The 67,182-nt window shown below is 44.7% G+C and overlaps 4 protein-coding genes across 4 annotated transcripts; 1 reads left to right on the top strand and 3 right to left on the bottom strand.

The window, feature by feature from the left end:
* Window positions 1-15,893: 15,893 nt before the first annotated feature.
* On the bottom strand, window positions 15,894-16,795 carry LOC119295070 (thioredoxin-like protein CITRX, chloroplastic). Its single transcript, XM_037573398.1, has one exon. It carries the CDS (start codon window positions 16,711-16,713, stop codon window positions 16,159-16,161), a length of 555 nt encoding a protein of 184 aa, XP_037429295.1. The 5' UTR covers window positions 16,714-16,795; the 3' UTR covers window positions 15,894-16,158.
* A 3,658-nt stretch (window positions 16,796-20,453) lies between these two features.
* Window positions 20,454-25,161, bottom strand: LOC119295069 (cycloeucalenol cycloisomerase-like). Its single transcript, XM_037573397.1, has 8 exons — window positions 25,009-25,161; window positions 24,762-24,931; window positions 24,486-24,569; window positions 23,700-23,741; window positions 23,102-23,212; window positions 22,409-22,600; window positions 21,212-21,309; window positions 20,454-20,897 (listed from the first exon to the last, which is right to left on the bottom strand). Exons 1-8 carry the CDS (start codon window positions 25,013-25,015, stop codon window positions 20,693-20,695), a joined length of 909 nt encoding a protein of 302 aa, XP_037429294.1. The 5' UTR covers window positions 25,016-25,161; the 3' UTR covers window positions 20,454-20,692.
* Window positions 25,162-25,298: 137 nt separating this feature from the next.
* Window positions 25,299-27,324, top strand: LOC119292516. The gene is made up of 2 exons (XM_037571331.1): window positions 25,299-25,758; window positions 26,971-27,324. The coding sequence occupies exons 1-2, from the start codon at window positions 25,299-25,301 to the stop codon at window positions 26,976-26,978; spliced, it is 468 nt and encodes a 155-aa protein (XP_037427228.1). The 3' UTR covers window positions 26,979-27,324.
* Window positions 27,325-37,790: 10,466 nt separating this feature from the next.
* LOC119295068 (receptor protein kinase-like protein ZAR1) lies at window positions 37,791-42,122 on the bottom strand. Its single transcript, XM_037573396.1, has 2 exons — window positions 40,110-42,122; window positions 37,791-38,686 (listed from the first exon to the last, which is right to left on the bottom strand). The coding sequence occupies exons 1-2, from the start codon at window positions 41,659-41,661 to the stop codon at window positions 38,001-38,003; spliced, it is 2,238 nt and encodes a 745-aa protein (XP_037429293.1). The 5' UTR covers window positions 41,662-42,122; the 3' UTR covers window positions 37,791-38,000.
* Between the last annotated feature and the right edge of the window lie 25,060 nt (window positions 42,123-67,182).

The following is a 67,182-nucleotide window of genomic DNA, read 5'->3' as shown; positions in this document are numbered from 1 at the left end:
TGAAAATCGGCGACAATGACTATTTATGTACTTAAAAATAACAATGACTATGATATAGTTAGGTACAACTATAAATATCAAATCGGTGTGACTGTTTATGTACTTATGAAATCTAATTATGACTGATATAGTTAGGTACTACCTCCGTCCTGGTTTATTGGTCCCCTTCGCATTTCGTGTCAGATTTTGACATTAGATTTAACTAACAAAATGTTAATGCATGTAACCCGAAATAATATCACTAGAAACTATGTTCAAATATGAATCGAAGGATGTGGTGACATGCATTATTATCTTCTTAGTTAAATATATGATCAAATTTGGCACAAAATACTAGGGGGCCGATAAACTAGGACGAAGGTAGTACAACTATAAATATCAAATTATTGTGATTGTTTATGTACTTATGAAATCTAATAATGACTATGATATAGTTAGGTACAACTATAAATATCAAATCTTTGCGACTGTTTTTGTACTTCCGAAATCTAGTAATGACTATAATATAGTTAGGTACAACTCTAAATTTCCATTCGGAGTACTAAAGCACATGATCTGATTTTCTATGCATCATGTTCACATTTACTACAGCCTGAATATGTTAGTATTTGTTGATGTGGATACCATGTAATACCCAATTGTCTCATGTAAACCATCACTTATGATGTCTAATCAAGCTTTCAAATCTAGGCCGATACGATCGGTATATAGACCGATATATCATTTTGGGGTTCTACCGATATAAACATAACATAGCATTTTATAAATATCATTTTCACACATGTCATCCGATACGGACCGAAATATCGACCGATACAGCCGATATCTAACACAATTTGCCCACTGATATAGACCGGTACGTCGATGAACACAATTATTTCTTAGAAAGCGGTGACAAAAACGATTATGTACTTACAAGTTCATCGTATTATCATAGTCATGCATAATGTTTCGTAGAACACATATATAGCATAAACTAGAAATTTAAATTTGTTATGCTAGATCATTGACACCATATATTTTGTTTTTACTAAAAATATTTTTTTAACATATAATTTGCTATGCTAAACTGTGCCTGAGCGCACATTAACTTATCATGCGCGCTGACCCATCACGCACGAGCAAGCGCTCTGGTTAGAACAACCGAACCGAGCCCCCCTCCCGTCCCGACACGCGCTGATAGCCAGACAACGTACATTAGCAATCAAACGTAATCTGGCAGCCCTCGATGGTAATCGAGCAATGTGGGTTACGAGTCCAATACGGAGTCTAGTTTTTATAGTAAAAAGCTCCGTGTATCGTAATGTCACTACAGAAGACAACCTACAGGACGCCACCCACCTGTGCATGGTGTCCTCTAATTCAATGGTAGTTTTAAGTCAATGGATAGTAATGGGTGTGGGTGTTGTTCTACCTGTACGTTTATCAACTAGAAGGATCCGGGGGTAATAGATAGTAATGGGTATGGGTATCATTACGACTTGCATGTTTACCCATTAAAATGATTATTATTTTATGATAAGAAAGGGATGGCGATCAAATGAGTGGTGCACGGCTCCCATTAATTGCGATAACACATTACCATGTTGGCTGGTATGGTTACTCTCGTTACCAGGAAGTGTTGCAGGACGGACATGACGCGCATGGCTTTGGTAATAGAAATTAGTTGCATTACTATTTTCCGTACTGTCTTTTACTATCATTTGCACAGAGTCGGGGGAGGTTGGTCCACGATTCAACAGCCATGATTTGTTTAGTATCGGTATGAGGATTTAATATGTTTACAGTTATGAAGATCTGACGACCATGCCTATTCATGTATTTATGAAATCTAATGATGACTATGATATAGTTAGGTACAACTATAAATATAAAATGGTTGTTCGAAATGATTATGAAGGTCCGCCAAATCAGTGGCTGGATGTCATGGTGGGGCTCGGCTAACCAATCATTTCGACCACTCAGGCAGTGCAAACGTTGTGATGCCTTTTTCTTTCATGGAGGGTGTTATCATTAGATTTCAGGTATGTTTGTGGAGAATACAAGGTATGAGCGAGAATATGGAGTGTTATGCATTCTTGGTAACATTCCGATCTATAAAACTTCCATTTGGAGCACTAAAGCACACGGTATGCTTTTTTCTGCATCATGTTCATGTTTACTACAACTTGAATATGATACTATTTGTTGATGTGGATACCGTGTAATACCCAATTTTCTCATGTAAACCATCACTTATGATGTCTAATATATTGAGCTTGCGTTGAATACCTTTATATGTTGGAATATTCCAAAGGTGTTTGGAGAGGAGTTGGGTCGTTTTCCCACACCATATCCCGAGTTGTACTCAGCAAGTTGGTCTCTGTGATGCGTTTTCGTGTAGGGTAATGTTCTTGGTCGGTCGACCAGCCTCGTGTTGCACCGGTCGCCTTCCACACGCATATGTATGTCAGCGGACCCACATGAAAACGCACCCTTCATGCCTTATCCTCTAGATATTTCTCAGCCGCTCCTTTTCTTCCCCGAGAGTCTACCTTATCCTCTATCTGGCTCACATCGGAGATCCTCTTTCCCCCCTACTTCAACAACCCTGGCGCGCAACATGTCGGCTTGCAGCTCAAAGCCAAGCCCTCTATGCTCCTTCCCTCACCGAGACCCGCCGTGTGCTACAAGGAGACATGGGCGGAGAAGCTGCAAAGATGACGCGAGTTGGTACTTTTTTATGGCGGTGGTGGATGCTTTGCCAAAGGCGTGGCAGGTGGGGCTCCACCGGCATGACGCGCTCGCCGCGGTCTGCAACTGGCAGTTGTGGTGCTGCAACCGGGCGGGGCTGGAGCTAGAACCAGCCTCATCAGAGGTTGCATCGGCAATGCGTCCTGGCCACAACGGTGACCGCAGGATGACAAGATGCTGCAACTGAACGGAGGGATGCTGGAACCGCGGTCCGGCGGAGCTGCAACCATGGCCCAAAAAGTTGGAAGCATGGTCTGGCGGTGCTGCGATGCGGAGGGGTGCTACAATTGCGGCCGAAAAAAGTTGGAACAATGGTTTGGCGGAGTTAGAAGCATGGTCCAACGAAGCTGCAACCGCAGTCTGGCGGAGCTGCACGGCGACCACCCGTCGGCTAGATGTTGCAGTCGTGGATTGCGGGAGCTAGAATCGTGGTCTGTTGGAGCTGCAAGGCTATGCCCTACTGGCTGGATGCTCGAACCAGCGCCTGGATTTGCCGGAACCGTGAAGATGTTGTGACCACCCGAGCGGGGATGTGCGTGCTTGTACTGCCATTGTACCTTATTGTATCGTGATTCTTTCATTAAACCGAAATTGTGCAAGCAGGCTAATGCCCTCCGTGGTTCACCTAAAAAAGATCGAATGTTATGCTTTTTTTTCGAGGGTACGCCAAAGGCGTACCTTAGCTTTATAGAAGGGAGAAAATATGTACAAGAGTTTACAGAGTTGCCGGTTGGGCTACATCCAGCCTGACCGAGCCACCACTCCACACACACGCTACTCGACTACTCTAACATACATTGCTCTCCAAAAGCTCCTGCCGTGGCCCACATCCTCAGCTCGTCGAAGATCATGTCCACCGTGTCTTGTTCATTCTTGATCTGGCCAGAACCAAACACCCTCGCATTTCTTTGTTTCCATAACGTCCAGCAGATGAGCATGACAAAAGAGTCAAACCCCTTCCGAGAGTGCTTAAGAAAACGCTTTCTAGCGTCCAACCACCAATGCACTAAACTCGAATCATATGTTGGGCAAAGCTCAAAAGATCGAATGTTATGCTTTCTTTGAGAATTTCTAGTGAACCTATGTCAGCTTATGGATGGTTACTAAGATTTAACGGACACGATATGTTTATGTATAGTTTTGAATATACAGCTGTGCAGTGGCGGAGCTACAGATAAATGGTTGGGCAGGCCAATCTAAAGAAAATCATTTTCTTTTTCAAATGCTGACTTGTATATTTCAGTACGTATTAGTCACTACTCGGTTATCTTGAAAACCATCTCAATTCTGAACCATATCTTTTTCTTTTGAAAACCAAATCAATTATTCACTAACCGGCCTTGCCCATAGCCAGTCATGCTGTAACTAAATTACAATTCGTAAACATGCAAACAACAATTGGCTAGATAATTCACGTTACCAAATTACTCCACCGCTGCATTCGGTCAGGCTAACTGCGAATTTTAGGTCTCTACTAATTATTGTGAATTTAAGATGATGCCGTGAAGCGCAATTAGGGTAAGTAAAGCAAATTACTTTTGCTAGCTGCCTGCCTGCCTGGGTCATGAGGGATGGATCACCATCGGCGCTGCGACCGGCTGCCTCGCGGCTGGAGCACAGCTACGCCTTACGACCGTGCACGTGGACTGCACTCCGCTGGGCACTCAGGCCTCAAAAAGCAGGTCTCATTCCGTCAGGCTGCTCACGGGATGGGCTGTGCATATGAGCAGCTCCACCAGTGTCGTTCTGGTCCATTGATTATAAGAGCATCTATAGTCGTTCGGCCCCTACAAAAACTTGAAATATCATCGCCTGAGGGCGAACCAGCGTTAATTTTGGTATGGGAGGCTCGGGTTCCCGGCCAATTCCCCAAGTTCGCCTCCCAGTCGTTGATTTCGGCCCAAATTCAACGTGCTTCGGCACAAATTCAACATAAACTAATTTTTATCACATAGTTCATCACATAAATTAATACAAATCAAATAGTTCAACAAAGCAAACTCATAATTTAAACACAAATTAAAACTCATAGTTCATCACACGTCGAACTAGGCGTTGCCATTGAGCCTCCATAGGTGCTTCACCAGATCATGTTGTAGGTCTTGATGCATTTGTGAGTTTCGAATCTCCTCACGCATATTGAGGAAGGCGGTCCATGATGCCGGTAGCTGGTGATCAACTTGAACAAGAGGACCCGGCCTGTAATATGGTCCAGTGTCGAACATTGGCTCTTCCTGCGCGCTCTCAATGATCATGTTGTGCAAGATGACACAACAAGTCATGATTTTCCATATTTGATCTTTTGACCAGGTCAGAGCGGGGTACCGAACAACAGCAAATCAAAATTGGAGCACACCAAATGCCCGTTCGACATCCTTCCTACAAGCCTCCTGACACTTGGCAATGTAGGAGTTCTTGCCTTCTGGCAAAGGATTTGAGATAGTCTTCACAAATATGGAACATCTCGGATAGATGTCATCTACTAGGTAATATCCCTTGTTGTAGTGGCACCCATGGACCTCGAAGTTCACCGGAGGAGCAATGACCTTCAACAAGCTTGGCAAAGACATTCGAGCACTGCAGTACGTTGATGTCATTGTGATTTCCTGGCGTACCAAAGAAGGAGTGCCAAATCCAGAGGTCATGTGTGGCCACTTGAAGCAGCACAAAGGTTGTGGAGGAGCAACTCCACCTTGCTGCTACAATGTGTACAACACAAGTGTTGAAGGAACAACTTCAACGTGTTGCGCTAGATATCGCTCTAGAGGCGAATGTAGGCTGATAGGGCAGCAAGAGTTCAATCCAGAACTCCTAGGGCACAAGATCTACTCCAAGATCTTAGATAAGAACAACAAGTTTTATTATAGGTAGGGGTACATAGTCTGGGTCCAAAGTAGAGGTGAGGACCTCTATTTATAGGGCTTTGGGAAGCCTTCACATACTTCTACTTATAGCTAGAATACTCTAGAAAACATTATGTACCGTTTCATCATTCTACTCATAGCTACTCACAACTAGAAGACTCTATAAAACAGTAGGTAGGATAGAAAAGAAAAGGAAAGAAATACTACATTAGAGTGGAAGCATCTAGAAGTAGCCAAACAAATCTGGCATGTGTTTTCTTTCTTCTCATCCAGTGTTCCTCGTCATTCTCCCCTGGTTGTTTGGAACTCGCCCTCGAGTTATCTTCATAGAGCGCTTCTTCTGGATGGTAGAGAGTCAAGTCCGCAACATTGAAAGTGTTGGAGATGCCCATGTCACTTGGAAGATCTATCACATAAGCATTATCATTTATCTTCCTCGCGATAGAGAAGGGCCCATACCTTCGCTGACTAAGTTTCCCTTTAACACCTAAAGGCAGCCTCTCTTTTTGGAGGTAGACCATCACCTTATCACCGACTTGGAATGATTTTGGCCTCTTTTTGCAATCAGCAAGTTATTTATATTTTTGATTTTGTGCTACCAAAGCGCCGCAAATCTTTTCAAATAACTCAGTGTAATTATCAGCAAAGGACAATGCTGATTTTGACTTTCTCCTTGATGGCAGCTTCACCAGGTCCACCACATGTGTTGGAACTTTAGTGTAGACAATGGAAAAAGGGCTCCTTCCTGTGGATCTATGCTTAGAGTTATTGTAGGAGAACTCTGCAAGAGATAAAGCCAAATCCCATTGCCCCTTTCTACACAAATGCAACGGATCAGATTACCCAAAAACTTGTTCACCACTTCTGTTTGTCCATCTGTTTGTGGATGAGCAATGCTAGAAAATTTCAATTCAGTGTTGAATTGCTTCCACAAAGTGATCCAAAATGCAGCAAGAAACTTGCTATCACGGTCTGAGACAATGGACCTTGGAACTCCATGAAGTCTGACCACTTCTCGAAAGAATAGGTTTGCCACATGATGAGCATCTGTTGTCTTGCGACATTGGATGAAATGAGCCATCTTAGAGAATCTATCCACGACCACAAATACAACATCACTTCCTCGTCTTGTTCTTGGCAAGCCCAAGACGAAGTCCATAGAAATGTCCTCCCATGGAGCAACAGGAACAAGCAAAGGCATGCATAACCCTGTGTTTTGGACTTGCCTTTGCAGGTCTGACATATGGGGCACCGTTGAACAAACTTTCCAGCATCTCTCTTTAGTTGTGGCCAAAAGTAGCGAGCTTCCAGGTTAGCGATAGTCTTGTCCCGTCCAATATGGCCACTAAGATCACTTGAATGGAGCTCTCTAACCAGCTTGTCACGTAGAGAACTTCTTGGAATGCACAAACGATCATTTTTGAAGAGATATCCATCTTGCATCAAATAGTCATCACCTAATGTTGGCCCCTTGCGTGCTTTATCCAAACATGGCCAAAGTCTTCGTCCCCCTTATACAACTCCTTTATTTGATCCATGCCCGAAAGTTCAGCTTCAAAAGAAGTCAAGAGGCATGCACAACGACTCAAAGCATCGACCACTCTGTTAGTTATTCCAGATTTATGCACGATGAGATAGTTAAACCTCTCCAGATATGTTGCCCATCTTGCTAGCATGCGTTCAACATGCTTTTGATTTCTAAAATGCTTCAAGGATTGATGGTCGCTATAAACAATGAACTCTTTAGGCAGCAAATAGACTTCCCAAGTTTTCAACGCTCTGAAAACGGCGTATAATTCTTGCTGATAGGTACTCCATTTCTGTCTAACTTCACTTAACTTCTCAGTAAAGAAAGCAGTGGGCTTCCTTTCTTGAGATAGGACAGCTCCAATGCCTACTCCACTTGCATCACACTCCAACTTAAAAGTCTTGTTGAAATCAGGTAGTACCAAGACAGGAGCTTGTGATAGCTTTTGTTTAATCTCACTGAAGCTAGCTTCAGCTGCTTCTGCCCATTGGAACTTTCCTTTCTTCAAACACTTGGTAATTGGTGCCATGATAGTGTTGAAATTCTTAACAAATCGCCTATAGAAAGTTGCAAGGCCATGAAAGCTTCTTACCTCAGAAATGGTCTTAGGAGTTGGCCATTCTCAGATTGCTTCAACCTTAGAATCATCAACACGAATGTCGTCACATGTTATGACGAATCCTAGGAAAAGAAGTTGTGTTTGTAGGAAAACACATTTCTTCAAGTTGACGTAGAGCTCATTTTCCCTTAGTACTTCTAGCACCTTCCGAATGTGATCAAAGTGTTCATCCTCATCCTTGCTATAGATCAAGATGTCATCGAAATAGACCACAATAAAGTGGGATAAGAAGGGTCTAAGGACTTGACTCATTAAGTGCATAAAGGTACTTGGTGCATTTGAGAGTCCAAATGGCATGACTAGCCATTCAAACAACCCTTCCTTTGTCTTGAAGGCGGTCTTCCATTCATCCCCGGGTCTTATACGGATTTGATGATATCCACTTCTTAAATCTAGCTTTGTGAACACTCTTGCTCCAATAAGCTGATCCAACATATCATCCAGATGGGGAATATGGAATCTATACCTTACGGTGACCTTGTTAACTGCTCTACTGTTCGTACACATGCGCCAAGATCCATCTTTCTTTGGTGCGAGTAGGGCTGGTACATCACATGGGCTAATACTTTCTCGAATGTGCCCCTTTTGCAACAATTCCTCCACTTTCTCCTTCAATATATCATGCTTCTTTGGGCTCATTCGATAGTGTGGAAGATTAGGAAGACTTGCTCCCGGAATTAAGTCAATTCTATGTTGAATTCCTCTCATCAGTGGCAAGCCATGTGGCTCCCCAAGTATGTTCTGAAATTCTGCCAATGAACCACGTAGCTTTGCTGGAATTTCAACAGTCAGATGCTCTTCTCCCTTTACAACAAGTGCAGCACACAAATCTGCCTCCTTCAAGTCTTCCATAAACTCATGAGAGGTATGGGAGATAGTTAACATAGTTTTCCCCTCATCCTTAGAGGTATTACCTTCGGTTTTGTTTGGTAAGATAATGATCTTTCTCTTGTTCCAAATGAAAGAGGAAGAATTTTCCTCGCCCTTGTGTGTAGTATCCACATCAAATTGCCAAGGCCTCCCAAGAAGAACATGGTTGGCATCCATGTCAACCACATCACACAACATATTTGAGCGATAATGCTTACCCAAAGAAAGTGGCAGGTTGCACTGTTTGGTATTCACTTCTTTCTTGATCCATCCAATAGTGTAGGGATTTGGATGATCATGGGTTTCAAGCTTTAAATGGTCCACCAACTTCTGGGAGATAAGATTCTCGCAGCTGCAACTATCAATCACTAGTTTGCATACCTCGCCATTCACCGTGCATTTGCTCTCAAATATTTTCTTCCGTTGTGTGTCATCGAGTTGTGGTGTGGAACATAGGACATGTTGGATCACACATGCCACCTCTTCACCTTCTTCTTGACAAACCTCTTGTCCGTCTACATCTTCAGATTCGTATTCTTCCTCATCGCTTTCACCATCATGGATAGTCGTGTTAACAAATTTCCTTAGTGGGCAACCGCTGGATATGTGTCCCTCTTTACCACATTTATAGCACTTTGGGCCTTTATTTGCCTTACCCTTGCCTCTAGTTTGCTTCGGGATGGGTTGTTTTGTCTTTGGTGGAGTGGTCTTTTCTTCCACTCTATTAGGTTGGCTCCTAGATGAGCCTTCGGTATGAGGATATGGAGGATATGGAGCCTTAGTTGTCTTTCTCATCCTCACAAACCTCTCGGCCTTTAAGGCTAGAGCTTGTGCTTGATCAACGGACCAGATTTGTTGCATTATCAATCGGTCTTGAATAGCATCATTGAGACCATTGATGTACCTTGCAACTTGTTGCTCTTCAGTTTCAGCAAGGTTGCACCTCACTTGTAGCCTTAGAAACTCCTCCGTGTAATCTGAAACAGTCCTATTTCCTTGAGCACAATTTTGAAATTGGATAAATAGGATCTGATCATAATCAGCGGGTAAAAATCTCCCTTTCAAGAGACTTTTCATTTGCCGCCAAGTTCTCACACGAGGTTCTCCTCTCAGCCTGCGCTCTTCTTGAACGCGATGCCACCATGCTCCGGCTCCTCCTTTCAGCTTGTATGCGACCAAAGGAACTCTACGCTCTTCCGGAACCTCCATGGCCTCAAACAAAGTCTCCACTTCATATAACCAATCTAGGAACCTTTCAATATCAACATTTCCATTAAAAGTTGGGATCTCAGCTTTCACCTTGTATGTATCCCTTGCATATGTAGGGTTGGGTACTCTCCGATATGCATAGAGATCAGCTTCTTCAAGAGCTTCATCATATTCTTCACCTTCAGAAGTTTCACCATAAATTGGCCTTCTTGAAGCATGTTGTTGTGGCGGTCTTGCTCCAAGATTACCTCTCCTTTGATGAACATCTTCTTCTTTAGATGAATCTCCTTCATTGGTAGTAGGGGGACACCCTTTCTTATCATCTCAACCAGCTGATCAAATCTCTGATTAAGATCTTCACGCAGCTCTTTGATTTGTTGTTCTGCAACATCCATCCTCTTCTCCAATTGCTCCATTGCTTGTTGCAGCTTGCTCTCGAATAGGACAACAAGAACTAGTATGGGTCGACGAGGCTCTGATGCCACCTAAAGCAGCACAAAGGTTGTGGAGGAGTAACTTCACCTTGCTGCTACAATGTGTACATCACAAGTGTTGAAGGAACAGCTTCAACGTGTTGCACTAGATATCGCTCTAGAGGCGAATGTAGGCTGATAGGGCAGCAAGAGTTCAATTCAGAACTCCTAGGACACAAGATCTACTCCAAGATCTTAGATAAGAACAACAAGTTCTATTATAGGTAGGGGTACATAGTCTGAGTCCAAAGTAGAGGTGAGGACCTCTATTTATAGGGCTTTGGGAAGCCTTCACATACTTCTACTTATAGCTGAAATACTCTAGAAAACATTATGTACCGTTTCATCATTCTACTCATAGCTACTCACAACTAGAAGGCTCTAGAAAACAGTACGTAGGATAGAAAAGAAAAGGAAAGAAATACTACACTAGAGTGGAAGCATCTAGAAGTAGCCAAACAGATCTGGCATGTGTTTTCTTTCTTCTCATCTAGTGTTCCTCATCACCACTGCCTCAAGTACCACACTGCAAACTCCTTTGGCGCCTTTGTGCATCCGCTGCCAAGCAAATGGACAGTTTTTCCATGCCCAATGCACGCAGTCGATGCTTTCAAGCATCCCAGGAAATCCTCTTGTGGCATTCTGTGCTAGGATCCTAGCAGTGTCTTCAGCATTGGGTGATCGCAAGTATTGTGGTCCAAACACTGCCACTATTGCCCTGCAGAACTTGTACAAACACTCAATGATGGTGGACTCGACCATGCATCCATAGTGTTGCACTATATCATCGGGAGCTCCATATGCAAGCATCCTCATAGTTGTCGTGCACTACTAGAGTGAGGTGAATCCAAGTATGCCGGTGCAATCCTTCTTGCACTTGAAGTAGTTGTCGAACTCCCGAATGGAATTCACAATCCTGAGGAAGAGCTTTCGGCTCATCCGATAACGGTGCCGAAATACTTGCTCGCCATGCAGTAGAGCATCGATGAAGTAGTCGGCGTAGAGCAAGCAATAGCCCTCCAGTCGATGCTTCTGCTTGCTCTTACGGCGGCCCGGTGCCGAGCCACCTCGTTGCGTCTCTGCACTGCTTGCGAACAGGCTGGCCAGAGCGGCGAGGATCATGAGGTGCTCTTCTCATGGGTGTCGACCTCGGCTTCCTCCTCCACCAGCGCCGCGAACGCTTCCTCCTCGTCGAAGTCCATCGCCGAACACTTGGCGAGCGTGGTAGGTGCACAGTCGCCGGTACCCCCGCCTGCGTGACCGAAGCGCTGCAAGCTCGCCCAAGAGCGGGATGGAGGCTGCCGCGGCGAAACCCTCCCTTTTCGGTGGGGAAATGGCCTTTCTAGCGGCAGACTAGCAGCTGTGGGCAGGTGGGCAACAACGCGGTCGACACGGCGGCAAAAGGGAAAGTGTCGTCCTACAGCGCGGGGGGCCGAATCTGGGCAGGGAATAGTCGTTTTTCGCTTGACAGTGGTGGCCCACGCGCCACTTTTCCTTCCGCTAAAGCCCCAAGCCCCCCCCCCCCCTGCGCTGGGTTCGGCCAATGATCGCCGAGCCAAAAATGGGCCGAACCGGCGGAATTCGGCATCCTGGGGGCGACTGGTTTTTTTGGGCGCCGGCGGAAAAAATCACGTCCGGGGGGGAGAGGGTGGGGGCTGTTGGGGGCGCGAGTGGAGATGCTCTAAAAGAGTCTAACCAAATCAATTGCTTGATGTTCTACCTTTTTGTGAGAACCTATATAAGGCGATCCCTCTTTATTTGTGTTGTATTGTGATTTTAGTATATATTATCATGAAGATGTAATGGCCACGATATGTTTAGGTACAATTATGAAGATCATGTGGTTGTGATCTATTTCGGTAACATCATGGATTCATGGTAAAGAGTGGGCAGCATGGCCTCTCATGTTCTTTGCAACCTACACCATATAGTTTATTTTGCCATTGGTAAAGGTTTCGGAAAAATGCGCAACTGAAATAGTGAATAAAAAGAACCAAAAGGTCAAAACCATACCAGTGCTTGGCCACAGATCTTGAGATTTCATCATAGAGGTTTGAACAACTTTGTGGACTTCAGAAGATTTATCCTTTTGGACTGAAGGACATAGACATCATTGGAATTCACATGAACTACACATGAATTTATATTACCATCAAAGAAGATGCAGACGGCTTTAATAAAGGCGAAGCCTCAGCTGGATCACTCATTTTAAAGACATAGTTAAACAACAAATAAGAGGGATCTTTTTGCCCTTTTAACAAGTTTCCTGATCACCCAATGCTATTGTAGTATAGGGACTCGTCATAATTTCATCGCCAGTTAAGACAGAGGTTCGTTAATTTAGATGGCAAATATCCAATTACTCTTGCTTTGAAAGCCATACATAGTAAAATGATGTCATTATTACAAATAATAGTAAAAGGAAGAGAAAATTTTACTTTCGTCTCATATGTCATCTCAGAGACAATGAAAAGGCTATTGAATAAATTAATACATAACTACCTAGAGCAGTTTATTGTTTTTTACTTCTATTCAAATTTAAGAAAGGGAAAAGGGATTTAATTTGATATTGCAATTGATGAGGAGCAGAAAAAGAAACACTACGAAACACTAAACTTTCAAGCATGATATGTATATGTATAATTCTAGAGTTTGATCCTGATTCTAGGCAGCTAAAAGGTAAAAGAGAAACAAATTTGTATGGCAAGATTTATATAGCCTAAGCTTGTGTTTGACACTTGAAATCAGCCTACGTTATCTATACCAGGAAAAACAAAACATCAATAAACAGAAATTGTGGAGTAAGTTGCTTTTATTATTTATTACACAAAATATCTAAATATAGGCTTGAGCTAGCAAAAGCAATACTCCAGATAGATATTGAATCATGAACAAGCAGTCAGTGCTGCAGTCCTTTACTCCTTATCATGCTGGAGCAACGCCTAGAATGACAGATTACTATAACTTGTGAACCAAAAGATCACAAAAATGTATAATTGTCCAGGGGGAACTTGGTGTTCGATTGTAAAGTTGTAACAGAACCTTTTTGCTGAGCGCAATCAATACGAATGATTATGTATAAAGCATGAAAGAGTAGGTTTCACTCAATTTCTTAAAGCCACGGATTGCTGGTACAAATTATGTGCAAATACAAGATACTTAAATGCAGTTTCGGGAATGAACTGTTTTAGAGGAAAAAGAGAGGGAGACATACCGTTCTCCAGAGTTCATTTTTGGAGTGGAAAGATCCAACATAAGGAGCTGGAAACACAGTGTTTCTCAGTTCGTACAGTTCTCAATAATCTTAGTTTCAATGTCAAATTTTAACATAACATAAGAGTAGGTCTCACTCAATCTCTTATAGCCATGAAATGCTAGTACAAATTATGCACAAATGCAAGATACCTAAATATATTATCGGGAAATGAACTACTTCAGAAATTGAATATGTCACGAGGTGCTAGGGAAAGGAGTGAGATATACTGCTTTCCAGAGTTCATTATTTTTGGAGTTGAAAAAACTATAATGCATTGTCGTCTAAAGAATAAATAGGATTCACTTTCTACACAAAGAATTCAGGCCATGAAGGAATCTAAAAACTGATGATGTGGATGGTGGACCGTTCATAAGAAATAGTCTTGCCATGGCCATTGCTTACTGCGTTCACAGTAAATTCACAGCCTAATTAAGTACTATGCAATGCAGTTTTAGGTTTTCATGATAGGTAACTGAGAAGACATGTATATGGAGTTAAAAGTAAAAAATAGCAATGCGATATGTATATCAATAAATGTTACGTGACAGAGTCTTGCAATGCAACGTTACCGAAGTATGTTAACTGACAGATGGAAACATCAGAGGAAAACAGATGCTAATGAAAATTTGGACTGTCAACAAATTAAAAAGGCTTACATTGTCGATGTCCCAGATCCTAAATTTATGTCAAATGGTTATGGATCAAAGACACATAATTCTTGGACTGAACAATACATTGGTTATCAGAAGAGAATGATTCTCTAACATTGACCAGTTTATGCCTGCTCGAGCTGAAGAAATCTCTCAGAAAATAAATGCTGTGTGAAATGCAGATGAAACTAAATATAGAACAAACTTATGATAGTTGATCACATAATTGGCAGCAAACAAAACGGCGTACACTGTACTGAAATATAAAGGTGGCAACCTGGTCGTCTCTACCTTTTTCAGGACGATCATCTGGAATACTTCTCTGAATAGATAGGACAAACCAAGGGACCAATGGAGCTACCAGATAAAACAGTGAAAGAAAATAATCTAGGATGTGATCTTACCATGGCCATCAGACCTTGTGGCAATCTTGACTGGTTCTTTGAAAACATCTGTTTGGTTTGTTTCTACTACGAGGAAGGCAAAAGAACAAAGATGAATGAACACTGAGCGGGCTAGAGCACGAGGAGGCAGAAGCAGGAAAGAAGCAGCCCACACTAGAATAGAGCAAGACGAGCCAAGACTCAACCATGGCAACGCACCACCAACCACAATCACCCAGAAGATGAGGCATCCAGAAACGAAGGCCAGCAGAGAACCTAGCAACCATGTTTGTCCATCAAGTACATGCAGCATCACACGTTTATGAACTACAACACCGCTGTATCCACATTTGGAAGAACAACAAACACATCCGTGCTAAGCACATAAACCAATCAAATCCGCATAGAACAACTGCCAACGAACTGGAAAATGCACATAACACAGGTAATGGGAGACGTGACTCACTGTTTAACCACCAGGAAATAGAGACGAGACGAACCTATCAGCACGACCGCCGATGGTGCAAGGCTTCGACCACTGACCACATCAACCCTAGTACCACCAGTGCTCTGTTGTCGCTGCAGCCTTCACTTCGCAGGGGAGCAACCTGTCACCGCCAAAAGTTCACAAAACCCCTCCCTTGTTCATTGTTCTCCTATGGCCACCCCTTCCTATGCTTGGCTCCTCTTTCCGTGGTTACCCTGTAGTTGGGGCTTCTCTGCCATCCACCTTTACTTTCCCCACAGGAGATTCCCATCTTCCTGGCAGAGGGGTGGCGGAGGAGTCAAGCAGCCCACGGACGGCAGCCCTGTCCAGCGGATATAAGAGGAAGGCTGACCGTCGCGGTGGTGCCGCACGCTCCTCCCAGTGACGACATGAGCTCAACAGGGGCAAGTGGTGGCGGTGATTGCATCCAAGAGGGCGCGAAGGAAAACGATGATCGCACCGCGGACGGCCATCTGGCAGCCCATGCCCCTCCTGTGTCAAGGACGATATCCTTGACGGCCTAGACATTGTCGTCTAGTGCGGGAGGCGGCGGCTCGCGGTCCTCCTGTTGCAACAACTCCAAGGAGATGAGAGGCAGGGTCGCAGCGGCGGTATGAGCGGTGGCCAACGCTCCATCAGCCAAGCACCGCCAAGGAAATGTGGCGGCGGTGCGCTGCAGTAGCGCGAGGTTGGGGGAGAGGAACATGAGTGTGGCGGCAGCAGCGGGTTGCGTGTGCAGCGACGTGAGGTGTTTCTTTTTTACCACCAGTAAGTGCATCTAAAGTCAATTTATACGCAGTAAGATAAAAGACAAAATCCAGTGCATACAAATTAACAAACTAACAAAGATTTCAATGACAAAGCACACAAGAATGGTGCAATAGAGAACCAATCTGTTAGTCTCAGGTTCGAACAATGATGCTACATTCTGCTTATGCAGATCTTGCATACGCGAACCTGCGGCCGAGCAGCAACACAAAGCTCAAATCAACCACCGCAGGCTGCACCTAAATAAATACTAAGAACTACTACAAGAATCAGCTAAATAATGTAGCTACTACAGACACTATGCTGCCTAGACAGAACTCACAGCTCGTTTTCGATGATGTTTCTGACCATTTCGATAGGAATTAGCCCCTCGGTCCTAATGGCGTCCTTGCCCTGATCCGGACTGAAGAAATACAGCGTTGGCAGTCCCCTTACCTGCATATCCCTTGCGAACTCATATTCCTCGTCCGTGTCCACCTTGACAAACAAGGCGCTGTCCTCGTACTCGACGGCGAGCATCTCGATGTCCTGCGCCATGAGCACGCACGGCCCGCACCAGGTGGCGTAGAAATCCACGATGAGCGGCACCTTCCTCTCCCCCCTGACGAGCTCCTCCAGCTCCTTGGCCGACACCTTCTTCACGAGGTAGTCCGGCGCGATGTACTTGCCGGAGCCTGGGACGTAGGTCTCTGCGGCGTTCCGTCGAACGGTTGGCCTGCAGCTCCTGGTGCTGAAGCTGCAGGAGGTGGCGTTCTTCGCCGCAGGGACAGGGGAGGCCGGGATGGAGACGCTGCGGGTGGTCGCGGCTGCCGGGAGGTGAGACCCTAGGGTGGGGAGGGAACGGGCGGCGGATGCCAGCGGGAAGGAGGCCATGGCCGGAGAGATTTGGGGGACGAGCAAAATCCTATCCTCGGGGTCAGGGGTTTGGGTTGCCTGCGTGCGTGCGCACCGAAGAGGACTCCTTTCACTGGTTTTTTCTTTTTCTTTTTGAGGCAATCGGGAGTTTAAGGCGCACACGTGAGCCGGCCCATTAGGGCATGTACAATGGTTGATAAGATAGTCTTATCTTAAGTCTTGCATGTAATTAAGAGATGATAAAAAAAACATGTCTACAATGGATCATCTTTTAGTCTTATCTTCAATCTTCAATAACTAGCTATTCCTAAAAACGTGGTGAGACATATTGTGTTAAGGGGTCATCTCTTGTCTTCTCTTAAATAAAAGAAGACAAGTCTTTTCTTATGAATTCTCTCTCCTTCACCTAATCGTTTATCCTATATGGCATTGCTAAGATAGAACTATTGTATATGCCCTTAGGGACTGGCTCGGTCGCCACTCACTCGTTCGCTCTAATCACTCTTTCTTTTCTTTTCTTTGAGATAAAAAAAAAGCAGCACTGTTTAGGGAAAAACCAGCAGCTTTTTTTTCAGAAAGAAACTTCTGATCTATTCATCAAACATCATGGCAGTACCAATAACATGAGAAGTAACAAAAAATGCATTCAAATCTGTAGACCATCTAGCGACGACTATAATCCTCAGACCCCCGCGGCCACTAACGTCGCTGCAGCGCACCTCACCATGGCCGCTTTCGCGGTGATATAAATTTTACATCACCTTTTGGAGTGATTTTCTATTGATGTAAATTTTACATCATCTGTTGAAGTTGGAGATGATGTAAAAATCCACTTTTTGGTGATGTAAATTTTACTCTAACTATAATTTGATGATGTATTTTACATCATCTATTTACTCTTACTAGTTCAAGAAAAAAATCTCAAAAAATAAAATTGCTCACGAAACAAAAAACAACGCCTCTGCTTTTTATAGATTATAAAAAGTTTGCAGAGTTAGAAAACAATTAATTTGAAAGAAGTTCATGAAATTGAAAAATATTCCGGAATTGAACAAGTATTTTCGAATTTAAAAAATCACAACATTTTCAAAAAAAGCATGATTTTTATAGCGAAAAAAATGAAAAGAAACATAAAAAGAGTTGAAAAAGGGGCAACAATATATTTTTTTAAATAGGTAAGAAGCCCCAAAAACACAAAACAGGGTGGAGGCTAATAGGTTTGCCCATTACAAGCTATCGCTTGGGAGCCTGCGAGCGTTATGTATGAGTTGCACTCGCCAAATAAGATTTACCAATCCTATCGTCAACGACAATCAAACGCCTATGGCATATGGAACCAACTAAACATATGGCCCACATGCATACCAGCCCAATCTCTCCCTGCTTGATCGACGAGTCAATTAGTACAACTACTAGGCTCCCTAGAGAGGGAGTCTTGTGGTGCATTGAGGTTGGGCGGCGCTTCGGGTATGGCCGTAAGTGGATTGTCCGACTGTATATGGTTGTTGGGCCCAATTGCAAGCATGTGTAGTGTGTGTGGACTTGTGCATCGCACGACTGGTACAATGTGCGCTATTGGGGTCGTGGTAAGTTGCAAGTATGATGTTGGCTGTGAGTTGTCTTTATTGTCGATGCTCATGTGAAAGAGGTGGTGCTAGTCTCTACTAGTTTTTTATGTCGTGGGTGTGGGGGAAGGGATGTCGTGCTACTTCTTTGCCGAAGGGAGGGTACATTGTTGTCTTCCAGATACTACCGTCACCTCAAAAAATAGAGGCCAACACAATAAAAGGCTCCATGAATGAAGAACAACACTACAAAGCACACCGATAGTGTATTATACCAGGGGTGGCCTGTCAGCTGGGAAGCCGGTCAGTGGGCCGGCCTCGAGACCCAACAAGCCAAGGTATGGTTAGGGTTCCTTGTTCCATAGGAAGCCCTCCTTCTGGAAGGTTCTCATCTTGACGTGCAAGTCAAGAACCCCCCGTCCGATCTAGACCTTAGGTCAATTAGCAAACTTGTAACCTTAGGTCTCGCCGCCCTTTATAAGGCGAGACCAAAGGGTAGTTCGAGGCATGTCATATCATTCGTAGTCTCGATAACAACATCTCTACGCATATTGTGACCCCCTCACACGAGGCATTTTCACCATCAATCAAAAATCAAAGCAGGAGTGGGATGTTACCTCAATGATGAGGGTCCAAACTTGAGTAAACCCCCCGTGTGTGATCCCTTCTGGTACTACTAGTCCTGCGCACCACCAGATCGGGACTAAATGGCGGTTTTCAGTACCACCAGTTGGCGCGCGCGTGTTGCGTCGATCGGAGATCTTGCCCAGATTGGATATCAACTTTCAGCCTGCATATTCATGCCAGGCCAAAGTCATCTTTGACTCCCTCACCTTTGTTGTGGATGAGACGAGTCGGCACACCAACCCACCACCCACCCCCATCGAGATCCTCTAACATTGTGAAGGGATGTCACGTAAGCTACAGTAACCGTGACATCCTTTTTTCGCATCCATATGATTAAGGCTAAACTGACATGAATTAATTTACAAATTACACATATACTGTATACATTTACAAAAGTTACATACAAACAAAATTATGGTGCAATAAAATCATTTTCAGATTTATTTTTTATGAACAGTAACTGCATACACTACCGGTCGCTACAGTGCCCGTGACATCCCTTCGCAGTTTTGCATTGGATTGTCACTGTAGCTTCGTGACATCCCTTCCTGATGTAAGAGGATCCGTTTCCCCCATCTGAACCCTCTTCTTGGGAAACCTTGAGTTCGGCATCAACCACTACGGCGGCATCCGCCTTCACTTCCCACCACTTCTTCAGGCAATCCATAGCCCTTGCTCCGGGCTCCCAAACGGATCGGTATGAGGTTTCATCAACACTCGCACCTGAAGCCAGCTCTCCGGCCTCTTGGCTGAGGCGTTGCGCGGGTACAACATTAATCCGCCAGCCCGCCCCGACTTCCCACTTAGAGCCTGTTCGGAAATGGTCTGGCTCCTCTGAATCCTTGACTGCGGCTCCTCCTCCCGAAATGTTGCTCCTCGTAAAAATAGCCCTTGAAAAAACTTGTTCGACATACAACTCCGCTCCTTGATTCACTCGTGGCGGGTGGAGGAAACAGAAATGAGCGAGTCGTGTGGCCACTGAACCATTTTCCACTTGGTTCCTTTATAAATTTTATCAACTCCATGATGTTGAAGATCTGAGATCTGAAAAATAGCCGCTCCACAAAACTACATAGCAGCCAGCTCCACTCCGCGTTTTCAGCTCCATGGAGCTCGAGCATTCGGCGCTGCTCCACCAACTCCGGGATGGAGTTGAGGAGCAGAGAGAAACCGAGCACACCCTTAGTCGCGATGGTGTGCACAACATGCCCGCTGCTGGACGATCATGGGTCCAGCGACTGCATCTAGGACGGTAACACATCCGACGCCGGCCACAACTCGGGGAGTTGCCCCTCGGCCACACGTAGGCTAGGAATTTTTTCACTCCAGTCTAGGCTAATGTTCTTTTTTTCTTTGAAATGTGAAGGATTGATTCATATCCCATGTAGAAATAGAAACTCATTCCTACAAACCAAAAGGCTTCAAAGGATTATTTTTTTCTATAAAATTCCTATCCTTTAGAATTCCTATAAAATTCCTGTCAACCAAAGGAGACCCGAGTATTAGACATCAAGACATGCATGCCCCAAGCATCCCGAAGGCTGCTGTCGAGCCGCACTCAGACCGTGCTGCGTCAAGAATCACTTTCTGGTTGACATCGGATCTCCATTGCCACTAGCTTATTCAAAACAGGTTCTAAGATCAAGCTGAACTTACAGATTACCAGTTCGCTATTCGCACGCACAAAGCGAATACTACATACAGACAACAGATCGATCCATTAATCAGCAATTTTCATCCCTCCAATGGAGAGGCGAACAGTCTTGAAGGACAGCGGTCGACGGTACATGTGGGAGCAGAAGAATTCATGTTGTTCCTGGATTAGACCCTTCATTCTGCGCATGGAACCATGCAAGCCCTGGCTGGCCGCACCGTCTTGATTCAGGGATGGGTACGATTGGCCCCAGAAATATGCGCCATAAATCGAGTATTATCGTGACGAGCATGGCTGCGCCCAGAGCGTCGACGGCCACCCTGGGAAGGTCCCACTTCTCTGCTTTTTCGTCGATCCTGAATGCCAAATAAGAGTAATACCGAGTTGAATATGGATTATGAGATTGAGAACTAGGTAAAGAGAGAACAGTGAGAAGCCTATGCACCCAGCTGCGATGATGTTAGTGAAAGTAAGTTGCTGGAATTCAGAACTATATTATTTTGGGTATTCAATATACAGATGTTTAATATAGCCAGCTAGAGAAAAGCTTAAATGTTTTGGCAAGCATTGAACGAGTTCAGGACCAGATATTGCTGTTTAACAATGAGCTCGATGGACAAAGTCATAGCAGAAAGAGGAGAAAAGGAGACTAAATTCAGACAAGCTTTACCTTGAGAACATCGGAAAGCTGACGAGGAAGTATATTGCATAAAACAATGATCCAACTTTGTACATTATGTCCCGATCGACGAATTCGTAATATGGGAACTGCAAGGTCAATTTTAGCATCAGGAATGTAGTATCTTGGCTTCATTCACAAATAGAAAAAGGACGCAGAAGCAGAAAGATTTTAGTACGTATAAGCAAAGAAACATTTAGCTTTCTGGATAGCATCACTGAAAAGTGAAAACAACATCAACTGTATGTACATCACAAATAATGACATAATGTGGTTGTCTATAACACAACTTCATAATACAGTGTGATGTGATGCCACAAAATAGTTGCAACATGGGGGTAGAATGTTTTTCTTTATTTAATTTTCCCAAGTACCTTAGGAAATTCTGATGCATGGAGAAATAAACAGGATAGATAGAAAACCTCTGGTTACACGAAAAAGGTAAACACTCCACGGAGAAAATCATTACAGAATTTAATTCGTGGGACATAAGGTAAATGAATCTTAGTCGAATAGATGATACAGTCTACATTAGGAACTAAAGGTTTCCCCATGTCAAGCAACCAAAAAAAGAAACAGGAATTTCATTGAAACGTTGAGTGGTAATAACTGGGCGCCGTTTGAACTTTATTTACGTACGACATCTATTTCGTATGCAAGTATAAACTATTTGGCTATATTTACCTGATTGCTATTTTATTCTTCCAGGTGCATCAGAGAATTGATTCCAGGCTCACAGTGCCCGCACAGTGAACAGTAAACATGTGTCGAAAGCATTGCACAAGCTATCTGATTTATGTTTTAATTGACAATGCGTACAAACTTGACATAACCTAGTACTTAAAATTAGGAGATATCAAGGATTGCCTAGAAGTTCTTATACACAGTTGCTCACAACTAGAGATTCAAAGGCATTGTCTGCATGTTCTCTGTTATCTACCTAGTCCAGCAGGATACATAGTTAGAGTAGATGGGTTCTGTGCAATTGAGCCGCATGAGATACACACACAAAAAGTAATAACAGATTGGATTCAATCAAAATAGTTTGTACTCTAGAATTAAGGCACAAAATATTGATGATTACCGCTGTTAGCAAACAGATGAAAGTTAAATATTAGTAGACTGGGGAGAAAAATATCATAATGTTCATAGCACCCTATGCATCAAGAAATATATGCTGGAACATACATTTGCAATGGCTAGGGTCTCCAAGTATGCAATGAAGTATGAGAGTGCTAAAATCCACGCGGCTTCAAACAACCACCGAATAGACTGTGGCAGGTGAGCTGTAGAGTGACGTAATCTACGAAGTGTCATATTTGATGCCATGTGATAAAATAAGAAGCAGGCATGGGTGAGGAGAAATGTTGTATGAGGTACCTGAAACATGAGGAAAAAAATCATTAAGCATCGCAAACAAATAAGTAGAATTAGTGTAGCACATTTGAATAACTAGTTACGATCCCACAGATGCACTACAAACAGAGTTACAACAGAAGGGGAGCAACAGATATGCATCTGATTTGTGTCAATAATGTACATAACGTAATGGAAACTATGTAGCAACCAAACAAAGTTTTAAATTAAAATTAATATAAAATCTGAATTGATGAATGATACCATCAGCATATGGTACTCAACTAATATGCAGGAACTTCAACCCTGCTATTAACCCCTAATTTGCAGAAGAGAATTGATAAAAAGGGATATATGAAGTGAACAAAGCTATGAAATGAGATAATTTGATTGACTTCATAGTAGTATTCCACAAAAATATGTTATAGATTTACTAAGTAAAAAGGGCGTGCAAACATTTGTAAAGAGTAGCACTCTCGGTGAAATTTCTCCACCCATCCACCCCTTGTGTGAACAAGATCTTACATTATTCATCCTCCATGATGGAAAAGTATATGACGCGCCAAGAACTGTGAAAAAGTAATGCGTCCAAAAGTAGTTACCGACATAACTGAAAATTATAATCCAAACATTAGCCTGCAATTGAAAGATGTATCGTGGATTTAGCAAACAGTTTGGAAGAGATAATATGAGAAAATGCATTACCAAATACTAAAACCAAGTCCATAGACAATGAGAAGTACTGCTCATTATACCTGTATTAGTAGTTTAGCAACAAAGTAAGTACTGTTGTAACTGAAGAATATATATCACTAGTGTTTGTTCATACCGGGTAGCTTGCTGAGTTTATATTACAAAAGCTTTCATGTGCGTACAAAAGCTTTCATGAGTGTCACTTCACAAAAATATGGTAAACGTTTGATACATCAACTGTTATACGACCACTTTTTAATTTCTGTGGGTGAAAGTTAAATCTGAGTAACGTATAATTGTAGTGAAAAATATAATCCTGAACTAGATCCACATAAGAGAATCACATTACATACAACTATGGGACTTTCCAGGACAGTGTTCATTTCTGGAACAAATTGGCTTACAAAAGATCCACACTGAAAATACATACCTTGACCCAGTAACGATCTTTTAAACTTCTAATACTATCTGCCTGAATTGGAAAAAAAATCAAGTTAACTTCCAAATATATGATTGGTGTACACACCAGTACAAGAGTAGCATAATAAGCTCAAAATTCCATCCTTTATGGACCAAATTAAGAAGATATAGTTTAGGACCGAAAATAGGAAGACAGATCAAAAGGGAAAAGATGCAATGCAAAACTGAAGCTCAAATAAGAGAGCTGCAAGTGAGAGGAGCCCATCCTTATGGAGAAGCTGACTTGCCAAGACAACCCTCTCCTCCCATCCCTGCTCTTCCATTTCTTTCCCTACTTTTATAGTTTTTGTCATGTGTTCGCTCAGCATTTAATATTTGCGTACCTGACCTTACTCTCCTTATTATTTTTCATGTACTGCAGCACTAATGGATTCCTTTGTGGAGGCCAGAGAAACTGCTGCTATGGATGGAAACATGAATTGCCAGCTGATCCAAAACACCAAAATGCTAGTAGATTCTCAACATAAAATGTTTTCTCAACTCTAGTTGTCATCTTAATTGCAATGAAATGTTAATGTCTATGTTTATGCATACAATGTTTCTCCATTCTCACTTAACAGCGGACACCTGAATTTGGTGAAACAGTAATACTGCTGCGCAGATACTGCCCTTTTTTGCTACGAAGAGTAGTCATGGGGACATGGTTACCCTCTGAAGGCTGAATGTCACATCGAACAGATCTTCAGAAGTTGATCTGACGAGAGAGTAGAAGCCTAGAAGGAGGGTGCCAGATTACCTTTCCTACGAGGAACAGAGGGATGAGAAAGGCAGGCACGGTTGACACCAATCCAAGAACCAGATATTCCAGCTCCGTGAAACTCTGCACATCATCACAATAAAAAAATACAAGAATGCTTATATAAGAGGAAGAAAAAAGTAATCCAATCGCTACAAAACAAATCACCAAGGAACGAATATTTCCCTTAGGATCCCATCTTCGTTTTAGGATCCACCAAAATGCTCCCAGGATGAGATAGATCGACCAGCAGGTGAGGGCGGCTAGTGCTAGTACCTCGTAGAGCTTGAAGGGGACGACGACGCCGAGGCAGAGCGTGAGCCAGAAGGGCGTGTACAGCAGGAAGAACTTCTCCCCCCACCTCTTGCTCCCGTCCGCCGCCAGCCATGCGCTCTTTCCGGCCGCGCCACCTCCGCCCCGCTTCGCCGCCGCCTGCCGCCGGATAGCTGCAAGGACAGGCAGTTCCTCCAGTCAGGTGGGAGTCATGTGGGGGACCATTAGGCGCGGCAGGCGCGGGGCTCACCTGTCATCGCTCGATCCCGCTGTCAGCGGCCCCTCCTCTCCTCAGTCGCCGGCGCTGTCGCTGCCTGCGGTTGCAGCGGAGGAGATTTGGTTCGGGGTGGCACTTGCAGAGTGTGTGTGCCCTCGACTGACGGGAGACCTCTGAACCCCCTGTTCTGTCTGGCCCGAGAACGACTAGTATAGAATCTGGGCATCTGATGCAAAAATAGAAAAAGGATTCTGGACCATTGGATTTGGGATGAATGGTAAGGCTCTAGGTGGAGGAATCTGTACTCACGGTTACATAATTCTATGCAAAAACATCCCTCTGGTCCTCATGTTTTCTCTTCGGATCCTTCTCAGATCCCTAATCCTCCATCGGCCCTCTCGACCTCTCCAGCCGGCGAGCGACGCTGTCGGCGGTCCTGGCCAGATCCGGTGTTGGCTCCCCTCCACAGCTTCTTCTCCCTACCTCCTGTCTTCCGCTCCGGCTTCAAGGTCGCGTGGATCCGCCTCCCGGCCAGGCCCAACGTCGCGCGGCGCATCATCGCAGGGATTCGTCGGCCGTCGCTAGTCGTCCTCGTCGATGGCCGCGGCCGCCTCGCGCACAACTGCCTAGGTCACCGTCTGGCCTCCACCATGCCGGACTCCGATGGGTTCGCGACAGATCCGAAGACCCGCGGCACAGAGTTGTTAGAGAATACGCAGCCCAGACGGCTACACGCGCCAGCTCTTCTTCCTGACTCCATCCCCTCACTGGCTCAGTATCAAGGTATCTTCTCTCTCACCCATATATTTCTATCTAATGGGGAAGTCTAGTTTGTTATCGAGTCTGGGCACATAAACAGCCAACGTAAGCGCGGGTTTACCTCATGTTCTATGTTTACCCATCACATGTAACAATTTTGAATGCACAGAATAGTTTACTGCTTGTACTACACAACATAGTTCCATTTAATCTATTGTGCCATGTATATGCTACTCCCCCCGATCCAAAAATAAGTGTCGTGGTTTATTTTGGATCGGAGTGAGTATTGAATCAAAGCATGAATATTTCAGAGGCAGTGCACATGTCTTTGACTGAATTGATTATGGATCTAGCTAGGGGAAGTATGCCGAGAGTGCACAGAGTTATCAATTTGGCAATCCTTCAATTGCGGATCTTACGCGTACATCGGTGAAATTATTAGCTAAATTTAGCTAGCTTCTAGTTGAATTGCTTTCAACCGGTGATTGAAAAGTGAATATAATTTCCCTTGATTATGGAGCACAAGTGACATGTTGTGGGGAAACTCGTCAATGGTGGGACAACATATGCATATCCGGCAAAATCAAGCCGACACAATAATGTCTCGTCCATCTAATTAACCTGCGCCATGTTTGGTTAGCTAGCTAGTTAAGAATTTGTTGTTGTTCTGAGATAGTGTGCTTGCTGGCATGGGGGTATGCATATTGCAGATTTAACTAACAAAACTCAAGGCTTTTGATGAGCTGACGCCGGTCAATTGTTTCACACTCCAGTAGCTAGCTGGTGGGAGATACCTCGATTGGAGACATCAAATAATAGATATATGTGTATTTGTGACTAACAGTTAGCCAACAAGGGTTTAACAACATTACAGAAACAGTAGAAGTACAGATGCAGAGCAGAGAGAGCTAGCTAGCTAGCTGCCTGAGCTGCACCAGCATGCGTGGTGCAGCCTGTAGCCTTCTAATTTGCAACCATGCAATTGGAGATGACTTCTGAATTTGTTTTGTTTCAGGAGATTGAGAAGTCAGACATCTGGATTTTGGTGTAGAACACATGTTATGCTCCGGGTATGATGAGTAGTTTAGAGCTCGTTGACTAGTACTAACTGCCCCTGCAGTTGCTCTTGGGTCATTTTGAAGAATTATTTGCAGCTTCTAGAGAATCTTAGTTGTTACTGTCTCACATGGTTCTAAGCAAATAAAAATAGTATTTGTTTTGTGTGATCTTTCCCAGGCATATGAAGTTCCAAGAGCAAGAAACAGTATAACTGGCGGCAAGAGAAGAACATTCTGTCATATACCATCAGGATAGCAAAGCTGAACACAATTTTTTAAAGCAATGCTTGTTCAGTTGTGATCCTTAAGTCCTTCGCACTCATTCTTACTGGTCATGCACTAGAAATGATCATGTCAACTTATGTATCACTTCATATGTATGTATGTCTCTTGTGGATGCGCCAGATTGACAAATATGTGTGCTCAGGAAGGGTCTAGTTTGACGTGTACTCGAATATTTGTGCAACTGATGGTCTAGCTTGACATGTACTCAAATAATTCCAATATTTGTGCTTGGAATTGTCCAGTCTAACATGTGCCTGAAATGGTCTAGCTTGACTTAATTTTCTCACCTTCACTTATATTTGTGATACATATTGACACACTTTGGTAACCAACTTGTTTAGTTTTCTTGCACGATTGATAGACATATAGTAGAAACCAGTACTGTACTTATATATACATGAAACCATCCATTAGACAAGTATAAAGCCGAAGCATCAACGCTGTGACGATTTGAAAATTAGTCTTATATACCCAGGACAAAATGAACGAATATGAGAAAGGTGAGGTGTTTACAGTGAAAGTCATGTTTTATATCTGACTATTAGTGGGGGGTTTTCGTAAAAATGTACATTAAGTGGCAGGAGGTACCTCTGTGCCATTCATCTTCAATCCAATGGCCCAGAATGCGTTTTTCTATTTTTGCACCACAAGTGCAGATTCTATACTAGTTGCTTCCGTCTGGCCCTTGCTTGGCATGTTTAACAAATTTGTTACTCCCTCCATCTCGTCAAAAAAAAAACGTCTTAAAATATGAAATGAAGGAAATATGGAGTACTCTCCCTGTAAACTCGCTTTTATATTAGTTTAGGGGGGGGGGGGGTACTATATAACCATCAAACAAAAATAAGAATAGACAAGAGTATCCTGCAGATCCATCCCCTCCCACTCAAATCCCCATGTCAACCATACAAGGGGAAGCATGTAAATTCCACACAAATTCTATTTTCCGCACAGGGCGACAAATAGTCGTACCTTCGTAGAGGACAACCAATAATGGGCTGGCCCATTTTCATTGTTTTTGTGTTTTATTTTTATTTTTATTCTTCTTCCCCTATCTCTTTTTCAACTTCCAATTTTATTTTTTTATAGAATTTATTTCATAAATGCAAATTATCAAAAAAATCAGAATTTTTATAAATAATCAAATTATAGAAAATGTTCATCATTCCGAAATTTTGTTGCTATTTTCAAAAATATTTGGAACATAAAAAAAGTTTCCTATTTATCCAAAAACTTTTATTCTTTTTCAAAATTGTTTGAGATTTCTAAGAAAATGGCAATTTAAAAAATGCTCCCAATTCTAAAAATATTCTCGTGTTAGTTAAATTTTCACAATGGAAAATAGTATTAAAAGATACATATTTTTGAAAAAATGTTATGAATTTCCAACACATGTTCCCGTTCTAAAAAATAGTTCACAAATTCTCATGTTTTTTATAAAAAAGTTGGTGTATTCAAAAAATGTTTAAATTTTTTAAAAGTTGTTCTTGTTTCAAAAATAAAATCACGTTTTTCTGAAAGTGTACATAGTTTACAAAAAACTGTTCAGAATTTAAAAAAGGTTCATGTTTCCGGCAATATTCAGAAAATACATACCTTAAAATCTCCTCAATAGAAAGGAGAAGTAGATTGAATAATTCATGGGCCTTTTTTGGCGTACGATAACGTCACAAAATTCTTAGTTGCCCTCGATCAATGAATGGAAAAGTAGCGGACTGATTACTTCACGCCCAGCGAAACCGAGAACCTAAATGTCTCTTTTTCAGGTGCACACATGGTCTTGCTTGCACATATAATTCTCACAAACTTTAAATGTATACTAATTTTTCTCCCGTTGCAACGCACGGGCATATGTGCTAGTAACCATCAAACAAAAATAAGCGGAAATGTTAACGCCCACACGTGTGGGCGTTTGCACATCGCCCACATGTCTCCATCACCACTCATTTTGCCACGTATGAATAGATGACATCAGCAGTATTTTTTTTGGTTTTCGGCTTAAAAATGTTGTATCTCCTAAATAAAAAAGCGAACTAAAAATTCGTTTTCACCATTAAATCCGTCTCGACGAGATCTTCAAAACTAGACCCCATGTTGATATGTTTCGACAAAAAATTTTTTTTTGCCAAAAGTTGCCACGATGTTTACACTGCAGGTGCCATAGGGCTTAAACTAAAGTTGCCATGTGACAATTTTAGTTTGTAGATCATGGCAATTTTAGTATTTTGATGATGGCAACTCCAGCACTTTGACCATGAAAATTATTTTTTGTATGAACCATGGCAATTTTACGTGCATGTATCATGGCAATTTTAGTTTATGGTTCATGGCAAGTCTAGTTTCTTAATTCCCCGTTTTATAAATGTCAAATTTTACTTTTAAATGTAGAAGAAAATAGCTGAAACATATCATGGCAACTTCAGTGTAAACATCATGGCAATTCATATGCAATAGACATGGCAACTTTTAATCCAAAAAAAATTTCATCAAAACATATCAACATAAGATCTAGTTTCGAAGATCTCATCGCGAGGGATTCAATGGTGAAAACGGATTTTCAATCGGATTTTTCGTTTAAGAGATAAAACATTTTAAAAACTGAAAATCCAAAAAGATTCCTGCATGCATGCATGCGATGATGTGGCAATCTGTTTACATTAAAGATGTGTGGTGTGTCTCCCTTCCTACCACACGTGTGGCAGTTAGCGCGACCCAAATAAGAATAGACAAGAGTATCCTGCAGATCCATCCCCTCCCACTCAAATCCCCATGTCAACCATACAAGGGGAAGCATGTAAAATCCATAAAAAAAGAGCTAATCTTCACCGGAGAATTAGAGGGAGGAGATTAGAAACACACTAGGCTTTTAATTATGATTTTTTTCTAAGGATGAATGAATTAGTGACACTCGTGTTACCCTTTCATAAGAAAGAAAATGAAAACAAAATTTAAAAACTTGCACGGAACCTTGCACTAAAATTGCATTTTTTAATATGCCAAAAACAATAATATAATAGTGTAATTTTTCACTCTAGTATAATTTAGATGCATATGGCATAGTATTTGCATGCATACTTACACACAAAAAAATCAGAATAATGAAATTTCCTAAGAAAAATGAATTAGTGGCATTGGTATTACCTCTAAGAAAAGGGGAAATGAAAATTTGCACACATTTTACCTAAACATTGTGTTTTCTTAAGATATTCAAGGATAAGCAAATACTGGTGTAAGGTTTGCAAATAAGAAGTTTCATAAGTAAGTATGATTTGGTCGCATTGGTATTACCCTTAAGGAAGAAAGAAAATGAAATAAAAACTAAAGCAAACAAAAAAAATGAAAAGTTATAAGAAATAATGAATCAGTGACATTTCTATTACCCTTTAAGAAGAAGAGAACAATACAAAAAACTTTAAAAATACAAGCACATAACTTTAAGAACTACTCCCTCCGTCCCATAATGTAAGACGTTTTTTGGCACTAGTGTAGTGCCAAAAAACGTCTTACATTATAGGACGGAGGGAGTAGAAAATGAAGTTTTTGTAAGGAATAATGAACTAGCGGCATTGATATCGCTCTTTAAGGAGGAAAACAAAAACAAAATCATTTTTTAAGGATGAATGAATTAGTGGCATTGGTATTACCTTTTAAAAGAATAAATAAATTTAAAGTAAATCAAATAATGACAAAATTTGCACACAGTTTACACAGAAATTGCATTTTTTAATACTATGCAATTAATAAGCATATAATAGTGATTTTAAAAAAAGTTTTGTAACAAGGAATATATTGCCTTTTAAGAAAAACAAAAATGAAACAAAAAACATCCCACTACTTTGCACTTGAATTGCACTGCTTTTTATGCAAAGAATAATCTTATAATAGTGCTCATTTTCACATATCTGGTGTAATATTTATGTATATACATTTACATTCACCCAACATCTCAAATATACCCAAAAAATTTAAAAGGAAAATCAACTAAAAAAGAAAAGGAAAAAACAAAAGAAAAAAACATAGAAACAGAATGCATAAAAAATAAAGGGAGAGAGAGGAATACTGAGGAGTCAGATGGGCTAGATAGAGGCAGCCCGTGGAAGAATTGATTGACCACACAGCAAGACACACCACAAGCACGAATCTTAGAGCAGTAATCAACGGATAGAAAATTGATTGACCAAATTCAATTTTCAGGCGACTTACATATAGCTAAAGCGTAGATGAAACTACCCTATTTCTACGCATCGTCGAAGATTTTGACGACCTCCATGTCTGAAGTGCGAGACGAACCGGACTTCGGTCGTTCGCCGTTGCAGGCAGCTCCGACTGGATTGACTTAAGGATGGCATGCTTCCTTCTAGCCAGGTAGCCCACTTCCTTCTGCCAAATGAAGCATTTGAAGAAATAAAATGAAAGTAAAACAAAGTGATTTGTGGCTTCCGCCAAACGTCAAGCATACTAATCACCTTCCGTCAAAACCAAATTGCAACGCAACAGCGGCCCTCCGCAATCCAGACGGATAGGAAAGGGTACGTGGTGTTTTTAAATTGGACAGTCGGATGTTTGGAATCCGGCAAACCTTCCTCAAGTTTGCTTTCTGTTTGCAAAAATTTGGACTGGTCCATGGATAAATAGGGATCTGCATTGCATAGCAAGTTACGTCTAAACAGTTCGGTCCAAATATGCGGATTGTTTGAGGGTCTGCTTTGAAGATGCCCTTATGATTACAGTGGAATGATATATGTTGCTATAACATTCAAAATAATTTCATAGACCGGAGAAGACCCAAAGAAAAAGGAAAAATTTACACGAAGGTCCCTAAAAATGATATATATAACACGAAAAATTAAGTAAGTGCAAAGAAAGTGAGACGCTCTTCGGTGACATAACCAATTCTGACAACTGACAACTATGGTTTAGAAACCTAAGTTGTCATTTCTTGAAAGTTTGGGGCTGCGATGCTTATGTGGAAAAGTTTCATCTTGATAAGCTCGAACCCAAAACGGATAAATGCATCTTCATAGGACACCCAAAATCGTTGGGTATACCTCCTATCTCAGATCCGGAAGCAAAAGTGATTGTTTTTTGAAACGGGTCCTTTCTCGAGGAAAAGTTTCTCTTGAAAGAATTGAGTGGGAGGATGGTGGGGACTTGATGAGGTTATTGAACCGTCACTTCAACTAGTGTGTAGCAGGGAACCGTGGCGCCTACACCAATGAAGTGGAAGCTGATGATATTGATCATGAAACTTTGGATCAAGTCACTACCAAAACTCGTAGGTCGACAAGGATATGTACTACTTCAGAGTGGTACGTAATCCTATCTTGGAGGTCATGTTGCTAGATAACAATGAACCGACGAGCTATGGAGAAGCGATGGTGGGCCCGGATTCCGACGAATGGCTCGAGGCCATAAAATCCGAGAGAGGATCCATATATGAAAACAAATTATAGACTTTGGAAGAGCTACTTGATGGTCGTAAGGCTGTTGGGTACAGATGGATTTTAAAAGGAAGACGGACAAAGATGGTAAGTATCACCATTAAGAAAGCTTGACTTGTCGCTAAGATGTTTTCCGACAAGTTCAAGGAGTTGACTATGATGAGATTTTCTTACTCATAGCGATGCTAAGAGTCTGTTGAAATTATATTAGTAGTTACTGCATTATTTATGAAATCTTGCAGATAGGATGTCAAAACATTGTTTCCTCGACGTTTTTCTTGAGGAAAGGTTGTATGTGATACAACCAGAAGGTTTTGTCAATCCTAAAAGATGCTAACAAGTATGCAAAGCTCCAGCAATCCTTCTAAGGACCGGAGTAAGCATCTTGGAGTTGGAATATACGCTTTGATGAGATGATCAAAGATTTTGGGTTTATACAAAGTTTATGAGAAACTTGTATTTCCAAAGAAGTGAGTGGGAGCACTATAGAATTTCTGATGAGCATATGTTGTTGACATATTGTTGATCGGAAATGATGTAGAATTTCTGGAAAGCATATAGGGTCGTTTGAAAGGTGTTTTTCAATGAAAAACCTGGATTGAGCTACTTGAACATTGAGCATCAAGATCTATAAGGATAGATCAAAAACGCTTAATAGTACTTTCAGATGAATACATACCGTGACAAGATTTTGAAGGAGTTCGAAATAGATCGGAAAAGAAGGAGTTCTTGGCTGTGTTATAAGGTGTGAGTATTGAGTAAGACTCAAGACCTGACCACGACAGAGGAGAGAGAAAGGACGAAGGTCGTCCGCTATGCTCTACATTATGATGTGATGTGTACTGCACCTGAAATGTGCCTTGCCATGAGTCAGTCAAGGGGTACAAGAGTGATCCAGGAATGGATCACTAGACAATGGTCAAAGTTATCCTTGGTGGACTAAGGAATTTTTCTCGATTATGGAGGTGGTAAAAGAGTTCGTCGTAAGGGTTACGTCGTTGCAAACTTTGATACTAATTTGGATGGCTCTAAGTAGTAAACCAGATTCATATAGTAGAACAGTTATTTGGAATAGTTCCAAATAGCGCGTGGTAGCTGCATCTACAAGATGACGTAGAGATTTGTAAAGCACACACGGATCTGAAGGGTTCAGACCCGCTGACTAATAACCTCTCTCACAAGCAAGATATGATCAATCCCCATGGGTGTTGGATTCATTACAATCACACAGTGATGTGAACTAGATTATTGGCTCTAGTGCAAGTAGGAGACTGTTGGAAATATGCCCTAGAGGCAATAATAAAATGGTTATTATTATATTTCCTTGTTCATGATAATTGTCTATTGTTCATGCTATAATTGTATTGACCGGAAATCGTAATACATGTGTGAATACATAGACCACAACATGTTCCTAGTGAGCCTCTAGTTGACTAGCTCATTGATCAACAGATGGTCATGGTTTCCTGACCATGGACATTGGATGTCATTGATAACGGGATCACATCATTAGGAGAATGATGTGATGGACAAGACCCAATCCTAAGCATAGCACAAGATCATGTAGTTCGTTTGCTAAAAGCTTTTCTAATGTCAAGTATCATTTCCTTAGACCATGGGATTGTGTAACTCCCGGATACCGTAGGAATGCTTTAGGTGTACCAAACGTCACAACGTAACTGGGTGGCTATAAAGGTACACTACAGGTATCTGCGAAAGTGTCCGTTGGGTTGGCACGAATCGAGATTGGGATTTGTCACTCCGTATGACGGAGAGGTATCTCTAGGCCCACTCGGTAATGCATCATCATAATGAGCTCAATGTGACTAGGTAGTTAGTCGCGGGATCATGCATTACGGAATGAGTAAAGTGACTTGCCGGTAACGAGATTGAACAGGTATTGGGATAACGATGATCGAATCTCGGGCAAGTAACATATCGATTGACAAAGGGAATTGTATACGGGATTGATTGAATCCCCGACATCGTGGTTCATCCGACGAGATCATCGTGGACCATGTGGGAGCCAACATGGGTATCCATATCCCGCTGTTGGTTATTGGCCAGAGAGCTGTCTCGGTCATGTCTGCATGATTCCTGAACCCGTAGGGTCTACACACTTAAGGTTCAGTGACGCTAGAGTTGTTATGGGAATTAGTGTGCAGTTAACGAATGTTGTTCGCAGTCCCGGATGAGATCCCGAACGCCACGAGGAGTTGCAGAATGGTCCGGAGGTAAAGATTTATATATGGGAAATCCTACTTTGGCCACTGGAAAATGTTTGGGATTTTTTGGTATTGTACCGGGAAGGTTCTAGAAGGTTCCGAAGTGGGGCCCACTTGCATAGGGGGGCCCACATGAACGTGGGTAGTGAGGGCCACACCTCTGGTCAAGGCGCACCAAGATCCACCCTTAGAAGGAATAAGATCATATCCCGAAGGGATAAGATCAAGATCCCTAAAAAGGAGGGATAACAATCGGTGGGGAAGGGAAATGATGGGATTTCTTTCCTCCCACCTTTTCCAACGCCCCAATGGACTTGAAGGGCAAGAAACCAGACCCCTCCAGCCCTATATATAGTGGGGAGGCGCATGGGAGCTTCACCCTTGCCCCTGGCGCAACCCTCCCCCTCTCCAACTCCACCTCCTCCTCAGTAGTGCTTGGCGAAGCACTGCCGGAGAACTGCAAGCTCCACCACCACGTCGTCGTGCTGCCGGAGCTCTCCCTCAACTTCTCCTCTCCCCTTGCTGGATCAAGAAGGAGGAGACGTCCCCGGGCTGTACGTGTGTTGAACGCGGAGGCGCCGTCCGTTCGGCGTTAGATCGGATCTTCCGCGATTTGAATCGCCGCGAGTACGACTCCCTCATCCGCGTTCTAGTGACTCTTCCTGTTAGCGATCTTCAAAGGTATGAAGATGCTCATCCTCTCCCTCTCTTGTTGCTAGAATCTCCATAGATTGATCTTGGTGGTGCGTAGAATTTTTTTAATTATTGCTATGTTCACCAACATCTAGGGCATATTTCCTTTAAACTGTTCGCCGATCGTCGGATTGTGGCGTTTTTTTGGAGCGGGAACAGATCAAGTTTGAATATGTGGCACCTTGGGGGCGTTACCTCGGGGTGTGGCTGGGGCCTTGATCGCCCCAGGGCCTAAAAATCGTTGGGTGAGCGCCCGAAAGAGCGTCGGCCTATGCGCTGGGTGGCCGAATGAGTGGAGATGCTCTTACTCCCCCCGTCTCGTAAAAAACGTCTTAAATTATGAAATGAAGGAAATATGGAGTACTCTCTCTGTAAACTAATATAAAAGCGAACGCTTTTATATTAGTTTACGGAGGAAGTACTATATAACCATCAAACAAAAATAAGAATAGACAAGAGTATCATGCAGATCCATCCCCTCCCACTCAAATCCCCATGTCAACCATACAAGGGGAAGCATGTAAAATCCATGAAAAACGGAAAAGCTAATCTTCGCCAGAGAATTAGAGGGAGGAGATTAGAAACACACTAGGCTTTTAATTATGATTTTTTCTAAGGATGAATGAATTAATGGCACTTGTGTTACCCTTTCATAAGAAAGAAAATGAAAACAAAATTTAAAAACTTGCACGGAACTTTGCACTAAAATTGCTTTTTTTTAATATGCCAAAAACAATAATATAGTAGTGTAATTTTTCACTCTAGTATAATTTAGATGCATATGGCATAGTATTTGCATGCATACTTACACACAAAAAATCGGAATAACGAAATTTCCTAAGAAAAATGAATTAGTGGCATTGGTATTACCTCTAAGAAAAGGGGAAATGAAAATTTGCACACATTTTACCTAAAAATTGTGTTTTCTTATGATATGCAAGGATAAGCAAATACTGGTGTAATGTTTGCAAATAAAAAGTTTCATAAGTAAGTATGATTTGGTCGCATTGGTATTACCCTTAAGGAAGAAAGAAAATGAAATAAAAACTAAAGCAAAACAAAAAAAAATGAAAAATTATAAGAAATAATGAACCAGTGACATTTCTATTACCCTTTAAGAAGAAGAGAACAATACAAAAAACTTTAAAAATACAAGCACATAACTCTAAGAACTAGAAAATGAAGTTTTTGTAAGGACTAATGAACTAGCGACATTGATATCGCTCTTTAAGGAGGAAACCAAAATCAAAATCATTTTTTAAGGATGAATGAATTAGTGACATTGGTATTACCTTTCAAATAAATAAATAAATTTAAAGTAAATCAAATAATGACAAAATTTGCACACAATTTACACAGAAATTGCATTTTTTAATACTATGCAATTAATAGCATATAATAGTGCTTTAAAAAATTGTAACAAGGAATATATTGCCTTTTAAGAAAAACAAAATGAAACAAAAAACATCCCACTACTTTGCACTCTAATTGCACTGCTTTTTATGCAAAGAGTAATCTTATAATAGTGCTCATTTTCACATATATTGTGTAATATTTATGTATATACATTTACATTCACCCAACATCCCAAATATACCCAAAAAATAAAAAAAGGAAAATCAACTAATAAAGAAAAGGAAAAACAAAAGAAAAAACACAGAAACAGAATGCAGAAAAAATAAAGGGAGAGAGAGGAATACTGAGGAGTCAGATGGGCTAGATAGAGGCAGCCCGTGGAAGAATTGATTGACCGCACAACAAGACACACCACAAGCACGAATCTTAGAGCAGTAATCAATGGACAGAAAATTGACTGACCCAAATTCAATTTTCAGGCGACTTACATATAGCTAAAGCGTAGATGAAACTACCCTATTTCTACATGTCATCGAAGATTTTGACGACCTTCGTATCTGAAGTGCGAGACGAACCGGACTTCTGGTCATTCGCCGCCGCACGCAGCTCCGACTGGATTGACTTAAGGATGACATGCTTCCTTCTAGCCAAATAGCCCGCTTCCTTCTGCCAAATGAAGCATTTGAAGAAAAAAATTGAAAATAAAACAAAGTGATTTGTGACTTCTGCCAAACATCAATCATACTAATCACCTTCCGTCAAAAAAGCAACGCAATAGCGGCCTTCCGCAATCCAGACAGATAGGAAAGGGTACGTGGTGGTTTTAGATCGGACAGTCGGATGTTCGGACTCCCATAAACCTTGCTCAAGTTTACTTTCGGTGCGAGAATTTGGCCAGGTCCATGGACAAATAGTGATTTGCATTGCATGCCAAACTACGTCTCAACAGTTCGGTTCGAACATTTGCGGTTGTTTGAAGGCCCGTGTTGGATATGCTCTTAGATGGAAGGATATAAGTTGCTATAACATTCAAAATAATTTCACATAACGGAGAAGACCCAAAGAAAAAAGAAAAATTTACACCAAGGTCCCTAAAAATGATATATATAATACGAAAAATTAAGTAATTGCAAAGAAAGTGAGACGTTCACCGGTGACATAACCAATTCTGACAACTGACAACGGATGGCAAAGAGGCAGCCCTGCTCTCATGACCCAATCTTGTCGAGGCTGTCGGAGACGGCCTTCATCCGCGGCCGCCGCTCTAGGTCGGCCTCGACGCACCCTAGCGCGACGTGGAACGCGGCCACCACCTCTTTGCGCGCGCCGGCGTCCCGCAGCACGGCGTCGTCGGCCAGCTCCGACAGCGGCCGCGCGTCCTCGAACCCCTGTCGCACCCACCTCACGATCTCTGGTGCTTGCTGCTGCTGTCCCTCGGTGGCGGCGGCGCCAAGCCCCGAGAAGGACGCGGAGGAGCCGGAGGGCGACGCCTGCTCGGGCGACCGCCCGGTGAGCAGCTCCAGCAGCAGGACGCCGAAGGAGTAGACGTCGGACTTCTGGCTCGGGCGAGACCCGGGCACGCGAGCCTCGGGGGCGCGGTACGCGTTGGGCCGGTCCGGCGCGGGGGGCTTGACGTACGGGAGAGAACCGCCCATTATGCCGCCGGCGCCGGCGCCCGCGGAGTCGGCGCAGCCGGCGATGGTGAGGAGGCGGGCGAGGCCGAAGTCGGAGACGAGGGCGTTGTAGTCGGCGTCGAGGAGGATGTTGGAAGGCTTGACCTCGCCGTGGACGTACCGCCGGGGGCTGCACTCGTGGAGGTGCGCCAGCCCGCGCGCTGCGCCCTTGGCGATGCGGAGCCGCAGCGACCACGACAGGCTCGGCTGCCCGGAACGCCCTGTACATACCAACGCCACGTCAGAAATCTTGTTCTTGCTCGAGCATCTTACAAAAATCCAGTTGATACATTTTTCAAATTCGAATACATGAAGCACAAAACTAAGTTCCTTTAGTGGCACAGCATTCTAGTTATACGTTATACCTATTCATTTGGCTTGTTTCTATAGCTTACCACGTATGCCATGTAGTTTGGCTTTGATTTGACTCTGTTATTCTATTTTTTTCCCTATTTATATGATCAAAGTTCATAAAACCACTTGTTTTTGCAAATGTATTCATGTCATATGTAGCTACAGTACTCAATGCTCTCTCACACACACATTTGTTGCGCCTTTTGTGTGCACCTTTCCGCTCCTAATTGTCACTTTTGCGAGGCTCTAGACCTGACCTGAAACATGACTGCTGGCAGACCCGAGCAGGCATGACCACAGCAAGGTTTCGGGCCCGAAAAAAGAGCCTTTTGGCCTCCCTTGTCTGTCGGAAGGCCCCTTTACCTATCTACTCCTTTTGGATCTTTCTTCACTTTTCTGTTCACTGCCAGGAGAGACAACCTTTAGGCTTTATTAGGGCAAGGTCTGACACCAATCATCTGAACCTGGAGCTTACTTAGCGCAGCAAGCAATCTCTGTTTGGCATGCATTGGTCTAACACATCCACATCATTAATCCTTACGGTTTCCTTAATGCTAGTACTACGTATGAGTGGAGTTTGCGGATTGTGAAGGCTATGATGATGGCAACTCAAAGTTTCTGAAGTTTTGAAGGCAGAAACATGACTACAGGAGAAAAGGTGGCAGTGACAGTGACACTAACCGGTAAGGCAGGGCAAGCGCCAACCGGAGCATCATCATCATCCAGATGCTGCTGTTGCGCTGCGGTCCATGGCATGCATATGCACCGGACAAGATTGCATATGTACATGCCCATCTGGCTCTCTTGGAAGCTTTTCACCGCGACCAAGCATGACTCCGTAGTAGCCGGTCACTTGGCTGGACCAGCACCAGCAGCAGGCTAAAATCCATTCCGGTGCACAGCGATGCATTTTCCTTCCCGTGCACGAGCCGCAATCCAACAAATCCAAAGGAGCACAGCCTTGCACCATGGCTCATGCATGCTTATTAATCAGATGTTGTTTGTGGCCAACAAACAAGGATCTGTGGTTTTGTATCGTATCGGAATTCGGAAGCCTTAATTAATTACGACACCAATTCTGTTCTGCCATTTGTTTTGTTTAGGTTGTGTTTTTCAGGTCCAAGATGGCTTTATATCCTTTGGATTTGCATGAAGTTCTCGAACCAGTTCATAACAGACCCTAAAAGAGTCACTGGAGGGTGGGCCCGATGGACGGACGTTTGGTCAGAGCAGAGCAGAGCAAACCGTTGGAAAAAATAGCGGGAATTGGAGGAGAGGATTGTTACGTACCGCGCAGCGCGGAGGCGAGGTTGCCGTTGTTGATGAAGTCGGTGACGACGAGCTTCTCGTCGGGCGACCAGTAGTAGGCGCGCAGGCGCACCACGTTGGCGTGCCGCACGTGCCCGACGGCGCCCGCCTCCGCCGCGAACTCCTTGTACCGCTCCGGCGCCGCGGTGCCGCCGCCCAGCCGCCGCACGGCCACCGGCGTCGTCCCGTTGCCCACCACCACCTTGTACACGATCCCCTTCCCGCCCTTCCCCAGCACGTACGCCGACGACCGCAGCAGCTCGTCCAGCTCCATCCGGAACCCCTTGTCGATCGCCACCAGCTCCCCGTCCTCGCCGCCCCCGCCCCCGGAACCGCCGCTGCATTTCTTCTCGCCGCCGCCGGCGTCCGACCCTTCCGAAGAGTACTCCCCGCACGTGTTTGCGCGCATGCACGGGCAGAAGAAGAGCCCTCGCCCCTCCTCCTCCTCCTCGTCGTCGTCGCCGTCCCCGCGCCGGTCACGCAGCTTCCAGTATATGTACACCACGATGACTCCGATGAGGGCGACGCCGGCCGCGTCGGTGACTGAGATGAGCACAATGAGGCTGGTCTTCATCGCCCGGCTAGGTCCACCAGTGCTGCCGCCGGAGCCAGTGGTTGTCGGAGGCGGTGTGGAGGATGCCGACGGCGGGGCCACGCGGCAGGGGACCTGGAGCGGGAAGCCGCAGAGTCCGGGGTTGTTGAGGAAGGCGGTGGGGCCCTGGCTGGCGAGGGACCCGGACTGCGGGATCTCGCCGGAGAGGTTGTTGAAGCTGAGGTCGAGGGTGACGGTCGCCGGGAGACGTCCTAGCTCCAGCGGCACCGTGCCGGAGAGGCGGTTGCGGGAGATGTTGAGCGTGCCGGCCAGCGCCTGGAGCTGACCGAGCTCAGGCGGGATGACGCCCGTGAGGGAGTTGGACGACAGGTCGAGCAGCTGCAGGCTCTCCATCTGCGGCAAGGCAGCGGCCGGTATGTGGCCGGAGAACCCATTGTTGGAGAGGAGCAGCCGCTGCAGCTGCCTGCAGCGCCCGAGCGCCGGCGGGAGCGGGCCGGCGAGCGAGTTCTTGGAGAGGTCGAGGTTCTGCAGGCGCGGGAGGTCGCAGAGCGAGGCCGGGAAGGCGCCGGTGAGGTTGTTGTCGTAGAGGAAGACGGAGCGCAGGGACGTGGCGTTGGAGAGCGCCGGCGGGACGGCGCCGGACAGCCGGTTGCCGTGGAGGTTGAGCCGGCGGAGCAAGGACAGCGAGCCGAGCTCGGGCGGGAGGTGGCCGGAGAGGTTCTTCCCCGCGACGGCCACGCCCGCGACGCGCGCCTCGGAGGAGGAGGTGTTGACGCAGGACACGCCCGGCCAGCGGCACGGGTCCGTGTCGTTGGCCGACCACGCCGCCAGCGCCGACGTCGGGTCGTCGGTCACCGCGGACTTGAAGGCCAGCAGCGCGAGCCCGTCCGGCGACAGCGGCGCCGCCCGCGGCGACGCGGCCAGCACCAGGAGCAGCGCCGGCAGGAGGATTCCAAGTGAGGAGTGCAGTAGGCTCCTCATCTACAATACCAAAGCTGGTTCTTTGCTCCGTCTTTCGTTCAGAAATGTGCAACAATAATCGTGTCAGTGCGTGTACTCCACTGAGAGAGAGAGAGAGAGAGAGTTGGTTGTGGTTGCGCCCGGTTGGCGAAGCGTATTTAAGGCCTGATATGATACAGGTGGGCGGCATGCATAACTGGGCCAAATTGCATGCACCGCAGCTACTACCAACTATGGATCCGCGCATGCTGATTAGCAAGCTCAATGATGGTCAGTGTGCTACTGTTTCTGTTGAGGTTCAACTCTCTTTTCTGTTAGTATCTTTTCCCACCCACGCGCTGACACGGGTTCTTGAGCGATCGAGCAAAGCTTCGGAGAGGTTGGTGACGCAGTGATGCCTGCCTGTGAAGTGGTAGTGAGGAGGTGGTTACGGTGGTGGCCCGGCCAGGCATGGGTGCCAAGGAAAGGAAGGAGGAGGGAGAGCGGCGGTGGAGGGGAGTAGAAGGGAAGCAACGCCGAGGTGGGAAGCCAATGATGTGTTGTGTCATGTGTGGGCAAGGAGTAGATGAACTACTAATTCCTGCGCACCGCAGTTGAGTTTGAGCAGTACCATCACGTTTTAGAACCAGTGAACAACTCCAATGCGCTGACCCAAACGGATAACCCGATTTTGTCCATATTTTTTTGGTTTGGATTGGTTCAGCAGATGCCCATGTCTGCTTTCGCGTTTGGGTCGGCGCTTGCATCCAACGTTGGCCTGATCCATTTTTGAGGTGGCTCAACAAAAAAATAACATAAATATTTTGAAAATAGAAAATATTTATTAAACATTAATGTCGGCCACAATGCCGGCGAGAGTCCACAAGTCCACATTACTTAGGTATAAAAACATTTAATTAAACTTAAAACTAGGAGGCGCACTGCCCTAGGTGTCCTCCTCCTCGTCGTCGGAGCCGATGAGGTCGACGAGCGTCAGCGCCGGGCCAGCCCACGGGAACGCCGCCTCCCAAGCTACTGCGACGTCGTCCGCTGGTGATTGTACCACCATTGGCTGGGCTGCGCCACCCACGAGCACGACGCGCCTCCTCCTCCGCCTCACAGTGCTCCTCCTCGGCGTCATGCTCCAGCTGCTCGAGGTACTCGCCCCCGCGGTGCTCCTCCGTGAGCCTGCGTTGTTGTCATTGCTCCAGGTACATCTGCTCCTGGGCCATGTGTAGCGCTCGGGCTTGACAACGGGGGTCGGCGCTGGCTCGGGGGATGGCGGAGCCAGCGGCGGGACAACGTAGTCACCGGCAGCGGAGAGCGCCATGGCCTCCGCCAGCCGTGCCTGGTACGCCGCCGCCTCCTCCTCCTCCTTGCGCCGCTCCTCCTTCTCGCTTTCACGGAGGACAGCCGCCAGCGCCGCCTGGTAGGCGGCCTCCGCCCTCGGTCCTCTTTGCGCACGACGAGGGGCGGCGGTGGGAAGCCATGCCGCACGTCGCGGACGCTGCCCCTCATGCTGCAACGCGAACTAGACCTCCCAACCGGGAGAGTCTGACGCGTAGGCTGGGTTGAGGCGCTGCTCCGGCGTGAGCTGCTGCCGTCGGTGTCGCACCTCCCCCGCGTGTGCTCGCGATGACCGCGGCACCGCCGACACTGGGATCCTCTTGGGATCCAAGTGCCAGTCGTGTGGCAGCGTGACGTGGGGGTAGGGGAGGGGGGCACTGTGCTTCCAGTGCCACTTCGCCTGGTGCACTGGGACGCAGATGCGCTGTCGTGGCCGGCGGGAAGACGCGGGCGGAGGCGGACGGAGCGCACGCAGGGCCGACGGGGGCCTTGCCCTTGTTCTTGCCAGAGAAGAACCCCATAGGTGGCTAGGGTTGTCGCCGTCGGGGGAGTAGAGGGTGGCTAGAAGGGGACGGGGGAGAAGAGGATGAGGACCCCCCGCACACGTTTGAATTAAAAACACCCAGCTATCGCTGACACGTGGGCCCGCGGTCGTCCCGCGTCATTAATAAAGATGCGGTGGTAGTGGCTCGCGGCGCGTCCATGCCGGCGCATTTCAGACCCAAATTTAGCCTGGAAATTGATCCGCGCAAACACGAAGCGCACGCCATTTGGAAATTAGTCGGTGCGTTGGGCCGTCACAAATGTCCGTGGTGACCCAAACGGATGACCGGCAGACGAAATGGGTTGCTGCGCTGGAGTTGTTTTTATTTGTTTAATTTTTGTGGGGAATCAGTTGATTGAAGTGAAAGCTAAACAACCAGCGTTTCAGGTCAAAAGTCAAAACTGCTTTTTTTTTCTTTCGTTGCTGGCTGCGTTGTGGGGCGACTTGGAGTAGATAGAAGCCGTCAGAAACATGTATGGGACGGCCATCAACATCTGATGGCGATCTTGGTACCTACGCCATGCACAGCTACACGTCCTAACCACGAGCCCATAACGGATTCCACATGCACCGTTTTCACCGTCACAAAGAGTAAAGCTGGCACCGAGAAGCAGTTGTAGTAAGCTGGCAGCAATCCCAAGTTATCAGGTTGCAGCAAACACAAGCTACATAAGTGGCACAAGGATAGCACTCTTGATTATGGCACCAGTGATTTTCAACATCATTTGCACCGATTAAGAACAATAAACCATAGCGCAGATAAAGGAGATAAAAAGTGCAGGATCGTGTTGCTGCCGGCTTGTAACTTGAGGAGGAGATGTTGAAAAGGAAAAGTACACGGAAGGAGAGGTGTGTGGTGCATCGGTCTTTTGCCACACATCGCCTGCTTCAACACAACGTATCGCTTGGGAGCAATTAAACATCATTTTCTTGCGACCCAGTCCATGTGAAAAAAAAGAACTTGTGTTTCAAGCAAGATCCATGGCATGTCATTGAAATATATGACGCGTTTGGTAGATTGTATATACCCCCGTCAGGCCCGCAGGATGCAGTTTTGGGCTGTTTGGATGTCTGGTCTGCATAGGAATCTTGACACGCACGGAGTTTAAAGCACTTTTGGCCTGACTCACGAGGAGCCAAGCCCAAGTGATGCAACTCGAGGCACATGGGTGGAGACGACTGCACGCGCGGGGACACGCTGGAGACACGTGTTGTTTCCCGAAGTGGCGCCATAAATCTTCTCGCCCTTCTCCCACCGCACACTCTCGCCTCTCTCAGGGCGGCGGAGAGCACAAGATCTGGACGGCAAGAACAGCGGCGAGCATCGAATCCAATATCTGGACGATAAGCACTGACTTCATCACCCCTCAGGCAAGCATTCATCAATGGCGGTAAGCCTTTTTTTTTTCACTGATGGCATCGATTCACGCACTCGATTTACGCATCAATACTAGTTCTAGGCTTCGATTTGAGACCGAACAACATATATCCAATTACAGATTTGAGTGATTTGAATGAGATTGCATAGGATTTTCACTAACATGGGGATTAAATCAAGCATAAGCCATTTACATCCATTCAAATCTATTGCAACCCAACAAGCAGTAGAGCGCCTAGCTGCGATGAGCCTCGAGGCACTTGGAGAAGCAGTAGCCTTGGGGCTTGCAATTGTCGACCTCCAAGGGTATTATAGGACAATCTGGCTCAGGAGCCCTGACCATGTCTTCGACCACTCCGGCATGGCCAACACTCTCCATCTCAACCTCTTCGCCATTGCAAGTATCCACCATCTCCTCCTGATTGTCGTCTTTAGAACGATGGTGACCAACGCCACTGTGACAGCCACCTGGTCAGCAGGAGCTGCGACAAACGTGTATTTGGCCCATCTAGCCATTGCAAGTATCTAACCTGGATCAATCGACTTGAAAGTGCGTTATATCGACTAGAGGGGAGGTGAATAGACGATTTTTATGAATTCTTCACTGAGGAATTTGCCAATGAGGAAATTCCTTAGCGAAGAACTACTTGCAGCAGAATAAGTACTCAGAAGTAAGCATAACAGGATACAGACATAGTCATCATGATGAAATGAATGTTGGAAATATGCCCTAGAGGCAATAATAAATGGATTATTATTATATTTCCTTGTTCATGATAATTGTCTTTTATTCATGCTATAATTGTATTATCCGGAAATCGTAATAAACGTGTGAATACATAGACCACAATACGTCCCTAGTAAGCCTCTATTTGACTAGCTCGTTGGTCAACAGATAGTCATGGTTTCCTGACTATGGACATTAGATGTCATTGACAACGGGATCACGTCATTAGGAGAATGACGTGATGGACAAGACCCAATCCTAAGCATAGCACAAGATCGTGTAGTTCGTTTTGCTAGAGCTTTTCCAATGTCAAGTATCTCTTCCTTAGACCATGAGATCGCGTAACTCCCGGATACCGTAGAAGTGCTTTGGGTGTACCAAACGTCACAACGTAACTGGGTGACTATAAAGGTGCACTACAGGTATCTCCGAAGGTGTCTGTCGGGTTGACACGGATCGAGACTGGGATTTGTCACTCCGGATTACGGAGAGGTATCACTGGGCCCACTCGGTAGTGCATCATCATAATGAGCTCAAAGTGACCAAGTGTCTGGTCACGGGATCATGCATTACGGTACGAGTAAAGTGACTTGCCGGTAACGAGACTGAACGAGGTATTGGGATACCGACGATCGAGTCTCGGGCAAGTAACATACCGTCTGACAAAGGGAATAGTATACAGGGTTGTTTGAATCCTCGACATCGTGGTTCATCCGATGAGATCATCGAGGAGCATGTGGGAGCCAACATGGGTATCCAGATCCCGCTGTTGGTTATTGACCGGAGAACCGTCTCGGTCATGTCTGCATGTCTCCCGAACCCGTAGGGTCTACACACTTAAGGTTCGGTGGCACTAGGGTTATTAGGAAGACTTGTATGTGATTACCAAATGTTGTTCGGAGTCCCGGATGAGATCCCGGACATCACGAGGAGTTCCGGAAGGGTCCGGAGGTGAAGATTTATATATGGGAAGTTGTCATACGGACACCGGAAAGTTTCGGGGACATATCGGTATTGTACCGGGGCCACCGGAAGGGTTCCGGGGGTCCACCGGGAGGGGCCACCCCTCTTGGTGGGCCACATGGGCCGCGTGGGGCAGGGCACCAGCCCCTGGAGGGCTGGGCGCCCCCCCTTGGGCCCATGCGCCTAGGGTTGGGGGGGGGGAACCCTAGTGGGGGCGCACCCCCCTTGCTTGGGGGGCAAGCCCCCCTCCCTGGCTGCCGCCCCCCCTCTAGATCTCATCTAGAGGGGGCCTGCCCCCTTTCCCCTTCCCCTATAAATAGAGGGGCGAGGGGAGGGCTAAAAACCTGATCCAAGGCGCAGCCCCTCCCCTCCCCAACACCTCTCCTCCTCCGTTGAGCGCTTGGCGAAGCCCTGTCGGAGTACTGCCTCTCCACCATCATCACGCCGTCATGCTGCTGCTGGAGCCTTGTTCCTCAACCTCTCCTTCCCCCTTGCTGGATCAAGAAGGAGGAGACGTCGTCCGTACCGTACGTGTGTTGAACACGGAGGTGCTGTCCGTTCAGCACTTGGTCATCGATGATCTGAATCACGACGAGTACGACTCCATCATCACCGTTCCCTCGAACGCTTCCGTACGCGATCTACAAAGTGGTATGTAGATGCAATCTCTCTCCCATGACTCATTGCTTAGATGAACTCATAGATGGATCTTGGTGAAACCGTAGGAAAAATTTTAATTTTCTGCAACGTTCCCCAACAGTGGCATCATGAGCTAGGTCTATGCGTAGTTCTCTATTGCACGAGTAGAACACAATTTTGTTGTGGGCATAGATCTTGTCAACTTGCTTGCCGCTACTAGTCTTTTCTTGCTTCAGCGGTATTGTGGGATGAAGCGGCCCGGACCGACCTTACACGTACGCTTACGTGAGACAGGTTCCACCGACTGACATGCACTAGTTGCATAAGGTGGCTAGCGGGTGTCTGTCTCTCCTACTTTAGTTGGAGCGGATTAGATGAAAAGGGTCCTTATGAAGGGTAAATAGAAGTTGACAAAATCACGTTGTGGTTATTCGTAGGTAAGAAAACGTTCTTGCTAGAACCCAATTGCAGCCACGTAAAAGATGCAACAACAATTAGAGGACGTCTAACTTGTTTTTGCAGCAATTGTCATGTGATGTGATATGGCCAGAAGTTGTGATGAATGATGAATGATATATTGTGATGTATGAGATCATGTTCTTGTAATAGGAATCACGACTTGCATGTCGATGAGTATGACAACCGGCAGGAGCCATAGGAGTTGTCTTTATTTTTTGTATGACCTGCGTGTCATTGAAGAACGCCATGTAAATTACTTTACTTTATTGCTAAACGCGTTAGCCATAGAAGTAGAAGTAGTCGTTGGCGTGACAACTTCATGAAGACACAATGATGGAGATCATGATGATGGAGATCATGGTGTCATGCCGGTGACGAAGATGATCATGGAGCCCCGAAGATGGAGATCGAAGGAGCTATATGATATTGGCCATATCATGTCACTACCATATAATTGCATGTGATGTTTATTATGTTTTATGCATCTTGTTTACTTAGAACGGCGGTAGTAAATAAGATGATCCCTTATAATAATTTCAAGAAAGTGTTCCCCCTAACTATGCACCGTTGCTAAAGTCCGTCGTTTCAAAGCACCACGTGATGATCGGGTGTGATAGATCCTTACGTTCACATACAACGGGTGTAAGACAGATTTACACATGCAGAACACTTAGGGCTAACTTGACGAGCCTAGCATGTACAGACATGGCCTCGGAACACAGAGACCGAAAGGTCGAACATGAGTCGTATGGAAGATACGATCAACATGGAGATGTTCACCGATGATGACTAGTCCGTCTCACGTGATGATCGGACACGGCCTAGTCGACTCGGATCGTGTAACACTTAGATGACTAGAGGGATGTCTAATCTGAGTGGGAGTTCATTAAATAATTTGATTAGATGAACTTAATTATCATGAACTTAGTCTAAAACTTTTGCAAAATATGTCTTGTAGATCAAATGGCCAACGCTCATGTTAACATGAACTTCAACGCGTTCCTAGAGAAAACCAAGCTGAAAGATGATGGCAGCAACTATTCAGACTGGGTCCGGAACCTGAGGATCATCCTCATAGCAGCCAAGAAAGACTATGTCCTAGATGCACTGCTAGGTGAAGCACCCATCCCAGAGAACCAAGTCGTTATGAACACTTGGCAATCACGTGCTGATGATTACTCCCTCGTTCAGTGCGGCATGCTTTACAGCTTAGAACAGGGGCTCCAAAAGCGTTTTGAGAAGCACGGAGCATATGAGATGTTCGAGGAGCTGAAAATGGTTTTCCAAGCTCATGCCCGGGTCGAGAGATATGAAGTCTCCGACAAGTTCTTTAGTTGTAAGATGGAGGAAAACAGTTCTGTCAGTGAGCACATACTCAAAATGTCTAGGTTGCACAACCGCCTGTCCCAGTTGGAGATCAACCTCCCGGAAGAGGCGGTCATTGACAGAATCCTTCAGTCGCTCCCACCGAGCTACAAGAGCTTTGTGTTGAACTACAATATACAGGGGATGGTGAAGACCATTCCTGAAGTATTCTCAATGCTGAAGTCAGCAGAGGTTGAAATCAAGAAAGAACATCAAGTGTTGATGGTCAATAAGACCACTAAGTTCAAAAAGGGCAAGGGTAAGAAGAACTTCAAGAAGGACGGCAAAGATGTTGCCGTGCCCGGTAAGCCAGTTGCCGAGAAGAAGTCAAAGAATGGACCCAAGCCTGAAACTGAGTGCTTTTATTGCAAGGGGAAGGGTCAATGGAAGCGGAACTGCCCCAAATACTTAGCGGACAAGAAGGCCGGCAACACTAAAGGTATATTTGATATACATGTAATTGATGTGTACCTTACCAGTACTCGTAGTAACTCCTGGGTATTTGATACCGGTGCCGTTGCTCACATTTGTAACTCACAGCAGGAGCTGCGGAATAAGCGGAGACTGGCGAAGGACAAGGGGACGATGCGCGTCGGGAATGGTTCCAAGGTCGATGTGATCGCCGTCGGCACGCTACCTCTACATTGACCTACAAGATTAGTTTTAAACCTCAATAATTGTTATTTAGTGCCAAGTTTGAGCATGAACATTGTATCTGGATCTCGTTTAATACGAGATGGCTACTCATTTAAATCCAAGAATAATGGTTGTTCTATTTATATGAGAGATATGTTTTATGGTCATGCCCCAATGGTCAATGGTTTATTCTTAATGAATCTCGAACGTAATGTTACACATATTCATAGTGTGAATACCAAAAGATGTAAAGTTGATAACGATAGTCCCACATACTTGTGGCACTGCCGCCTTGGTCACATTGGTGTCAAGCGCGTGAAGAAACTCCATGCTGATGGACTTTTAGAGTCTCTAGATTATGAATCATTTGACACATGCGAACCATGCCTCATGGGCAAAATGACCAAGACCCCGTTCTCCGGAACAATGGAGCGAGCAACCAACTTGTTGGAAATCATACATACCGATGTGTGCGGTCCAATGAGCGTTGAGGCTCGCGGAGAATATTGTTATGTTCTCACTCTCACTGATGACTTGAGTAGATATGGGTATGTCTACTTGATGAAACACAAGTCTGAGACCTTTGAAAAGTTCAAGGAATTTCAGAATGAAGTAGAGAATCAACGTGACCGAAAGATAAAGTTCTTACGATCGGATCATGGAGGAGAATATTTAAGTCACAAATTTGGTACACACTTAAGAAAATGTGGAATCGTTTCACAACTCACGCCGCCTGGAACACCTCAGCGTAACGGTGTGTCCAAACGTCGTAATCGCACTCTATTGGATATGGTGCGATCTATGATGTCTCTTACCGATTTACCGCTATCATTTTGGGGATACGCTCTAGAGACAGCTACATTCACTTTAAATAGGGCACCGTCTAAATCCGTTGAGATGACACCGTATGAATTATGGTTTGGAAAGAAACCTAAGCTGTCGTTTCTAAAAGTTTGGGGATGCGATGCTTATGTCAAGAAACTTCAACCTGAAAAGCTCGAACCCAAGTCGGAAAAATGCGTCTTCATAGGATACCCTAAGGAAACCATTGGGTATACCTTCTACTTAAGATCTGAGGGCAAGATCTTTGTTGCCAAGAACGGATCCTTTCTGGAAAAAGAGTTTCTCTCGAAAGGAGTAAGTGGGAGGAAAGTAGAACTCGATGAAGTACTACCTCTTGAACCGGAAAGTAGTGCAGCTCAGGAAAACGTTCCTGTGGTGCCTACACCGACTGGAGAGGAAATTAATGATGATGATCAAGGTACTTTTGATCAAGTTGCTACTGAACTTTGTAGGTCCACAAGGACACGTTCCACACCAGAGTGGTATGGAAACCCTGTCCTGGAAATCATGTTGTTAGACAACGGTGAACCTTCGAACTATGAAGAAGCGATAGCGGGCCTAGATTCCAACAAATGGCTAGAAGCCATGAAATCCAAGATAGAATCCATGTATGAAAACAAAGTATGGACTTTGACTGACTTGCCCGATGATCGGCGAGCGATAGAAAACAAATGGATCTTTAAGAAGAAGACGGACGCGGATGGTAATGTCACCATCTATAAAGCTCGACTTGTCGCTAAGGGTTATCGGCAAGTTCAAGGAATTGACTACGATGAGACTTTCTCTCCCGTAGCAAAGCTTAAGTCCGTCTGAATCGTGTTAGCAATTGCCGCATACTATGATTATGAGATATGGCAGATGGACGTCAAAACGGCATTCCTTAACGGGCATCTTAAGGAAGAACTGTATATGATGCAGCCGGAGGGTTTTGTCGATCCTAAGAATGCTAACAAAGTGTGCAAGCTCCAGCGATCCATTTATGGGCTGGTCCAAGCATCTCGGAGTTGGAACATTCGTTTTGATGAGATGATCAAAGCGTTTGGGTTTATGCAGACTTATGGAGAAGCCTGCGTTTACAAGAAAGTGAGTGGGAGCTCTGTAGCATTTCTCATATTATATGTAGATGACATACTTTTGATGGGAAATGATATAGAATTCTTGGACAACATTAAGGCCTACTTGAATAAGTGTTTTTCAATGAAGGACCTTGGAGAAGCTGCTTACATATTAGGCATCAAGATCTATAGGGATAGATCGAGACGCTTCATAGGTCTTTCACAAAGCACATACCTTGATAAGATTTTGAAGAAGTTCAAAATGGATCAGTCCAAGAAAGGGTTCTTGCCTGTACTGCAAGGTGTGAGATTGAGCTCGGCTCAATGCCCGACCACGGCAAAAGATAAAGAAGAGATGAGCGTCATCCCCTATGCCTCAGCCATAGGATATATTATGTATGCCATGCTGTGTACCAGACCTGATGTAAACCTTGCCGTAAGTTTGGTAGGAAGGTACCAAAGTAATCCCGGCAAGGAACACTGGACAGTGGTCAAGAATATCCTGAAGTACCTGAAAAGGACAAAGGACATGTTTCTCGTTTATGGAGGTGACGAAGAGCTCATCGTAAAGGGTTACATCGACGCTAGCTTCGACACAGATCTGGATGACTCTAAGTCACAAACCGGATACATGTATATGTTGAATGGTGGAGCAGTAAGCTGGTGCAGCTGCAAGCAGAGCGTCGTGGCGGGATCTACATGTGAAGCGGAGTACATGGCAGCCTCGGAGGCAGCGCATGAAGCAATTTGGGTGAAGGAGTTCATCACCGACCTAGGAGTCATACCCAATGCGTCGGGGCTGATCAAACTCTTCTGTGACAACACTGGAGCTATTGCCCTTGCCAAGGAGCCCAGGTTTCACAAGAAGACCAGGCACATCAAGCGTCGCTTCAACTCCATCCGTGAAAATGTTCAAGATGGAGACATAGATATTTGCAAAGTACATACGGATCTAAATGCCGCGGATCCGTTGACTAAACCTCTCTCGCGAGCAAAACATGATCAACACCAGAACTCTATGGGTGTTCGATTCATCACAATGTAACTAGATTATTGACTCTAGTGCAAGTGGGAGACTGTTGGAAATATGCCCTAGAGGCAATAATAAATGGATTATTATTATATTTCCTTGTTCATGATAATCGTCTTTTATTCATGCTATAATTGTATTATCCGGAAATCGTAATACACGCGTGAATACATAGACCACAATACGTCCCTAGTAAGCCTCTAGTTGACTAGCTCGTTGGTCAACAGATAGTCATGGTTTCCTGACTATGGACATTAGATGTCATTGACAATGGGATCACGTCATTAGGAGAATGACGTGATGGACAAGACCCAATCCTAAGCATAGCACAAGATCATGTAGTTCGTTTTGCTAGAGCTTTTCCAATGTCAAGTATCTCTTCCTTAGACCATGAGATCGCGTAACTCCCGGATACCGTAGAAGTGCTTTGGGTGTACCAAACGTCACAACGTAACTGGGTGACTATAAAGGTGCACTACAAGTATCTCCGAAAGTGTCTGTCGGGTTGACACGGATCGAGACTGGGATTTGTCACTCCGGATTACGGAGAGGTATCATTGGGCCCACTCGGTAGTGCATCATCATAATGAGCTCAAAGTGACCAAGTGTCTGGTCACGGGATCATGCATTACGGTACGAGTAAAGTGACTTGCCAGTAACGAGACTGAACGAGGTATTGGGATACCAACGATCGAGTCTCGGGCAAGTAACATACCGTCTGACAAAGGGAATAGTATACAGGGTTGTTTGAATCCTCGACATCGTGGTTTATCCGATGAGATCATCGAGGAGCATGTGGGATCCAACATGGGTATCCAGATCCCGCTGTTGGTTATTGACCAAAGAACCGTCTCGGTCATGTCTGCATGTCTCCCGAACCCGTAGGGTCTACACACTTAAGGTTCGGTGATGCTAGGGTTATTAGGAAGACTTGTATGTGATTACCGAATGTTGTTCGGAGTCCCGGATGAGATCCCGGACGTCACTAGGAGTTCCGGAAGGGTCCGGAGGTGAAGATTTATATATGGGAAGTTGTCATACGGACACCGGAAAGTTTCGGGGACATATCGGTATTGTACCGGGGCCACCGGAAGGGTTCCGGGGGTCCACCGGGAGGGGACACCCCTCTTGGTGGGCCACATGGGCCGCGTGGGGGAAGGGCACTAGCCCCTGGAGGGCTGGGCGCCCCCCTTGGGCCCATGCGCCTAGGGTTGGGGGGGAACCCTAGTGGGGGCGCACCCCCCTTGCTTGGGGGGCAAGCCCCCCTCCCAGGCCGCCCCCCCTCTAGATCTCATCTAGAGGGGGCCGGACCCCTTTCCCCTTCCCCTATAAATAGAGGGGCGAGGGGAGGGCTAAAAACCTGATCCAAGGCGCAACCCCTCCCCTTCCCAACACCTCTCCTCCTCCGTTGAGCGCTTGGCGAAGCCCTGTCAGAGTACTGCCTCTCCACCATCATCACGCCGTCGTGCTGCTGCTGGAGCCTTCTTCCTCAACCTCTCCTTCCCCCTTACTGGATCAAGAAGGAGGAGACGTTGTCCGTACCGTACGCGTGTTGAATGCGGAGGTGCTGTCCGTTCAGCACTTGGTCATCGGTGATCTGAATCACGACGAGTACGACTCCATCATCACCGTTCCCTCGAACGCTTCCGTACGCGATCTACAAAGTGGTATGTAGATGCAATCTCTCTCCCATGACTCGTTGCTTAGATGAACTCATAGATGGATCTTGGTGAAACCGTAGGAAAAATTTTAATTTTCTGCAATGTTCTCCAACAATGAAGCCAAGCACAGAGTACAGAAAATGTAATCACAGGATAACACAAGATGAAGACAAACAGACTGAAGAAATTGAACTGAGGAAATTGAGAAAGTCTTTAGTCAAAGTCTTCAAACACAGATATGAACAATCACTCAACACAGTAATGAGGAAATGAAAGAGTTGAGGAAATAGAACCAGTAAGGTTGGTGAAGACAATGATTTGGTAGACCAGTTCCAACTGCTGTCTCAATTGTACGTCTGGTTGGAGCGGCTGAGTATTTAAACTCGAGGACACATAGTCCCGGACACCCAGTCGCTGAGCACGCAGCTCAGGACACCAAGTCCTCACCGTATTCTCCTTGAACTAAGGTCACACAGACCTCGTCCAATCACTCGTGGTAAGTCTTCAGGCGACTTCCAAACCTTCACAGACTCGGTCACTCTGCGATCCACAATTCCTCTTGGATGCTCTAGACCATGACGCCTAACCGTCTGGAAGAAGCACATTCTTCAAAGGTAACAAGCGTCGGATCCACGCAGGATCAGTCTCTTCAGTGATGCTCAATCACTTTGGGTTTGTAGGTGGTTGGGTTTTGGTTTTTCCTCACTCGATGATTTTCGCTCAAAGTCCTCGGAGGATGGGATGCTCTCAAATGACAAGTGTCAGTTTCTCTCGGAGCAGCCAACCAGCTAGTGGTTGTAGGGGGCGGCTATTTATAGCCTAGGGAACAACCCGACATGATAAGACATAAATGCCCTTCAATGATATGACTGTTAGGTGGATAAGATATTTTGGGACAGCTGGCGCGCAACACAGCAACGGTCAGAAATTTGACTCTCAAATTCCTCAGGGCTATCATGTTCCTCACTGTGTAGGCAATCCGCACTGGCGAATTCCTAGCTCCTCAGTCAAAACAAATTCCTCAGCGACCAGAAGAACTTCGTCTCTGTCACTGAAGAAAGTGACTGAACTATATGAGATTTCCAAAGGCTTCACTCAAAGGGATTGGTAGGTGTAGGATTTTGAGTTAAGCATCACATGGAAATTTTTCCTTAGTATTTCCTCGACCCCCTTTAACAGTACGGTGTTTCCTATGACTCAAGAAAGAGAAAAACAAAACTATGAAAACGAAAGTCTTCAAGCTTCATATTCCTCGCATGAATATCAAGTCTTCATGGACACACCAATTTCTTCACTTTAAAAGTCTTCATGAAAGTCTTCAGGAATACCAAAATCTCCAGTCGAAGATATTCATTTTAGGGGTCGACTTTCTCTGTAAATATCAAACTCCTCATAGACTTATAGACCTGTGTACACTCATAAACACATTAGTTCCTTAACCTATAAGTCTTCAATACACCAAAATCACTAAGGGGCACTAGATGCACTTACAATCTCCCCCTTTTTGGTGATTGATGACAATATAGGTTAAGTTTTCAACGGGGATAAACATATGAAGTGTAAGTACTGATATTGAGGAATTTGATTGCAAGATATAGAAGAACTCCCCATGAAGATGTGCATAGTGAGGAATTTGCTTTTGAAGCAATGCACACTTGAAGAGTTGAATCATGGAGATCTCCCCCTATATCTTGTAATTCATACACGCATTCTACATATAATATGAAGAATTTGAAATGCATGATGAAATATGGTGCCTGATGAAATTCAGCATGCGTGCAATAATATTAATGAGGAACAAGCATGCAGAATAACGCATCAAGAGTATCAAAGCACAGTGCATCAAAAGTATCAGAGCACCATCGGGTTTAAGATTACAACTCGATCCAATAAAGTTTCAGAAGAACGAGAGTTGTAACTTAGCAAAAAAACGCCCATATAATAGACCCGCTTGAAGACTAACTCAAATTTCTCCCCCTTTGTCATCGAATGACCAAAAGGATCGAAACTGAGGACTAACGCCCTTGAAGAATATCAAGTTGATGGAGGAGCGCCAGCGTTGTCGGGGTCGTTTGTCGTAGTAGGGACTACCGCAGTGTCGTCCAAGTCTTCATTTTCATCAGTGTCACGCGATGAAGAATAGGAGCTGGCCATCAAGGAAGGAACCTTGACCTTCTTGAATTTCTTCGGTGGAGGTGCATACATGTCAAATTCTTCCTTGAGACCCATTTTCTTCAGATCTTCTATGCTGTAGACCTGAGATAGAACAACCCAGGTACGGTTGAAGGTTTCATGGAGGTAGTATTGGTTTTTCTTCACTGCATTGTGTGTTGAGGTCATGTTGTGAAGAATTGAACCAAACTGACGCTTGACCCATTTATGATTGCGATCAACTTTCTGATGAAGACTGAGGAGTAACTCACAATCAGTCATCACCCTGGGTGCTGTGGCTTGAGGATTTTGCTTGGCGGCAGAGTCATGTGTGGCAGAGTCATCATTGGTGGAGTAGGATGCAGCCTTGCGAAATTGACCATCCAATGGACGAATGCCTTCATCTATCACAGCAGTTGCCTTGCCTTTGTCATCAGCTGAGGAAAATGTCCGTTTGAGGACTTCAATCGGAGGCAAGTAGCTGCTGTGGTTCAGAGTATCAGCCTTGTAATTGAGTGAAGACCTTGTCCTGATGAACCTCATAATCCATGGTGCATAAGGCTTCAGCTCAAATGGTGACATAGCAATATTCGCCAGAGTCCTCATGAAGAAATCATGGAAGTTGACGGGAACGCCATGAATGATATTGAAAAGCATATTCTTCATGATGCCAACGACTTCTTCATCATTTGAGTCGTGGCCTTTGGTAGGACTCATTATCTTCGTCAGAATGCGATAGACAGTCCGAGGCACATATAGTAATTCCTTGACAAGGAATTTGGTTCGAGGGGCCTGCCCTGGCTTCAAAGGCTTCATCAGAACTTGCATGTAGTGATTTGTAAGCTCAGGTTCACTGTAGACGCAACAAGCACCGTCAAGGGGAGGACTGAGTGGGAGGGCATGAAGCAATTCAGTTGCTGGTGCCTTGTAGTGAGTATTTTCTGACATCCAGTCCAACACCCATGAGTTCACATCTTCAGAATTTCCTATGATGTGCAGCATCACATAAAATTGAAGAATGAGTTCTTCATTCCAATCACAGATGTCAGTGCAGAAATTCAGCAATCCAGCATCGTGAAGAACACTGAGGACTGGCTCGAAGCTCCACGTGAGGAATGTGTTCATGATCAAAGACTTTGTCTTTGTTGAACAACACTGAGGAATAGAAATTGGCTTGACTACCAGTCCAGAAATGCCTCTTCCTTATGCGAGCAGAATCATAGGGGTTGTAATCTGTGAAGAACACATGCTCGCTGAAGAAATCTTCAGCCTTGAACTTTTGCTTCTTTGAGAATGGATCCTTTGGCTTGGGCAGAGGAGTGTCAGTGAGTTGCATCACAACCTCAGGAATCATAATCTCAGGTTCTTCAGGCTGAGGAATTTCTGGTTCCTCTTTAGTGGCAGTCTGCATGTTCAAAGGATCAGCAGCAGTTTCTTCAGCACAAGTGGCTGGAATTTCTTCATGCACAGACGAGGTGGGATGAGTTTCTTCAGAGCCCATTTGAACGGTTGGTGCAGGGGACTGAGGTATTTGTTGTATTGGGGTGAAGAGTGGAGAATTGGGGTGCTGACTTTCCCAAAAGTCATCATTCATCATGGGCGTTGTGCATCCAATATCCACATCTTCATCTTCAATTTCTTCAACACCAGCCTCTTCAGCTGTGAACTGAGGCATTGGCGAGGGAACAACATGCGATGAAGGGATCGTATCCACTTCAATTTCTTCATCAATCTGCTCTGACGAAGCAGCAGAATAATTTTCTTCATCAGATCCGCTGGGGATCACATATTCTTCACCAAAAGGAACAAGGTCCTTTGATGGCATGGTGGAAATCGGAACAACATCAATTGGATTTTCAAGCGAGCTTGTTATAGGCTTCATTTTCTTCTGAGCTGAAGAATCTGAAGCAGCTGATGCTTTCCTTTTCTTCACTGCAGCTCGCTCTGCAGCCTTGGTCTTCCTCACATCTGATGCAGATGGAAGAATAGGAGTTGGCGTAAGCGCAGGAGGAGCTGAGGAATCTGGTTGATTTTCTTCAGGCGCAACTGATGCAGTTGCCCTGACTTCTTCAGTTTATTCAGGCGCACCACTAGTGGATTCCTTGGCAATTTCTTCAGCGGCTGGAATGGAGTCATCAGCCCTGGAACTAGCATTTTCATCAGTAGCCTGAAAGTCATCAGCGGTGCTGGCATGTTCTTCAGTTGGCTGAGCAGAAGCTTCAGCTTGAGGAATTTCTTGTTGCGATGGGGCTGCAACATTGGTGAACTTCTTAGTCAGTTTCACAAACCTGACTTTGGCTCCTTGCCAATCAGCATAATAAGCATTGAAATCATCGTTGAGGACTTTGATTTCAGCTTGGATCTTCACAAGATCGTCAGTGGTCATAGAGAGAATGTTGTTCTTCAGAAACTTTTCCTTCTTGTACTGAGCTTTCTTGATCTGCCTAGCCTTCTCAAATTTCCATTTCTCTTCAGTGATGAAATGGGTCAGCATGTGACTTTGGCCAAGAGTCAACTGAAAATCAGGCATAGGAGTGTTTGGGTCCTGGTGCCAGAGATCAATGTAATCGAGGATCGCCCTTGTATCCAAAAGCAGTGGCACATTTGTGCCTTTGGCTCTAGCGGCCCTTTCTTGTCTATCTCTAATGATCTCTGCAAGTTCATCATCATCAGCTTCATCGTCAGATGGCACTTGGAAGGCAACCTGTTTCTTCTTCGGACTTGGCCAAGAACCTTGACCAGCCGTTGCCTTTGTCTTTAGCAGAGTGGGGCCTGATGAAGATTTTGGTGCAGCTAAGGAACTTGCTGAGGCACCAGAGGCAATAGAGATGCCTGTAGTCCTTTGGCACGTGGCCAGATGTACAGGTGTTGAGGACTTTGCCGGAGCAGTTGAGGACTTTGGGGGAGGAGCTGAGGATTTTGGAGGAGCAGGAGCAGCATGAGGAACTGGCCGTGAGGGCACAGTTGGTGAAGCACTTGGCTTGTGAGCGGGCTTCTTTGCCATTGATTTTCTAGGCTTGACAGAGGCCTCAGTGGCAGCAGCAGTAGCAGAGTCTTCATTGAATTTCCTCACTGCTTCTTTGGCTTGTCTCGCCAACTTAGCTTGGCGTTTGGCCCATTCTTCAAGAAAATCCTCACCACGCTTGATGCTGGTGGAGTCAGCTTCTTGGCCAGGTGCCAATGGAGCTCTTGCGCATGGAGGATTTAGTGCGAATTTCTTCATATACTTTGGAGTTACATATCTGTACTCCCTCCATTCTCTTGCCCATCTCCTTTCAATCCTCTGTATGCGCACCTTGCGCTGAGTTTTGGTCTCCTTTCCAAACGTGGCCTCCTCAGGTGTGCAATAGTCAGCATAGATGTCCTCGGGTATTTCAAATGCAGTCATAACCTCAGGCTTCTTTCCTCCTTTTTGTGGCTTCTTACCGTCTGCCATATTCTTCAGTTGAGGAATTTGAACAATCGAATTCTCTGAAGAAGTATGCAACTTTTCTTCGAGGAACGCTACAAATGAGTTAAGTTGATGAGAACCTAGTGATTTAGCAGCGGACATGAGTACCTGTGAACAGAGTATAGTTGCGAGGAATTTGGAGAGGTCATATGCGTTCTCGGAAGGTTTTTCAAAAAGAAGAAGTTTGGGGAATTTGACCAGATGAGCCTTGAAGAATTTCACTAAGCGTTCTTTGTCTTAGGTTCCAGAGTTGTATAGATCGAGGATCCACACAATTGAGGAATCTTGAAGAAAAATGATGCTTAGAGAAACGAATCAAGAATATATGACTAGTGAGGTGTTTTGTGTGTGAGGATTTGAAGAAAAAACACCTTTGAAGATTTTGTAGAGAAAATTTGAATCAAAGAGGGCAGTAAAAGTAACTTTTAATTACCCTGGATGAAGAACACGACAAACTGAGAAGTGTAGATTTGAAGCTCGTCAGTTCAGATCTTCCATGCCCTAACTCGGCGGAGGAAAACAACTACGGCGGCGGCGGAGTGAAGATTTCCGTGGCCGGCGCAAGTACGACGATGACGAGGTCGAGGCAGTGAAGCTCTTCCTCACCGGCGACGATGGAGTAGCGGCGGCGCTAGGGTTTGAGAAGCTCGAGCGAGCGAGAGAGAGAGAGCGGTCGAGCGGAGTAAAGGAAGTGAGGAAGGGGAGAGGGGTATTTATAGTCGCAGTGAAAAACTGTTTGTCCAAAGATTTAGGACGAACATGCCCCTGACCCTTCTCATTCGCTTGACATGTGTCACCCACGTACTGAGAAGTGGAGATCATGGGTGAATAGATAAATCTATCGTGGGATGCGGAACGATTTGAGCGGTAAAACCGAAAACTTTGGATAAGATTAGTTAAAAGTTCCGTTCGCAATTTCTTCAGCTGTCAAGGACACAGTGAAGATTTTGAACGAGTTTCAAATAGAACGCACATGAAGAATTTGTGAATAGATTGGGTTGAGTATAGCATAGAGAGGGAAGGGTCCGATCACATTCACTTAGCAGAAAAAGCAACTTGAAGAAATAGCCATAAGTGAATGCTGTAGAGGACATAAACTCATATATACATATAGCCAATGAAGAAAAACAACGGAACCAGTGAAGATTTTGCAAAGTTGAAGAATTTTAAAAACTGAAGAATTTCAAAAACTGAGGAATTTCAAAATTGAAGATTTTCAACTTTGGTGGTGGCGTGACCCACCGTATAAGAATGATGATTTCAGACACCGCGTACAATTGTCGTAGGGTTCTGAGAATCAAATTCTTCATTAATTTCTTCACACTTAGAGTGTTATTCTTCATTGATTGAAGAAAAATGTTTCTTCATGTGTTGCACATCTAAGTCATCAATTTTGCATAAGTGTTAGGATGAGTGTCCTTTTCAAAGAACATTCGAAGATTCTAAGATATTTAGCTCACACCGCAACTTGCTAAATCTCTTCTCATCCAGGGGCTTTGTGAAGACATCGGCTAGCTGTTCTTCAGTCTTCACGTGCTCGATGGAGATGTCTCCCTTCAACACATGATCACGAAGAAAATGATGACGAATCTGAATGTGCTTTGTCTTCGAGTGCTGAACTGGGTTTGTGAGCAATCTTGATGGCACTCTCATTGTCACAGCAGAGAGGCACATTCTTCATGTTGATGCCGTAGTCCTTGAGAGTTTGCTTCATCCATAGTAATTGAGCACAGCAAGAACCAGCAACAATGTACTCAGCTTCCGCAGTAGACAGTGATACGCAGTTCTGCTTCTTCAAGGACCAACAGACCAAAGATCATCCGAGGAAATGACAAGTACCATATGTTGACTTGCGGTCCACACGATCACCAGCATAGTCAGAGTCAGAATATCCAATGAGATCAAAAGTAGAGCCCTTGGGGTACCATAACCCTAGTGTTGGTGTGTGAGCTAGATATCGAAGAATATGCTTCATAGCCTTATGGTGTGATTCCTTCTGTGTAGCTTGAAATCGGGCACACATGCAAACACTAAGCATTATATCTGGCCTAGATGCACATAAGTACAATAAAGAACTAATCATGGAGCAGTATACCTTGTGATCAAAGTCAATACCATTTTCATCAGTGCATAGATGGCCATTTGTGGGCATAGGAATTTTGACGCCTTTGCAATCTTGCATGCCGAATTTCCTCAGAACATCCTTGAGGTATTTCTCCTGAGATATGAATATGCCATTGTGCTGTTGACGAATTTGAAGACCTAAGAAGAATTTCAACTCTCCCATCATAGACATTTGATATTCTTCACTCATCATATAGGCAAATTCATCACTATAGCGTTGGTCAGTACAACCAAAGATAATATCATCAACGTATATTTGGCACACAAACAGTTCACCATCGTAAGATTTAGTAAAGAGAGTAGGGTCGAGTGAACCGGGTGTGAAGCCATTCTTCACGAAGATTCCTTCAAAGTATCATACCACGCCCGAGGGGCCTGCTTGAGGCCATAGAGGGCCTTGTTGAGTCTGAAGACTTTGTCAGGATTCTTTGGATCTTCAAAACCTGGGGGTTGAGCAACATATACTTCTTCCTCAAGCTTACCATTGAGGAATGCACTTTTCACATCCATTTGATATAAAGTGATATTATGATGGTTAGCATAAGCAAGTAATATGCGAATAGCCTCAAGTCTAGCAACAGGTGCAAAAGTTTCATCAAAATCAATTCCTTCAACCTGTGTGTAGCCTTGAGCTACAAGTCGTGCCTTATTCCTCACCACAAGGCCATTTTCATCTTGCTTGTTGCGGTAGATCCACTTTGTGCCAATGATATTATGCTTGCGAGGATCTGGACGTTTAACCAGTTCCCAGACATTGTTGAGCTCGAACTGATGTAATTCTTCTTGCATGGCCTGAATCCACTCAGGCTCCAGAAATTCTTCATCTACCTTAGTGGGCTCTGTGATAGAGACAAAAGCATAGTGCCCACAAAAGTTAGATAAATGTGAAGCTTTTGAGCGTGTGAGTGGACCTGGTGCTTCAATGTCATCGATGATCTTATCAACTTGCACTTCTTTTGCAACGCGAGGATGAGCTTGTTGTCGTCGAGGAACTTGATCAACATTTTCTTCAGCACCATTTTCTTCAACATTGTCTTTAGGTGCACTAGCTCGACGTTCTTCGCGTTCTGGAATGAATTCTTCAACAGATTCTTCAGTAGGAATGACATCCTCAGTTGCCTTGAACTTGATAGAACCCTCAGGTGCTGGTTCATCTATCACAGAAGGTAGGTGCTCTATTTGTGAGCCATTAGTTTCATCGAACCGCACATCTACAGTTTCAACAACCTTGTGAAGAACGTTGTTGAAGACTCTGTAGGTGTGCGAGTCCTTTCCGTAACCAAGCATAAAACCTTCATGTGCTTTCGGTGCAAATTTAGCATTGTGATGAGGATCTATAATCCAACATTTAGCACCGAAGACTTTGAAATAACTCACATTGGGTTTCTTGTCAGTGAGGAGTTCATATGCAGTCTTCTTGAAGAATTTGTGAAGATATACTCTGTTGATGATGTGGCACGCGGTATCAATTGCATCAATCCAAAAACGACGAGGCGTTTTGTATTCATCAAGCATAGTGCGAGCCATTTCAGCGAGGGTTCTGTTCTTGCGCTCCACGACGCCATTCTGCTGAGGAATATAAGGAGCAGATAACTCATGAGTAATACCAAGTTCATCAAGATAGCCATCAAGACCGGAATTCTTGAACTCGGTCCCATTGTCAGTTCTGATGTGCTTGATCTTCACACCAAAGTTGGTTGAAGCCCTCGAGGAAAATCGTTTGAAGATTTCCTGCACTTCATGTTTGTAAGTGACAATGTGTACCCATGTGTAACGAGAATAGTCATCAAAAATAACAAAGCCATATAGAGATGCATCATTTGAAACAGCAGAATAATGATTAGGACCGAAAAGATCCATGTGAAGCAATTCAAATGGTCAAGTGGTGGTCATGATAGTCTTCGCTGGATGCTTGGCCTTTGTCATCTTTCCTGCTTCACAAGCTCCGCATAAGTGATCCTTGAGGAATTTGACATTCTCAATGCCAATGACATGCTTCTTCTTCGCTAGCATGTTCAGATTCCTCATGCCAGCATGACCAAGTCGTCGATGCCATAGCCAGCCTTCTGAAGCTTTTGCATGTAAGCACATGGCTGGTTGTGAACCTATAGAGAAATCAACAATATACAAATCTCCTCTCCTAAAGCCTTCGAAGACTTTGGAATGGTCAGCTTCCATGCTCACAACACAACGATACTTGCCAAAGACAACAACCATATCAAGATCACAAAGCATTGAGACAGACATGAGGTTGTATCCTAAGGACTCGACAAGCATGACTTTGTCCATGTGTCGATCCTTTGAGATTGCAACCTTACCTAGACCCAATACCTGACTTTTGCCTTTGTCAGCAAAGATGATATGCTTCAGATGTGACGGTGATAAGGGAGCATCCATCAATAGGTTCTTGTCACCAGTCATGTGATTTGTACATCCACTATCGAGGACCCACTCACTGGCTTTGGGTTGATCATCCTGCAGATCAATTAGTGCAACTTACGAACTCATATACTTCATCAGTGAAGAATATGATATCAAATTCATCAGATGAATTTCATCAAAGAGTAAAAACAGATATAGCAGTATGAGGACGTGTGAAATGAAAGTTTATTTCATCATGATTCGCCTGCATCCTTTCAGGCATATTTGTCAGGCCCCCAGCAAATTCTTCAGACGTTAAAGCACGTCTGGAGACCTGACCCTGCATAAGAGATTAGTTCTTTTTCTTCACCACCCACATCTGAAGGGGTGGCAAAGAGTTCATCACTCTACGAGCTCCATATGAGAATGGTGGCATAGAAGCCAATCCATTTTGTTTCACAAAAAAGGGGTTAGGGTAAGCATATGAATAAGCAGAGAAATTCTTCGAGGACTTATGAACATATTGGTTTGAAGAATAATGCACATATTCATAGCCCTTAGCTCTACCCTGTGAAACAGAGTTGTTAGCACGATGATAGTCATATGAGGACTTTGATCCTTTTGAGGAATTTGATCCATGTGAGGAATTTGGTCCGTATGAGGACTTGGATCCATATGAAGAATTTGATCTGGGGTTCCTATTCTTCACAGGTGGTGTCATGAGGACATTCACCTGAAGACTTTCAAGGCATTTCTTGGGAACCCAGATTTTCTTCATAGGAGCACCGTTCCTGCAGTTAGTGCCAATATATCTAGCAAATACTTCACCATTCTGATTTTTGAACAGTTTATAGTTGGAGTCAAATGACTCATCAGAAGAATGAGGAGATTCACATGTAAAGCCAGATAAGTTAGATGGATCAACTGGAGGTCCCTTTGCATCAACCCATGAGGTTTTGGGGTACTGCTCAGGCTTCCAATATGTTCCATCAGCATTGAGTTTCCTCTCAAAGGCAAGACCCTCTTTCCTAGGGTTCATGTTGAGGATCTGCTTTTTAAGCACATCACAAAGAGTCTGATGCCCTTTGAGGCTTTTGTACATGCATGTCATGTACAATTCCTTCAGCCCTGCATCGTCAATGATACTAGAAATGTCCTCAGATGAGGAATTAGTGATAGCAGAGGCAGGTGAAGAATTTGTAACAGTTGAAGCATTTGAACATTCAGGTGAAGAATTAGCAGATTCACGTTCAATGCACTCTAAGCATGGAGGAACAAATTCTTCCTGAGAAGCGCTGATTTGTTGAGCTAGCAATGAATCACGCTCCTTCTGAAGATCTTCATAACTCAGGCTTAGCTTCTCAAGATCTTTCTTTCTTTGAAGAAATTCATAAGAAAGCTTCTCGTGATCAGATAAGAGAGTTTTATGATGACTTTGAAGGTTGTCAAACTTAGACTGAAGTCTCTGAAGATTTTCAGTTAAGTCTTTAGTGCGGTCCATTTCATCACCCAACATATCATCACTTTTGTCTAGCATGTTTTGAAGTTTTTCAATAGCTTTTTGTTGTTTCATAGCAATCTTAGCAAGTTTAGAGTAACTAGGCTGAAGATTTTCATCAGATTCATCCTCACTAGATTCAGAGGAGGGGTATTTTGTTACCTTGGCACCCTTTGCCATGAAGCAATAGGTGGGAGCTTAGTCATCATTGTCTTCATCAGCCTTGTTGGTGGGGTCAATTTCTTCAGAGTTGAAGATGGACTTGCTGATGAATGCAGTAGCGAGAGCCAGACTCGCCACACCAGACTCAGACTCCTCAGATGCCTCCTCTTCCTCATGTTCCTCAGATTCAGCTTCAGAGTCCATTTCCTTGCCAATGAATGCCCGAGCCTTCTTGGAGCTGCTCTTCTTGTGAGATGAAGACTTCGAGGATTTTGATGATGAAGATTTTGACGATTTCTTCTTCTTCTTAGCGTCATCAGAACTGTAATCCTTGTATTTCTTCTTCTTTAATTCCTTTTCCCACTGAGGACAATCTTGAATATAGTGACCAGGTTTCTTGCATTTGTGGCAAAGTCTTCTCTTATAGTCACTTGATGAAGAATCACTGCTCCTTGAGGATTTTCCAAAGCGACCACGTCTTGAGAACTTCTGGAACTTCTTCACGAGCAGTGCTAGCTCCTGGCTCAATTCTTCAGGATCGCCAAGGCTACTACCAGAATCTTCACATTCAAATTCAGACACAGCCTTGGCCTTCAGGGCACGTGTTTTGCCATAGCTTGAACCATAGAGATCTCTATTTTCAGCAAGCTGGAACTCATAGTATTTAGCCTCTCGAGGATATCAGCGGGATCTAGTGACTTGTAGTCAGCACGTTCTTGTATCATCAGTGCCAGAGTATCAAATGAGGAATCAAGCGATCTCAACAGTTTCTTCACCACCTCATGGTCGGTGATGTCAGTGGCACCAAGTGCTTGAAGCTCATTTGAGATGTCAGTGAGGCGATCGAAGGTTTGTTGAAAATTTTCATTGTCGAGTCTTTTGAAGCGGTTGAAGAGATTGCGAAGAACATTAACTCGAGAGTCACGCTGAGTTGAGACTCCTTCATTTACTTTGGACAACCTATCCCAGATAAGCTTAGCAGTTTCCAAAGCACTCACTCTTCCATACTGCCCTTTACTCAGATGACCACATATGATATTCTTCGCTTGAGAATCGAGTTGCTTGAATCTCTTCACATCAGCAGCATTCAGGGAAGGTGTGACTGAGGGAACACCATTTTCCACAACGTACCAGAGATCATTGTCAATTGCTTCAAGATGCATTCACAT

This window comes from Triticum dicoccoides, chromosome 4B (genome assembly GCF_002162155.2).
Source record: "Triticum dicoccoides isolate Atlit2015 ecotype Zavitan chromosome 4B, WEW_v2.0, whole genome shotgun sequence".
NCBI lineage: Eukaryota > Viridiplantae > Streptophyta > Magnoliopsida > Poales > Poaceae > Triticum > Triticum dicoccoides.
This window is presented reverse-complemented; position numbering and strand designations above follow the sequence as displayed.

Excerpts from the sequence above, each read along its gene's own strand:
- LOC119295070 (XM_037573398.1), bottom strand. The coding sequence starts at position 16,713 with ATGGCCTCCTTCCCGCTGGCATCCGCCGCCCGTTCCCTCCCCACCCTA.
- LOC119295069 (XM_037573397.1), bottom strand. Across the intron at positions 24,570-24,761 it reads TCCCCTTCAAGCTCTACGAG|AGTTTCACGGAGCTGGAATA; the intron begins GTACTAGCACTA and ends GATGATGTGCAG. Across the intron at positions 23,742-24,485 it reads CTCTGTTCCTCGTAGGAAAG|GCAGATAGTATTAGAAGTTT; the intron begins GTAATCTGGCAC and ends TTTCCAATTCAG.
- LOC119292516 (XM_037571331.1), top strand. The coding sequence starts at position 25,299 with ATGCAAAAACATCCCTCTGGTCCTCATGTTTTCTCTTCGGATCCTTCT.
- LOC119295068 (XM_037573396.1), bottom strand. The coding sequence starts at position 41,661 with ATGAGGAGCCTACTGCACTCCTCACTTGGAATCCTCCTGCCGGCGCTG. Across the intron at positions 38,687-40,109 it reads CCTCGCCTCCGCGCTGCGCG|GGCGTTCCGGGCAGCCGAGC; the intron begins GTACGTAACAAT and ends TGGTATGTACAG.